The sequence below is a fragment of the Ricinus communis genome, chromosome 3 (genome assembly GCF_019578655.1).
Source record: "Ricinus communis isolate WT05 ecotype wild-type chromosome 3, ASM1957865v1, whole genome shotgun sequence".
In the NCBI taxonomy this organism is placed as follows: domain Eukaryota; kingdom Viridiplantae; phylum Streptophyta; class Magnoliopsida; order Malpighiales; family Euphorbiaceae; genus Ricinus; species Ricinus communis.
The window spans coordinates 3,752,017-3,824,105 of record NC_063258.1 but is presented as its reverse complement, the minus strand read 5'-3'; the positions used below and the strand labels follow the sequence as shown (position 1 = coordinate 3,824,105).

The 72,089-nt window shown below is 33.0% G+C and overlaps 4 protein-coding genes and 1 non-coding gene across 13 annotated transcripts; 2 read left to right on the top strand and 3 right to left on the bottom strand.

Moving 5' to 3' along the window:
• Positions 1-14,688: 14,688 nt before the first annotated feature.
• LOC112534867 lies at positions 14,689-14,794 on the top strand. Its single transcript, XR_003079104.2, has one exon. It is a non-coding gene; the product is annotated as a small nucleolar RNA R71 (small nucleolar RNA).
• Positions 14,795-22,989: 8,195 nt separating this feature from the next.
• On the top strand, positions 22,990-50,908 carry LOC8262641. 3 transcript variants are annotated; one of them, XM_048371677.1, is made up of 5 exons: positions 22,990-23,618; positions 23,740-24,415; positions 24,499-24,590; positions 24,685-24,832; positions 50,733-50,908. In XM_048371677.1, the coding sequence occupies exons 1-4, from the start codon at positions 23,152-23,154 to the stop codon at positions 24,827-24,829; spliced, it is 1,380 nt and encodes a 459-aa protein (XP_048227634.1). In that variant the 5' UTR covers positions 22,990-23,151; the 3' UTR covers positions 24,830-24,832; positions 50,733-50,908. The 3 variants fall into 3 exon arrangements, with proteins under 3 accessions (XP_048227634.1, XP_015574792.2, XP_002519384.2); XM_015719306.2 differs by lacking the exon at positions 50,733-50,908 and adding an exon at positions 31,253-31,506; XM_002519338.3 differs by lacking the exon at positions 50,733-50,908 and adding an exon at positions 32,942-33,078 and having other exon boundaries at positions 22,991-23,618.
• On the bottom strand, positions 33,293-48,394 carry LOC8262643 (general transcription factor 3C polypeptide 3). 5 transcript variants are annotated; one of them, XM_048371674.1, is made up of 19 exons: positions 48,227-48,394; positions 48,049-48,184; positions 47,868-47,970; positions 47,558-47,665; positions 46,218-46,399; positions 43,015-43,210; positions 41,389-41,646; positions 40,738-40,881; positions 39,818-39,896; positions 38,047-38,160; positions 37,751-37,917; positions 37,074-37,186; positions 36,066-36,177; positions 35,875-35,946; positions 35,586-35,712; positions 35,248-35,362; positions 34,098-34,288; positions 33,903-34,015; positions 33,293-33,723 (listed from the first exon to the last, which is right to left on the bottom strand). In XM_048371674.1, the coding sequence occupies exons 1-19, from the start codon at positions 48,282-48,284 to the stop codon at positions 33,445-33,447; spliced, it is 2,667 nt and encodes an 888-aa protein (XP_048227631.1). In that variant the 5' UTR covers positions 48,285-48,394; the 3' UTR covers positions 33,293-33,444. The 5 variants fall into 5 exon arrangements, with proteins under 5 accessions (XP_048227631.1, XP_048227633.1, XP_048227630.1 ...); XM_048371676.1 differs by having other exon boundaries at positions 47,868-47,965; positions 48,227-48,326; XM_048371673.1 differs by having other exon boundaries at positions 48,049-48,394.
• A 2,466-nt stretch (positions 50,909-53,374) lies between the features above and the next one.
• LOC8262644 (transcription initiation factor IIF subunit alpha) lies at positions 53,375-57,829 on the bottom strand. Its single transcript, XM_002519341.4, has 9 exons — positions 57,299-57,829; positions 57,067-57,225; positions 56,775-56,920; positions 56,146-56,516; positions 55,714-55,829; positions 55,008-55,139; positions 54,512-54,724; positions 54,206-54,406; positions 53,375-53,695 (listed from the first exon to the last, which is right to left on the bottom strand). Exons 1-9 carry the CDS (start codon positions 57,470-57,472, stop codon positions 53,606-53,608), a joined length of 1,602 nt encoding a protein of 533 aa, XP_002519387.1. The 5' UTR covers positions 57,473-57,829; the 3' UTR covers positions 53,375-53,605.
• Positions 57,830-59,343: 1,514 nt separating this feature from the next.
• LOC8262645 (glutathione S-transferase zeta class) lies at positions 59,344-70,010 on the bottom strand. Of its 3 annotated transcripts, none has more exons than XM_048372186.1 (11): positions 69,819-70,010; positions 69,584-69,668; positions 69,438-69,494; positions 69,248-69,333; positions 69,080-69,151; positions 68,942-68,995; positions 68,782-68,857; positions 67,990-68,051; positions 67,216-67,275; positions 66,920-67,056; positions 59,344-59,628 (listed from the first exon to the last, which is right to left on the bottom strand). In XM_048372186.1, the coding sequence occupies exons 1-10, from the start codon at positions 69,819-69,821 to the stop codon at positions 66,946-66,948; spliced, it is 666 nt and encodes a 221-aa protein (XP_048228143.1). In that variant the 5' UTR covers positions 69,822-70,010; the 3' UTR covers positions 59,344-59,628; positions 66,920-66,945. The 3 variants fall into 3 exon arrangements, with proteins under 3 accessions (XP_048228143.1, XP_048228144.1, XP_048228142.1); XM_048372187.1 differs by having other exon boundaries at positions 59,344-59,621; XM_048372185.1 differs by lacking the exon at positions 59,344-59,628 and having other exon boundaries at positions 66,716-67,056.
• Between the last annotated feature and the right edge of the window lie 2,079 nt (positions 70,011-72,089).

Genomic DNA, 72,089 nt, shown 5'->3' with positions numbered 1-72,089 from the left:
CATAGTGATTTTTTAATATTTTTTATGTATTTATTAAATAAAAATTATAAGATTTTAAATTAATTTATATAAAAAAATTAAAAAAATTCACATAATAGTATTTTAGTATATAATTTTATATAAAAATATGTATTAAAATATTTTATATAAATTTGATTCGAATTCTATAAAAAATTTCCTTAAATAAATATATAATAAAATTGAAAAGTTATCATAATAACAACATTCTCGAATTTACCTAAAATATAATCTATTTTCCTACTTAATAAATTGGAGAAATTCTTGAACAAAATAAAACTACACTTGGACATTAAGGATCATGCAGTAAAATAAGAGACCAACAAACCTTTACATGGTTAGTTATTTATTTGAGTTTGAGTTAAAAAGAGAAGAAAAGCAAAACCCATATTTAAGTTCTTGTGCTTTCTATAATTATTTCACCTAATATCCCTACTGGTTTATTGTATATTTAAATATATTTCTGAACTGTATTATCTTTGTAACGATCAAGGGAGGCTGATAGGTGTCACGGGCCGCTACTTGAGCAGTAATGTAGCGGGCCATTAAAAAAACAGGCTGTATAGGTAGGGTTTGATACGTATTGATGGCAATGATTATATGTTGGGCTACAAAGTTATTTAAATAGAAAAGAAGGTATTTTATACAGTAAGGATAAAAATGGGTAAAATCATTTTCTTCTTGCAGTTTGTCACTGTATGTTACTTTAATACAAACGGTTTAGTTATTTGATTTACAGAAACTTTCCTTCCATTCAAATGTTCTGCAACCTGTAATTGTTGGGGTTTCTACCTTTCAATAACAAATAAGAGCAATTGTGTAATCAATCAATGAGAAATGGGTTAAATTGAGCATCGTATTAATTGGTACCAAAGGTTCAATATTTAAGAAAATAAATAAACAATCAAGCACAATCACACAAGAAACACCACATTTACATGGAAAACCCTCTCAACTTGGAGGGTAAAAAACCACAGGATACACCGGCAAATTTTCACTATACCAGCAAAACGGGTACAATTGTTCTTCTCAAGTTTTAGTCCTAAACTTGAGGTATATACTTGCTAATAGAGAAATAATACAAGAGGTAACACATTGCAGGAAATACCCGCTTCAAACCCCAATCTCATCCAAACTCAAGCAAACCCTAGATTTGAGAAAACCAAGAAATACTCTTCTTACAAATTGGGAGAAACTCAATCAAGGCAATTGAATCAAAGAGATCGCCTTTCTCTTCGTTTTCTTCTTCTTCACCACCTTTTATTTCTCTCTCCTTCTCTCTTTGCATCTTCCTCTCTGTCGCATAAAAAAATGAGGAAAGAGAAGGGATTTATTTATTTATTTTTTTTGTGATTTCTAGGCTGGACCCAACTTGGCCCAACACCAAAAGTCTCCCCCTCCAACCCATGGAGAGAGGCACGCCGATCTTCAAGTCATCACTTGGTATCCATGCCGACAAGCCGGAAATAAAGCTCAATCTTATTTCTCGGAACTATCTTCATCAACATGTCTGACGGATTCTTATCAGTGTGAATTTTCTTCAGCTTCATCTGTTGGTACTCTATAGCATCTCTCAACCAATGAAATCTCACATCAATGTGCTTAGTTCTAGAATGATACCTAGCATTCTTGCTCAAGTCTATGATACTCTGGCTATCACAGAAAACAACTGCCTCTTCCTGTTGCATACCAAACTCCATGAGCAATCTAGTCAACCACAATAGCTCCTTGCCAGCTTCAGTTGCTGCAATGTATTCTGCTTCTATAGTCGACAAAGCCACACATTTCTGCAGTTTGAATTGCCACGACATGGCTCCCCCTGCAAAAGTAAACACATAACCCGAAATAGACTTTTTGTGATCCAGATCACTAGCCATATCAGCATCTGTGTAGCCTTCTAGCATAGATTCACATTTTCCAAAACTCAAACACAACTTGGAAGTGCCTCTTAGGTATCTAAGGATCCACTTCACTGCTTCCCAATGTTATTTTCTGGGATTAGAGAGAAATCTACTTGCCACATCAACTGCATGAGCTATATCTGACATGGTGCAAACTATCGCATACATCAAACTCCTTACTGCTGAGGAGTATGGCATACTTGACCTTTCATCCTTTTCTTTCTCTATAGATGGACACAGTTTCTTGCTCAATTTCAAATGGCTAGGAAGTGGACAGTTTACTTCCTTTGCTCATTTCATGTTGAATCTCTCAAGCACCCTTTCAATGTACTTCTCTTGTGACAACTAAAATCTCTTAGCTTTTCTGTCACGGGTAATCTGCATGCCCAATATCTAGCGCGGTTGGCCCATGTCCTTCATGTCAAATGACTTGGACATCTCCTTCTTCAACATGGCTATCATCTGAGCATCTTGTACTGCAATCAACATATCATCAACATAAAGTAAAAGGATTAGGAATTTTTCATTTGCAAGTCTTTTGAAGTAAACACATGGATCTGCCTTGGTTCTCTGGTACTCATGACTCATCATGAAAGAGTCAAACTTCTTGTACGACTCTTCTTCAATTTGCAGACCATGTTCTCTTTTCCTTTTACTTCAAATCCCTCCGGTTGCACCATATAGATCTCTTCCTCCAAGCCACCATGAAGGAATGCAATTTTCATGTTAAGTTGTTCAAGCTCAAGGTCCAAACCAGCTACTAGACCTAACACTGTACGGATGGAAGTCATCTTCACCACTGGTGAGAAAATCTCTTCAAAGTCGATACCTTGCTTTTGCCCAAAACCCTTCACTACCAATCGGGCTTTGTACTTCATAAGCTCTCCATTTCCATCTCTCTTTAGCTTGAACACCCATTTGCTCCTCAATGTCTTTCGGCCCTTAGGAAGCTCCACCAGCTCATGTTCCATTTTCTTGCAATGACTGCATCTCGTCCTTCATTGCATCATGCTACTTAGCCTTGTCTTTATGGTCATGCTCTTTAACGCTTCTTTTTTCTATTGTCGAATGCACCCAACACGGCCCGTTTTGGTGCCCGTGTTGGGAACACGGCTTGATCTTCAGAACGTGTTGGGAACACGACCAGTGTTAAAACCAACATGGTCGTGTTCAACTTCCTCATGCGCGAACTTGACTTGTTTCGGTAACTTTGACGTCCAATTCTGCTCCAATTCTTCCCTTTATCACTCTTTGACTTCTTTTGGACCTAATGCACATAAACAGACGCATAGAGTGAGTGTTGGGACCAATTCACATCTAAATGTACATAAAATCAGCCTTAAAAACCTCATTTAGATATGTGTATTCTACGCACACCAAATCACCCCACACTTAGCTCATTGCTTGTCCTCAAGCAATTAAAAGTAAAATAAGGAAAATAAACCACTAAGGAACAATACTTAAACTGATAAACAAGCTAGAGAGCTCATGCACATATCCTTAACAAGCATAAGTCAAGCAAAAAGAAACGAAGCAATCAATTCAAGTATCACAACCAAGATGTTAATGATTCATAAAATATTATCTCAACAAAATTATTCAGAACCAACTCATCACAAGATTCACTCTAAATCACTCAAAGTGTTTAAAGGGTAGTGTTTAATCGCTCAATGCATCAAATACTGCCTTACTTACTATGTGCTTGCTCTTAAATCCTACTCCTAATGCTTATGGAGAGTCAACAACCATGTCAAGAGGTCTTTATAAGGGTTGTAATGGGGATTAGGTAGGGGTAGGTAAATTTGGTAAAAGTTGAACCTATGGTATTCTGCAATGAGATAAATGACCTGCACACAAGCCACAATAATCACAAGGGATAAACAATAAATAGTAGTCCAAGGTGGGAAATAGGAATCAAGTCCAAATGTAAACTCCCAAAAGCAATTAAATAATTAGCTCACTTACTTTCTTTCTTTTCATCACCCTTCCCTTTTATTCTTCTTATTATTTTTTTATATATATAAGGGAAGAAACATTCACATAATAGAGTGAATTTCTTTTGGATTGATGGAAGCTACTACAAGTTTCCAACGCTATTTCCAAAATAAAAATTTCCAATAAAAACAACTCATATGCAAAATCATAACCCAAAGCAGAATAAAACTAAGTGATAATAAAATATGATAGAAATGATGAAAGAAGGGGTTAACTACTGAATCAATGAACGAATGAAGGCTATTTGGCTAGAATGAAAAACCTTAGTGCCTCTATCATACCAAAGTGTTAAACTCTCTTTGTGGCCCTCATAAGCATTATCAAGCAAGTTCTAAAAGTAAAGACAGTAATTGGCACTCTCAACAAGAAATAAATAAAAGCATATAAAATGTATGTTTACAATTGAGGCTCAATTTCTCACAAGTGTGCTTTTTGAGTAGGTTCCAAACAAAAATCATCAAAACAGAATTAAATAAACTAAAACAACTTAGTGCAAAACTCAAACTAAATAACTTATATTCTTTCGCAAGACTCAACACTATCGATTTTATCCAATCACATGGACATAAACAAGATTTCAAAAGCAAGTCAACAGTAAGAGCATCGAAACAAAGTGAAAAAATTTCAAAATTTTAAAAAATTGCACAAAGAATAAACAAATAACTGAGATGGAATAAATGAAATGCGATATATACACTAGAAAAGGATCCAAATTTTATATACAAGAACAATAAAAACAAAATAAAAAACACACAAGATAAATAAAGCTAAAAGATAAACAAAATACAAGAAAATAAGTGTATATAACTATCACCCACCCCACACTTGAAGAACACACTATCCCCAGTGTACAAAAAAATAATATAAGAAATGAAAAAGGAAGGAAAAAAAACTAATAATGCCCTGACTATGGCTCCGGAGAGAAAAGAGGTGCATCATCAAGGATATCAGGGCGCTGGCTAGTCTGTGGTGGAGGAGTGGATACTCGCTGAGGGTCGGAAGTAGTGTCACCTGTAGGAGCTGGTGGGTCAGCAGGAACAACGTCGGTAGGAGGCTCATCAGGCTGCTCTGGTGAAGGATGCTCAGTCGGAGAAGAAAGTTCAACTGGATCATCCACTAGAGGGATGTCAAAATGGCTTTGTACTGAAACCCGGCTCCGTGGACTGGCAGGGGCATAATCTGTAGCAAAAATATCATCAAAAATATCAGTGGCCATAGAGGCCTCTAACCTACCTTCATGCTTAATCAGGGCCTGAAGCATAGCCATCTGCCTCTCAAACTGAGCCATCATTTGGCTCTGAAACTCAGCCTCACGCTGTAAAAGGTCCTGCTGAAAAGCTTCTACTCGAATGAAGTGCTGTTGCTGCTCCTCTGCCAACCTCTGCACTCTAAGCTGCAGCTCTCTAAACTCAATAGGAGAGACTCTTAAAACAGCTGAAGTAGACGGTCTGGAGGAAGACTTTAGAATATCAGAAGAAGGAGGTGGAACATCTTGTGTACCAGGGGCTCGTAGGGCAGGTCGCTCCTCTCCGTGTGCTGCCAAGAGAGCACTCCTCAGTCTATACTCTGGTCCTAGCGAACCCTACCTACGAGTCACCATCCCCATACTAACCAACTGGGGAAGTCCTAAAGTCTCCATCACCCCCAGCTCTGTCAAATGTGGTACTGCCTCCTCCAAAACCCCTAAGCTCCTAGCGAGCCGAGTAATGTAAGTCCCAAAACAGAAAAATACCTTCTTTGAGTTGTTGCAGAAGGCACTGATCTGTCTGGCCAACAAGTATCTCATGTCGACTGATTGGCGCTGGTGCATGCTGTAAAGTATAAATAGGTCCGTCTGGGTCACTACACCACCTCTGTCTCCCCTGCCAGTGATGGTCCTAGTCAGCAATGCATACAAGTACCACAGTCCCTCAGGCAAGTTAGACGCCTTGGACTGGCTGGCACTGTACCCCTCAGCGTCATCAGAAATCTCAGCCCACATCTGCGGAAAAGCCATACCAGGCGTGTGTATACAGCCACTATATACCTCCCCAACTACATCCTCCTCAGTCCATAAACCCAAGTGTACTCCAAACTGATGTACACTCATCGTGAAAGTCCGCTCTGCTAGTCTGAAACTAATAGCATCCGGCTGCTGAAAGTCCCGCAATTGGCTCTGTAGAAAGAAAGTGCTAGCAAACTCCACAGTCAACTCCCTATATGTCGGCTCAACTATCTCAAAGAAACGTTGAAACGAGGGCGTCTCAAGGTATCAGCGGATTGCAGTTGCAAGTCCGACGGTCTCTAGTGCTGGCCAGTCTATGCTACGCCCCTTTTCTAAATCTTTGTGTCTCATCGACTGGTATCTCTGCTCAAAGGTGGGCTGCCCATGGAAAAGTAGGAATCTATGGCGCTGCGGTGGTCTAACTAGGCCGGAACTAGTCGGTGCAGCACATAAGGATCGAGAGGAAGAGGAACCATTGGTCTGCCTCCTCTTGTAAACTCCTGATCTTCGTCTAGTGGACATGGTACCTGAAAAAGAAATTTTTAGTGCTAAGGATCAACGAAATTCTGGCAGCATAACGGCATAAAATGGACAAACCGAATGATTTAACTCGATAAAGTTAAACCATTCAATGCCCTGCAAAGAAAATTCAATCCACAACACTGCCAACCATGGTGCTAACCAATTAAATTCTCAATTCATCCATATGTAGTCTGAATTCGTCATAATCCATCACAAGGCAAACCAACAAACATGAATGTAAACGAATGCACTAAATAAAAAACAAAATTCAAAACCAAAATCACACAAACACAAAAACATTCAGACACACAAAAATACAAATTTGAACTAAAACCAAAATCAAAAACAAAGAATGGAAGATGAAGATGGAGGGTATTTACTTGAAATATGCACTATCCAAAACATTCAAAATGAGTATAAAAGAGAAGAGAGAAAGTTTAGAGAATTGGCCAAAATTTGGCCCTTGAGAAATCAATTCGTTTATATAGACAATGACCGGAACACGTTGTGTTGTTGAACACGGTCTGGATATCGGGCCGTGTTGAATGGACTTAAATGTGCTAACTTACCAGTTTGATAAAAATGCCCGTGTTGAGGCAACACGGGGCCATGTGTAGCACCCCAACTTAAACATCCAATTGTATAGCAATATATATATAATTAACTTTATAAACATAATTTATTACTTAGTTACAATATACATTTATACAATTTAAGTGGCGTAACATACTTAATATACATAAGGAATATTTATACATTAGTTTAATTCACACAAGTACCTAAAATGCCCCAATGCTTGAGATAACTCCTCTGGCCCACCTGATAATATTGACTGATGCAAAGAGAGTAATGCAAAACTAAGGCTATCTACAACTGCACTAACCTGGAAAAAATTGCTAAGGAATGAGCTAGTGACTCAATAAGCATTTAATTTACTAAACTATAGTATATTAGGCTAGAAATATCAAGTCTTTATCAAATACAGAAAATTATACCAACACTTAACTGACAATCACAAAATCAACCATTTCAATTATTCTCAAAAACAAATAATTTCATCTCACATAATGCAAATAATCTCAAACTCAACCAAGTCAAATTATTCAATTCCATATTATTTCTATCAAATTAGGATTAGATGACTCATCCTCACACTTCCTCACATTTTCAAATTTTAGTGACCACTTGACAAGACTATCCGCCCGGTTCAGTCTTGCCATCTCACATACTCGAGTAGCTATCCGCCCAACTCAGCTTTTCCGATCATAAAATATCCATTCAAGAGTCATCAATCCTTAATCACAATCAATTCACTTCACAATACATCACAATCGATTCACTTTACAACAGGCCAAAAATATAATCAATATTAACTCACTCAACCAAGAGATTATCAAGTAATCAAACAACAGTTCCTACTCAATATACATAAAGTTTAGTCTATTAAATACTTACCAAAATTTATAGGGTAACAAAGTAATCCTATTCTTTTTCTCTTACCACTTCCTTGCCTTTGGATGAACCTATTCACATGTTCAATACAAATATAATTCAATCACAAGGCATAAATATACATATATTTAATATCCATAAAACATCATATTTCAATAAAATAACATATATTCTTGATGTTAATATGATGCATGAGATGAATGACAATAAATCAACATATTTGTTGATGAAGGCAGCTTGTAGGTACTGACTTAGAAATTACACTAAAACTTATGTACAATTAATAAAAATCTCATCTTCTTCAGAATTATACTTCCATTTTTATAGAAACCATAGCAGAAAGAATCACTTCAAAATCATTGGTATAAAAATAGTTATGGTATTTTCAATACAGCTGCTCTAATTTCCTTTTAAACAGAACATTAAATATTTTCCTATTAAATGACCAGCCAAATGAATAAATTTTCTGATGAAACTCTGCAGATATAAACTTAACATCCTAAAGTTTCTATAGACACTAATTTTACTCAATTTAGACTTCTCTAGCTCAAGTTGTGAAACACATAATTAGTAACAAATTTCTGAATCCTAAGTCCAATTTTTGCTTAAAACAGTTTCGAGCATGCCATATTAAGTTCAATATATCTCACGTTATACTCAACCAAAAATTATGAAATTTTACAGACAAATACTAGATACATAAATGAACAACTTTTATGCTTAACTCTTTGTTTGGTTCAGCCTCTAAATGCCTCAAAATGTTAGCACAAAAACCAGGTCACCTGCTGAACCACAAACAGAGCAGCAACAATTCGACACCTTATAAGTTCATACTCACTCAATGTTCTGCAAAACCATTTTACAGAAATATTCCTGAAACATATACCTATAACTTTTATTTTTAGAAATTTTCGAGATTAAGCCTCTAAGGTCACGAAATCAGAGGTGAAAAATTCTGCCCAGAAATTTCAGCTTCAAGATCACAAATAATAGCATGTTCACTCTTGACTAAAATAATTCCAAAACACATAATCATCAATAATTTCATATCATGAATCCTAATTTACAGCAAAACAAAGAAATTAAAAGTACTCACCTTTGTTTCCCTTGATTATGAAAGCACAAATCTTTCAAATTTACAAGAAGAAATAGATTCTCAATTACTAAAAGTTTGTAGAGTTTGATTAAGAAATCAAGGTTTAAAGAAGAAAAGGAGAAGAATGAGAGAGACAAAGAAGAAGAGGCAATAGAAAGTATATGTAGAAATGAAGAAATGAAGAGGTGGTAAATTGGTGTAAACATAGGAAATTTTACAATTTAATCCCCTTTCTTTCTAACTTTCCAATTTAGTCCAAAATCATTACTTTTCAATTAAATCAATATGTAACTAAATAATTTATTTATCTACCACATAATATAATAAAATAGGTCATATATAATTATGATGCAAATGACATGTTTAATGACATGCTAATAAATATTAATTATTAATTAAAAATAAATAAATAAATTCGGTTGTGACATCGTGTTGCCAACACGGTCTGGCATAAATGCTCGTGTTACCTTTTGTGGACGTGTCCATCTTTAATTTAATTTTCTGCAAATTGAACATGGTCCGTGTTGAAACAACACGGGAGTGTGTTGCCAACACGATCCAGCATAACTGGCCGTGTCACCTTCTGTGAACTTGTCCCTTTAAAATTTGTTTTTCTGCAAATAGAACACGGTCCGTATTGATTAACACGGTTAGCATAACTGGTCGTGTTACCAACACGGCCTTGGACACGCCCGTGTTGAGCTCTAGAAACTGCAAAACTTGAGATTTTTAGCACTTTCTCAATCTTTCTCACCTGCACAACCAATAAGTCCTCAACTCATACACTCAACATACATAAAACTTAACAAAAACAAACTGTAAAACCTAATCAAACTAAGTTCACACATAATTCAAACCAAAATCAATACCAAAAATGAAAAAACTAAAGAATTAAAACAAAATTAAAAGAAACAAGCTTCTTTAAAGTCATAAGATGGACTTCAATCCTTTTCGAATCAGAAATGGAGCGCCAAATTCACACACTCCTCCATATATAGTGACCCTCCAAGATAATGCTTCAACCTCTGCCCATTAACCTTGAAATTTTCCTTTTCCGGATGATGCAATTCAACCGCACCATAAGGGAAGACTTGCTTCACTGTAAATGGCCCCGACCAACAACTCTTGAGCTTTCTTGGAAATAAATGGAGACGAGAGTTAAATAACGACACACTATCTCCTACGCTAAACTCCTTCAGACCTTTCAATCGCTTGTCATGCCACTGTTTGGTCTTCGCCTTATAGATTATTGAATTTTTATAAGCTTGTTGACACCACTCCTCTAGTTCATTTAGTTGCCACTGCCTCTGTCTACCTGCGCTATCTAAATCAAAGTTACAAGATTTAAGTGCCCATAACGCTTTATGTTCTAGCTCAACAGGTAAATGGCAACCTTTCCCATACACAAGCCTAAAGGGAGTGAACCCTGTAGAAGTCCTATAAGCAGTTCTAAATGCCCATAAAGCATCATCTAGCTTTGTAGCCCAATCTTTCCTACTGGCTCCTACAGTCTTCTCTAAAATGCGCTTAAGCCCCCTATTAGTAACCTCTACTTGCCCACTCGTTTGTGGGTGATAACCCGTGGAGAATCGTTGAGATACTCCATATCTTTTAAGCACTTTCTTAAGTTGAGAATTACAGAAATAGGTTCCCCTATCACTAATTAATGCTCGAGGTGTTCCAAACCTAAAGAATAGTTTCTTAAGGAATCTCACAACTACCCTAACATCATTAGTAGGCAAGGCTTGTGCCTCAAGCCATTTAGAAAAATATTCAACAGTAACCAATATATACTTGCATCCATACGAAGAAGGAAAAGAACCCATAAAGTCAATGCCTCAAACATCAAAAATTTCCAACACTGGTATACTATGTTGAGGCATTTCATCTTAGGCAGAAATGTTACCTGACCGTTGGCATGCATCACAAACCTGGACATATGCTCGTGCATCCTGGAAGATAGTCGGCCAATAAAAACCAGCATCCAAAACCTTCATGGTCGTATGGTTTGTGGCTTGGTGTCCACCAACCGATCCCTCATGACAATGCTTGAGAATTTGAATGACCTCCTCCCCATATACACACCTTCTGATAATTTGATTTGCACAAATCCTAAACAAGAAGGGGTCGTCCCAAATGTAGTACATCAAGTCAACAAAGAATTTCTTCTTTTGTTGGTTCGTCATACCCTTTGGAAGTACCCTTGCAGCCAAATAATTAGCATAATCAGAAAACCAAGGAATAGCATTAGTTACCTGCATTGAGCATAAGTGCTCATCCGGAAAGAAGTCATCGATCGCTTGCTCATTAAGCTCCTCCAAGTGCGGGTTTTCCAATTGAGAAAGATGGTCTGTTGTAAGATTTTCAACTCCTCGTTTGTCCTTAATTTCCAAGTCAAATTCCTGCAATAAAAGAACTCAACGAATCAATCTAGGCTTAGAATCATGCTTTGAAAATAAATACCTTAAAGCAGAATGATCTGTGTAAACCATTGTCTTTGACAGCACAAGGTAAGAACAGAATTTATCAAAGGCGAACACGACAGCCAGGAGCTCCTTCTCTGTGGTGGTATAGTGTTCTTGGGCATCCGTAAGCGTCTTGCTAGCGTAGTAAATAGGTTGAAACTTCTTCTCCCTGCGCTGGCCTAAAATAGCTTCAACTGCAAAATCACTAGCATCGCACATAAGCTCAAAGGGCAACTCCCAATCAGGAGAAACCATGATGGGAGCCGTGGTTAGTTTTTCCTTTAATAACTCAAAAGCTGCTAAACAATCATCATCAAATACAAAAGGCACATCTTTTACTAGCAATTGAGTTAAAGGTCTAGCAATCTTAGAAAAGTCCTTAATGAACCCTCTATAAAACCCTGCATGCCCTAAGAAACTTCTAACATCCCTAACCGAATTAGGGGGAGGTAGCTTACTTATAACTTCCACTTTAGCTCTATCTACTTCCATCCCTGCATGTGACAATTTATGTCCTAACACTATACCCTCTTGGACCATAAAATGACATTTTTCCCAATTCAACACAAGGTTAACTTCAACACACCTAGCTAACATCCTTTTCAAATTATGCAAATAATGGGAAAAAGAGTTACCGAATATAGAAAAGTCATCCATGAAGACCTCCATCGACTCCTCTATTATGTCGTGGAAAATAGCCATCATACACCGCTGAAAGGTGGCAAGCGCATTACACAAGCCAAACGGTATCCTTCTATAGGCAAAAGTGCCATAAGGATAAGTGAATGTCGTCTTCTCTTAGTTTTCTAGTGCTATGGGAATCTGAAAGTAACCAGAAAGACCGTCAAGGAAACAATAATACATATGACCTGAAAGCCTCTCAAGAATTTGATCAATAAAAGGAAAGGGAAAGTGGTCCTTTCGGGTTGCGTCATTCAAGTGTCGATAGTCAATGCAAACCCGAAAGCCCGTTACTGTTCGTGTAGGAATCAGCTCCTCCTTTTCGTTTTTCACCACAGTCATGCCCCCTTTCTTAGGAACCACCTGCACAGGACTCATCCAAGAACTGTCAGAAATAGGATAAATTAAACATGCATCAAGAAGTTTAGTTACCTCCTTTTTAACCACCTCCTTAATATGAGGGTTCAACCGTCTTTGGGGCTGCACCACTGGTTTGAACTCATCCTCCATCAAAATCTTATGAAGGTAGTAACTCGGGTTTATCCTTAGTATGTCAGCTGTCTTATACACAAATGCCTTTGCATACCTTCTCAAAATACATAGCACCATATCCCTCTCTTTAGGTGTGAGATGAGCATAAATAATGACCGGTAAGCGCTTTGTTTCATCTAAGTAGGCATACATTAAGTGCACTGACAACTCTTTTAACTCAAGAACGAGCGGCTCCTCCAAAGAAGGCTTCAACTTCTTGACCTGTCAAGATCAACAAAACCATCAGTCTTTTCATCATTAAAATCAGCAACTAATAAGTGCTCTAGCTACTCCAACACTTGTTCATTGGATAAATTATCCTCATTTTCTTGCATTGCCACTTGCAAAGGATCATCAATCAACATTTCCTGTAATTGAGACTCCACAATATCATTAATAACATCAATCGAACACACAGTACCATTGTGCTCATATGGGTGTCTCAAGAATTTAGTCAAATTAAACGTAATGCTCTCATCATCTACCTTAAGTTCCAGCCTTCTGCTACTACCATCTATCAAAGCTCTAGATGTAGTTAAAAATGGTCTACCTAGGATCAATGGAACATCACTCTCACCATCCATATCCATGATAATAAAATCCACAGGAAATATAAATTTGTCAACTTTAACTAGCACATCCTCTATAATCCCTTCCGGGTACTTAACAGTTCTGTCTGCTAGTTGTATACTCATCCTAGTAGGAGTTAGCTTAGAAGTGGTTAGTCCTAACTTCTTAAACAATGAGCTAGGCATCAAATTGATGCTAGCTCCCAAATCAGCTAATGTCGGCAATTTCAATTTATCCCCAATCAAACAAGGTATAGTAAAACTCCCTGGGTCACGTTGTTTGACTGAAATCTTGCTCTAAAACACTGCTGAGCATTCTAAATTCAAGGTCACCAATCCCAAATCCTCTAACTTCCTCTTGTTGCTTAGAATTTCCTTTAAAAACTTCACATACTTTAGCATCTGCGAAATAGCTTCAACAAAAGACAAGTTAATCCGTAATTGTTTAAAAAGATCTAAAAACTTACCGAATTGCTGATCAACTTTATCCTGTTTGAGTTTTGCAGGATATGGAATGGGAGGTTGTTATGGCCTCAAGGGGATCTTCTTCGAATCCTCCTTCTCTTCAACTACTTTCTTTTCTTTCTCCTCAAGCTTGTCTTCCTTTTTCGACTCATCCACCTACACATCAGAATCATCATTAGTAGAAGGCATAGATAGACTAGGAAGTTCCTTACCTGATCTCAAAGTAATTGCTTTGGCATGCTCCCTTAGATTAGACTCTGTGTTACTTGGAAGCGTGCCCGGTTGCCTCTCAGCTATCATCCTAGACGACTGCCCAATTTGATTTTCCAAGTTCTGAATTGAAGCTTGTTGATTCCGAATGGCATTGTCCGTTTATTGAAATCTGTTCTCTAAAGTTGCAATGAACTTCGTCATCAACTCTTCCAAGCTAGGCTTCTTCTCTTGACTATCTCCTGGTTGATGGGGAACATAATGCATAGGTTGCTGCTGATGCAACCTCTGATATCCTGGTGGACCTTGGTTATTGGAATTTCTCCATCCAAAATTAGGATGATTCCTCCACCCTTGGTTGTATGTACTGCTGTAGGGATCATTCTGCTATCTACCTACATAATCAACATGCTCAACGTTAGAAACATTAGTAGGCATAGAAGATGTAAACATACCTCCCGCATCACAATTGGCGCTGTAATGCGGTCCACCACAGAATTCACATCCAGTCGAAATGCTTGGACCGCAAGATCCAAGTTGTTCTATCTTTTTAGAAAGTAGCTCTACTTGTGCCGCCAAGGCTGCTGTAGGATCTGCCTTAACCCGATATACAACGGGCTTTGGACCTCTAGCCCATGTAGTTTGCCACTGATAAGTGTTGGTGGCCATCTCTTCTATCAAATCATGGGCTTGCTCAGGTGTTTTGCTATTGATAGCTCCCCCTGCAGCTGCATCTACCATTTGTCTAGTGGCCGTATTCATGCCAATATAGAATGTCTGCACTTGCATCTAGAGAGGAAGACCATGGTGTAGGCAACACCTTAACAAGTCCTTGAAGCTCTCCCAGGCTTCATACATCGATTCTCCTTCACCCTGCATAAAAGAAGATATGTTATTTCGCATTTGAGTAGTCTTAGCAGGAGGAAAATACTTATTCAAAAAATTTTCAGCCAAAGAAGTCCAGGTAGTGATCATTTTTGGTGGCAAGGACTGCAACCATCTTTTCACTCTATCCTTTAAAGAAAAAGGAAACAACCTTAACCGTATGGCATCATCGGTTGTTCCACTAAACTTAAAGGTATCACATATCTCCAAGAAGTTGGCGATATGCCTGTTCGGATCCTCGCTCGCCAATCCTCCAAATTGCATCGTATTCTAGATTATTTGGATCACATTCGGCTTTATTTCAAAATTATTGGCTGCCACGGGAGGCCTCACTATCCCAGTTTGCGTCCCTGCTAGAGAGGGTCTAGCAAACTCATACATAGTCCTATCATCATCACCTCCATTTGCATTGTGGTTCTCCATCTCATTAGTTCCAAGAACAGGAATCTCTGCTCCAATCTTCTCCTCTACTGTCTGCAAACGCCTCCTTAGCAATCTAAGAGAGCGCTCGGGTTCAGGTAAAGGCTCTATAAGATTAGGATTAGAGCTCCTGGTCTTAAACTACCTGAGCATAACAAAGAACAACAATACTAACAAACAAAATAAGAACAAAAACTATACACAGAAAATAAACTATAAACAAAAAGAGAAATGACTATACTAACAAATATTAAAATTTTAATTTAGTTCACAGAAAACCGTTCCCCGGCAACGGCGCCAAAAACTTGGTAGCGGTAAATCCTAAAGAAAGACTACGACCTAAGGCAGTGTACCTATCGGTGGAGTATAGCTAACGGCGAGTACCAAGTGTCATATTCCCCAAAGAACGTGTGAACCTAAACCTACTTATTCTTCTATGTTATCTAATCTTAAAAATGGCATTGAATGCTAAATATGAAATGAACTAAAGCTACTCTAATTGTTATCTAACTACGGCTATTAGGGAAGGATTAATTCAAGTTAAGGAATACCCCTTTAGGAATTCTTTTCTCTAAGGAATGGAAACTAAAGATGGAACTGATTGATTGAATTCAATTTCCGTGGAAAAATCTCTATGCAATTAACGCCTTTCTCAAGGACACTAACATCTTAACTTAGATTAATTAGGTTGAAATCTCTTCCTAACTCTAATTATCTAAATTAGCATTATGTACCATTTAACACTATTGAGAGTTGTTAATTCTTAATTCCGTAGAACGAACACCCTATCTCTAGGCGAATTCAATTTTAGGTTGCAAAAGACAATCCAAACCTAAACGTCTTTCTCAAGAATATTCAAATTCCAATAATCATTCAACAAGATATGAAGAACAAATCAATAAGCACTTCCTTTGCAAACCAATATTGAAAATCAATACATTCAATTCAAAAGTTAAGTGCAAAAATCCCTAGATAAAGATCCCTAATGGGTTAACAAGTTTAGCTAATCATGTTCATTATCAAAACCCACAAGAATTCAATTACAACAATGAGTAAAGGTAGAGAAACCCAAATACACCCTTGGATGAGAGTAAACAACTCCAATTCCTCTTGCCCAATCTTGAATCGATTCTTGTTCCTCTTGCTCGAATTGAAACCAATCAATGAACCTCGCCCAATCTTCAATCTTCAAAGAGAATCCAATTGAAACCATGGTCCAAGTCTCATTTTTCCTTAGTTCCAGCTCAGAAAACTCTTAGAGAGAGAAAGAATAGAGTTTAGGACGTTCTCCCTTTCTTTTTCGTGCTTCCCTCTTTTCTTTCTTTTAATTAATTCATCCAACTACCGCGAACATAGCCGTGTTGATGCCCGTGTTGGGAACATGGCCTAGTATTGGTGGGCGTGTTGGGAACACGGCCCCATGCTGATGGTCGTGTTACTCTCTGTGGTCGTACTCCTTAACGCTTCTTTTTCCTGTTGTCGAATGCACCCAACACGGCCTGTTTTGGTGCCCGTGTTGGGAACATGACTTGCTCTTCAGAATGTGTTGGGAACACAGCCAGTGTTAAAACCAACACGGTCGTGTTCAGCTTCCTCATGCTCGAACTTGACTTGTTTCGACAACTTTGACATCCAATTCTGCTCCAATTCTTCCCTTTATCACTCTTTGACTTCTTTTGGACCTAATGTATACAAACAGACACATAGGGTGAGTGTTGGGACCAATTCACTTCCAATTGTACATAAAATCAGCCTTAAAAACCCCATTTAGATGTGTGTATTCTACGCAAATCAAAGCTCCACCAGCTTATATGTTCTATTTTCTTGCAATGACTACATCTCATTCTTCATTGCATCATGCCACTTAGTCTTGTCTTTATGAGCTTATGCCTCATGAAAACTATCTGGTTCTCCTTCTTCCATCAATAAGATATACTCTGAAAAAGGGTATCTTTTAGAAGATTGGTGCTCTATTTCAGACCTTCTTACTTGGAGCTCTTCTGGCTCCCCTTGATGATGTTGCTCCCCCTGCTCAAGAGCATCATAAACGGCCTCATCATCATCATCACTACCAATCATGTCAGAGGTTTTCTTAGTGTCATCTTCATTATGTTCATCTTTATCTGCTATTGTTGGTTGTCTAGGTGAAGGAACTGGTGTGAGTTCTAAGGACTCACCAACTCTCTCTGACTTCTTATCAATTTTCTGATCTATCCCTATTTGGCCTTTATAGAATACAACATCTCTGTACCTGATAATTTTCTTCTTTTCTAGGTCCCATAACCTGTATCCAAATTCCTCGTTTCTATACCCAAGGAAAATACATGGAGTTGCTTTGTCATCCAACTTGGATTTGTGCTCCTTTGGAATGTGCACATATGCTTTGCATCCAAACACCCTTAGATGAGAGTATGTCACATTCTTCTTGGACCATACTCTTTCTAGTATCTCAAACTTCAAAGGAACAAATGGTGATTTGTTTATGAGGTAGCAAGCGGTGCGAGTTGCTTTTCCCCAAAACTTTTTTGGCAACTTTACCATCTTCAGCATGCATTTGACCTTCTCTACAATGGTGCGATTCATTCTCTCAGCTACACCATTGTGTTGTGGGGTTCCAAGTACTGTATTCTCATGTCGGATTTCATATTATGCACAATATGTTTTGAACTCCTTGGAGGTATACTCTCCCCCGTTGTCAGAACAGAGGCATTTTAACTTTTTGTCTGTCTCCCTCTCTACCATAACATGAAACTCTTGAAAATATTTGAGCACCCGGTCCTTCGTTCTCAGAAAATAAACTCACACCTTTTTAGATGCATCATCAATAAAGGTCAGAAAATATTGATTGCCACCTAAAAGACTCCACCTCAAAGGGACCACACATATCAGAGTAAACCAAATCCAACACCTTATGTTTTCTTTCTGATGTTTAACTAAAAGAGACTCGATGTTGCTTACCAAATAGGCAATAGTCGCATGGATCCAGAACCTCATCTTTGGTCGAGGGGATGTATGACTTCCTCGCCAAGATTTGTATTCCTTTCTCACTTATGTGGCCAAGGCATTGATGCCATAGATTTAGAGAATTTTCAGCTTGTACTGCATTCAACCCATTCTTGAGCACCTTCGCATGGGTTTTGTATAGGGAGTGCCATGACTTCCCTCTTGCTACAAGCATTGATCCTTTGCTGAGCTTCCATTCTCCACCTCCTAGGTAATGCTTGAATCCATCTTTGTCCAATGCATCACCAGATATCAGATTTAGGTGTAAATCAGGAATATGTCGCACATCTTTCAATGTTAACCGACATCCCATATCTGTCTGCAGACAAATGTTACCAATACCCACGATGCTCGAGTGACTAGTATTACCCATCTTCATTGTACCAAAGTCTCCAGCTTTGTAAGTCATGAAGAACTCTTTATTTGGTGTAGCATGATAGGAAGTACCTATATCAACTATCCACTCGACTCCTTGGTGACCTTCCACATGTAGACATTGCTCCTCTTCACAAGAGAGAATCACTACATCATCTGCAGTTAATATGGCTGTGGTATTCTTATTGTCATCCTCTTTCTTATGATTTTTGCCCTTATTCTGTAGTCTTTTCCAGGCTCTACAATTTCTCTTCATGCGACCTTCTTTACCACAATGGTAGCATTGTCTTCCCTTAGACTTTGACTTGCCTTTGGACTTGCTACGACCTCTTAATTATTGTATGTATTCAGTTCTCCCCCTATTCTCTATGACAAGGGCCTGTGCACCATTTGTATCAGTTGACTTTCTTCTTGTCTCCTCGTTGAACAAGCTACTAGTAACTGTACTCATAGTGACCACATCATTCGGAGCTGCATTACTAATTGTCATAACCAAGGTTTCTCAACTATCGGGCAATGATCCCAAAAGCAACAAAGCTTGTAACTCATCTTCTAAGGTCATCTTGATCACTAACAATTGATTGAGCAGGCTCTGGAACTCATTTAGATGCTCAACAATACTTGTACCTTCTCTAAATTTCAGATTCACCAGTTTTTGGATCAGAAATGCCTTGTTAGCTATAGTTTTCTGCTCATATAGCGACTCCAGCTTCTTCCACAACTTATGTACGCTCGTCTCACTCGCTACATAGTGGTATATGCTGTCATCAAGCCATTGTCTGATTTTACCGATCGCCTTTCGATTCAATTTAGCCCAATCAGTAGCGGCCATATCTTTCAGCTTTGCACTATCTCCTTCTTACGGTTCATACAAATCCTTGCAGTAAAGGATATCCTCCATTTTGGATTTCCATATCTGCCAGTTGTTGTTTGTCAACTTGATCAAGGTGCTACTACCTTCCATCACAACCTACAAAAGTACTCTCAAAAGAAACCCGAGCCTCTAATACCATTTGTTGGGGTTTCTACCTTTCAATAATAAATAAGAGAAATGCAATTGTGTAATCAACCAAGAAAAAATGGGTTAAATTGAGCACCGTACGGATTAGTGCCAACGATTCAATATTCAAGTGCACAAGCCAAAGTAAATAAACAATCAAGTACAATCATACAAAAGACACCAAATTTACGAATCCTCTCAACTTGGAGAGTAAAAAACCATGGGGCACACCGGTATACCAACAAAACGGTACAATTGTTCTTCTCAAGTTTTAGCCCTAAACTTGAGGTATATACTTGCTAATAGAGAGATAATATAAGAGGTAACACATTACGGGAAATACCCGCTTCAAACTCCAATTTCATCTAAACCTAAACAAACCCTAGATTTGAGAAAACTAAGAAATACTCTTCTTACAAGCTGGGAAAAACTCAATCAAGGCAATGGAATCAAAGAGATCGCCTTTCTCTTTTTTTTTTCTTCTTCTTCACCACCTTCTATTTCTCTCTCCTTCTCTCTCTCCATCTTCCTCTTTGTCGCACAAAAAATAATGGGGAAAGGGAAAGGATTTATTTATTTATTTATTTTGTTACGATTTCTGGGCTGGACCCAACGTGGCCCAACACCAACAGTAATTGATTTACATTTGTTAGAATAAAATAATTTTAAGTGAAGGGTGAAAGAAGAAGAAGCAAACTCAATTCACCTTAAACCTCGTAACTGATTTATTTAGAAAAACAAAACTGAAAAAAGCAATTCATCGAAACCGATTATGATATTAGGTGATAATTATGTATTATAAGTCAGTCTGTCCCATTCTAGAAAGGCGGGATTGATCAGAGATTGATATTCACTATGAGTGGGAAAATAAAAGAATGTGTCTTAAGAGAACTTTAGTCATAGAATCTGACATATGACCTAGAACTTTGAAGATGAACAAGAGTACAAATTCTAATACAATTAGAATAACCTACAAATATGGAATTCTCTCCTAAATAGACTAGAAGACTATCAACGCCTATATAAGGAATAGGGGCACCACACTTACAAGTACATGAAATCTTACATACTTACTGACTTTATCATTAGAGTGAGTGGCCGGACAATCCCGTCTAGCGCTTTCTAATTTTTTTTTACAGGTACTCCGAAGATTAAGATCAGCCTTTGAAAATCCTTGTTGATAGCTTGTTTTACCCGACCAAGTTATCAATTAGCGCTGTATATGAAAATTTTCGTGCAAATCCTATCCAATCAAGCAATTGGAATTGACAGAGCGAAGATGTTCGTCCACCAGGAACTACGTATGGAATCAATAATTCCTCGACTAGACTCCAATTTTCTCTGCAGACCAGTCAATCATCTTAGTGTCGACCTAGACCTGTCATCCCGATCTTTCAGTCTTTGAGGAGAAATCTTCTCAACAATTTTATGCCGGAGCAAATTTTCGATGGAAATTACACTTGAAGGTCCAACTCTAGTCGAAAATCTTTCGGCTGCTTGGCAAAGGGAGATGGGACAAAGGCCGCCGGCACCTTTGTCTCAAGCTTCGATCTAAGCCAACTAATAACAAAAAATAAAAAGACATAGAGAAACGAGACAAAAATACACAAAGCAACAAAAATGGGCAGATCAGTTTCATGGTGCTGATTAGCTATACACACACAGTCGATCAGTTATGCAATGCTACGGGCAACTCTGTACTTCAAATTTTGATAGTTTGTCTGATCTCAACGTTTTTAAATTTCAAAAACACTCAAAATTGAAAATAAATATCAAAATACAAAACAAAAGAGTGTAATGACACAAAAAAGTAAATAAAATAAAGTAAAAAGTAAGATAGAAAAGAAAGAACTAGTTATCAGCATATAAGGACATGCAATAACTAAATCAAACACACAATAATAATAGTAAAAGAAATAAAATCCAATCAATTAACATGAAGAATAATTAATTATCACGTGAGGCAGACAAATCATATGATAATTAAATAAACCCTAATCAACCATTAACATGTAAAACAAACAGATTTTTAAACATGCAGATTACTAAGGTAGATCTAAAGGAACAAACAATTAATTAAAGTAGATATAATCATATAGCAAACTCAAAAGAGAAACTAATTAACTATATCATATGAGAGTAGACCGATCCCGAGGAAAGGATTAATTAAAAGACATATTCTACTTATCAATATATAGATATAACATAAAAAAATAAATTATTTATTAACATCCTAAAACATACAAATCTTATTAAAATGAAACTAAAACCTTATTATCATATGCAAATTAATCAGATCCAACCTAGCAGATTATAAATCCTAATAATTTATAAGCATGTGAAGGCAGATAATTTCAGGTCTAGCTATATAATAAATAAAATAAATAATAGGCATATGAAACATACAAATTAATAAAAAGGCAATAACAAAAGACAAACAAAAGCATAAAAATTAAGCAAATAAAATAAAAAGAGACAATGATATAAGAATTCTCAGGTTTTCACTGTGTTCAGGTACTTCACGAGTCTCAAAAGGTGAGGAAGGTTCAAAGGTCAACTAGGATATCTGTCTTTCAGAGTATTTTAGTGCAAAGTTAAAAACTCAAGACGTTCTATTTAATTTCCTAGAAAGTATCAGTTCTTTACCTAATGGATTTTCCTTTCTATTTATAGATAAAAGAGGAAACCTTATGAATCACATAAAAATAATTACAAATAATTTAAGAAAATAATCTATGATATTTAAAGATAATTCAAATCTTTAAAAATTTGATTTAAATAGATAAATTAAGGTTAAAATCTTGATAATATCAATAATTTTTTTAAAAAAAAATCGGATTTGATAATTATTTTCGTTAAAAGTGCCAATTATCTCTAATTTTTGAGAAATGACACTTTATAGCCCATCGGCACTGTGGACAACTGATCGAACTATGTTATAGTCGATCGACATTATGCTACAACCAATAGATACTATACTCAGCCGATCAGCTGTACAAGTTGTCATATAGGAAAAATGATTAATTTTCACTGTTTAGTCAAATTTGATCCAATTTTAATCGTTTTTCTTAAGTTTAGGCAAATTATTAGAAAATTTGACTTTTTTGACTAAGTTAACAAAAGATCTTTACTAAAATTTTGATTTTTCAATTTTCATAAGATTTAACAATGAAATTTAATATTAGATTTTTAAAAATTCCTCAATATCTAATTCCAAAATCGAGTGCTTACAGAAGTTTACAAAGTTTCTATTTCTAAAGCGAGAGAAGGGCACAAATTACATATTTTTGTTGATTTTGTATTTGAATGGGCCAAAAATTAGTTTAGGGACAATGTGCACCAAATACTAAATATTAAAGGCAAAAATGGATCTTCCCCTATATTTAAATTGGCCTATAGCATCAAGCTACTTCTCAGCTAGCTAGCTAGCTTAATAATAGTGATAAAAGTTATAATTAACGAGGAAACTTTTCAAGTTGAACACCAGGAATGAATAAAGACCATTCCCCTTCAATTCTACTATCCTCCTAAAAAAAATTTATTAGCCAAAAGGACAATTAGAACACACGTAATTCTGAAATGTGGAGAAGGGAAGAAGGAGTGGTGGAATTTGAAGTAGCAGTGGGAGGAGAGGCCGCAGATACATTTGATTTAGAGAAAACAGTATGCAGCCATGGCTTATTTATGCTATCCCCTAATCATTGGGACCCTCTCTCTCGCACCTTCTCTCGTCCATTGCGCCTAAATGACGATACTGATAATTCCCTTATGGTATCCATCTCTCAACATCTCTCTAAGTCTCTTCTCGTCCGCGTCTATGGCAATCGTTCCCTCTCCCCGAAACATCAAGAGTCGCTTTTGGTTCAGATTGTTAGGATGCTTAGGTTATCGGATATGGACGAGTTCAATGCCAGAGAGTTTAGAAAGATCGTTTCAGCTTTTGAGGGAGAAGAGTGTCCTTTGATTGGAGATTTTGGAGGGAGAGTGTTGAGGTCTCCCACTTTGTTTGAGGACATGGTTAAGTGCATTCTCCTTTGCAATTGCCAGTACTGTCTTGCCTCTCTTATTTTCTTGTAGTCTTTACTCCATGTGCATATATTCTGTTTGATATTATGTCGCTGAGAGAAGAATGCTTTTCGGGTCTTTCTATTGCTTGTGATGTGACAGGTGGTCAAGGACTCTAAGCATGGCGGATGCACTCTGTAAATTTCAGATCGAACTGCATTCTCAATCACCTCAACAAAAACACGCTTTTAACCATTTCATTCCAAATACACCTGTTAAAAAGGAGCCCAAGAGGAAAATTAGACTATCCAAAGTGCCTACAGAAAGCATGGATTTGGAAGCAGCTGATACCTGCTTGACAACGGACGATTCACAAATGAAGATATCGAATTCTCTTAATTGTGTAGATGATGGTTCTTTTGATAATCTTAAATCTTGTCAGGGATCAAATACATTTTATAGTACCGGCCCTTATGCAACTTCTGATATTCAATCTCACCTAGTGACACAGCATTGCGCAAAAAAAACAACTGGTAATTTTCCTAGCCCCAGGGAATTAGCAAACCTTGATGAAAGATTTCTGGCGAAGCGCTGTGGTCTTGGCTATAGAGCAGGTCGAATTATAAAACTGGCTCAGGGTATTGTTGAAGGAAGAATCCCACTAAGAGAATTTGAACAAGTTTCCAATGGAGGTAGTTTGTCCACTTATAGTAAATTGACCGATCAGCTCAGAGAAATTGAGGGTTTTGGTCCTTTCACACGAGCCAATGTGCTTATGTGCATGGGATTCTACCATGTTATTCCTACTGATTCTGAAACTGTGAGGCATTTTAAACAGGTATATCTTTTTCTTTTGTGTGTTTCTTGTACTATAATGACTATTTAAGTCATGTTTGCAGTGTCTGATAGCTGTCTGTGCAGGTTCATGCCAAAAATTCCACCATCAAAACAGTTCAAAGCGAGGCTGAAGAGATATATAGAAAATTTGCTCCCTTCCAATTCCTAGTCTACTGGTATTAAGTCCTGTAGCAGAGTGATGCTCTTTAAATTGCTCCACATGATTGTACGGATTATCCATGTAAATTGGCTTCTTTACTTTGTTTTCAGGGCAGAATTATGGCACTTCTATGAGCAAAGGTTTGGGAAGCTTAGTGAAATGCCTTGCTCTAATTATAAACTTATTACTGCTAGTAATCTGAGGAACAAAGGACATCATAAAGCCAAGAGGGCTAAAATATCTCGAGCTGACTAGAAGGTGAGTGGGTTTTATTCTTGTTATTTATACTTAAATGATTTAAGTGCAGTTAAGGAGTGCTGATTCTTAGATTCTGCCATTGCTGAAATCCCATCAAACTAGTAGTAGTAACTTTTAATGCATGATAATGAATTTTCACTTTTCAGGATTATAACCTTTCTTTATGATGTGTATATGCTTTTTGTGCCAAACTTACTCTTCAACTTTCCTTTTCTGGATCCATTATTTATATCTGTAGTTTGCACATCATGTCTGAATAAAAGATTGCAACAAATCCGTATAAAGAGTGTGGTTGGTCTTATCAACAAACACCAAGCAGGAACTTTTTTATGGATAAGAATTTGCTGTCTAATTTAGGCCTTAATGTTTGATAATCGCATTGCTAAACAAGTTAACAAGATTTATCAAGATTTATGGAATGTTGTGAAAGCGGCCTTGGTAACTTAGCATCAAGATTTATCTTGTTAGTAGAACAGGAATTGAAATCACAGAAATTTTGAATGCTAATAATGATAAACCACTTTAATAGAAAAAAAAAAAGAAAGAAATTTCACCTTTAATCTCAATTATATATATATTTTGCGGCTTCTCAATTCAGAAAAGAGAAAAGAAAAAGATTACAGCCTTCTTGGCAGAGCTTTGGCAATAGAAATTATAATTCTTTTAAAATCTTTGTTATCATTTTTTAAAATTTTGTTAAGAAACCGAATCAAATTTGAGAAAAAGCCTTTTTAAAAAATTAAGAAATAGAATTTAGAAAAGTTAGGTCAACTGGGCTCGGGACAAGACGTGACTACTAAGTCGACTTTGTAATATTAAGAGATGCATTGCCCTTTTAAAATTTCACGGGCACTCTTCTTCCGAAAAAGTTTATTTTTATGGTAAAACTTTTTATAGTTTTTCTCAAATTTTTTTATTTATACAGTATCCTTTTAGTATTTTCTTAGAAAAAGGATATAACAATATTTAAAAGAGACTAAAAATATATTATTTTAATATATATTATTGTGAAAGTAATTTTTATTTTTTAAAATTTACAATAAAAAAAATATTAAAAGTATGTTTATTTATTTTAATTTATATTATTATGAATTTTTTATTTTGAATTTCGTCTAAAAGATTATACTAAAAATATTAATAAAAGATACTGAAAAAATATTCTAATTTATATTATTGTAAATTCAATTTTTATTTTATTTTTTTATTTTTTTTGAAAATTTCGTCGGAAAAATGATATTAAAAGATACTGAAAATTTATTATTTTAACTTGTATTATTATGAAATCTTTTTTAGAACTTTGTCTGGAAAAAGATAGTAAAAGTATTTCTATAAAATACTTAAAGAGTATTATTTTAACTTGTATTATTATAAAATCAGTGAAATGAGGTAAATTATCATTTTTATTCTATATCTTTTATGTTTGATATTTATGATGATTTTATATATTTTTATAGCAATTAATATATTTTCATGATATAAGATGTGTGTTTTAAAAATATATTATGATATATTAAAAACATATCAAATATAGTCTAGAATATATGAAAATATAATAAAAATAAAAATAAAATAAAAAACTCATTTAATAATAATAAAAATATAATAAATAAATATCAATAAAATATCAAAAGAATACTATAATGCAGGTTAAGAAAAAAATGGTCTAAATATAATTCTTTGGAAAAGAATTGTAAAAAGATATTTTGAACAAAAAAAGCATAAAAGAATTTGGCCATGAAGAAAATTTTTTGCTGTGGCTTTCTCGTATATATATAAGTCTCTTTCTTTAAAGATAACTGATTAAGGGGAATATTAGTAGCATGAAAACGGAAAGGTTAATAAGGATTGTCTATAATTATAATAATCTAAGATTTCTTACTAACATTTAAATATCGTTGAGTTATTTTTTTAAATATCATTTAATTTATTAGGTTTAGAGTTTTGTGGAGCTAGTAATTCTTTTTCACTCAACAACTGGATGAAATTTGTTAGATAAAATTTAAGAATTAATAGCTCATAAATAATTTAGAGGATAATTACTATTTACCTTCTATATTTTTTTATATTATACTAGTTACTTCATAACATTTAAAAAATATATTTTCTTATTTTTCTATTTTGTAATTTTATATTACAAAATATATTTTCTTATTTTTCTATTTTGTAATATACATTAGAATGCGTGTATGCATGTATGCTCTCTTCTTGAGCGAACAGACTGTTGAGGTCTTATGAGAAAAAGAATACATGAAGATTGCCAATAAACTTTTTTATGCATAAAACATAAACCATTAGTTCATTCCAAAAGAAGCATCCCCATTCATTAGGTACAAACAAGACTACAAGAGTACTTTAATAAACTACCAAGTACTGGCCTATGTTGGTGCTTAGTTACAAGATCTAAAATTATAGCTCTAATCTCCCATAATACTTTGGAGACTCCCTCTCAAAGAGCTGGTCCTAAGTGATAATCTTCTTGTCAAGTAGGTATTGGATATCTTTTTTAAAGCATATACAATTGCCGGTATTATGACCTAGGATGTAGTGGTACATGCAATACTTTTTAATTTCTTCGTTCCAAGAGGTGGGAATCCTTCTAATCATGATCGACTCATTAGGTAGCAATCCTCAAGCACGGAGGTCCACTAGGATGTTCAACTAGGACATGAGGAGCCTGAAACCCTAAAAACTTGAAATAGGAGTCTAAAACCATAAAAGCCCTAAATTAAGGCCATCTAGAACCTGAAGTCGCAAGAAGTTCACCCTCAATCCATGTGGCCTAGCTAATCCATGTGGACTACGCTCTAAGCTAAGCCTATGTGGACTAGGCGATCACCCCACATGGATTAAGTCTCTAAGAGGCAGTCTACATAGAAATTTAAACTCTTTGAGGCATATTCCCTTTCTAAGGACACGTGCCTTGATCCTCTTCACCTTCCTAAAACCCAAAAATAATCCTTTAACATTAAGAATCCTCAAGCAATAAAAACACACAAAAAAACCCTCCAAAACCCTAAAATTCTCCATATATATCCATACTTTTCCTAAACTAAAACCTTAGCTACAACTAACCACACTCTCTCAACAACTTAAAACCCTTAAGCAGCAACACCTCCAACAACTTCTTCCCCTCTTAATACACACACACCTAAAAAGTTCCCTATTTTATCCCTTTACACATACTCCTACCTTTAAACATCTATCACCTATACACATTACACCTTTAAATACACCTTACCTCCTTTACAATCTCATCTTGAAGCCTCTTCTGATAACTAAAATACCTCACTATCCATAAGTCTTAACCTTCACTCATTCAAATACTCTAAAACCTTATTTTCCTATACCTTCACTCTTTTACCTATTAATGATTTCTTATTTTAAAAGCTTTTATCCATTTCAAAAGCCCTTGAAACCCCTTTTGGTGTCTTAGAAGCTTGGAAAGGCCTTTTAATCTCAAAGTCTCCTCTTTTACCTATATTCTTCAAAGGTATCACCCTGAAGGCACAAACTCTAAAGCTAAATGTGCTTTGGTATACATTTTTATTCTTTTATTGTATTTTAAGTTTTCTTAAGGTTTTGAAAGGTTTTACATTACACAAAAGCTCTCAAGGTTCTATTTTATGGCATTTTTGGGTGTTTTAGGTTTCTAAATGTGTTTATTTGGCATAAATAATGCTTTTTGTGTTTGAATAGCTTATGTCCAATAGGTTTTAGGGTTAATTTAAATTATCTAGCTTATACTTTAAAAATTTATTAAAAAACACATTTACAGGGCTTTGTAATATGATCCTTTTTTGTTGATGAGTGACTAGAGGTTATTGAATGAACCAATAAGATTCATAACACAATACCACTCAAATTCGAATGCATATAAACAATCAAACAAAGATTATTCAAGAGAACTTCCTTCAAACATACCAAGCTATCTTTTGATATAATTTAATATTTCCTCATTGAGAGGTTTTGTAAAGATATCAGTTAATTGGTTAGTTATATCAATAAATTCTAACACAACATTACCATTTAACATGATCTCTCAAAAAATTATGTGCTTACTTATAGAATGTTGAATAGGGTTCTTAAAAATATTTATTGCACTTGTATTATCATATTTAATAGAAATATGATTCAATACTTAACCATAATCCTTGAATTATTTTTTTATCCATAGTATTTGAGTACAACAAGAATCCGCCGTCACATATTCCACTTTAGTGGTGGATAAGACAACCAAGACTTACTTTTTACTAAATCATGATACTAAAGTGCTCTTTCTATCTAAGAGATTGCTTGCATAATCGGCATCGGAAAGACCAATTATATCAAAATATATATCCTTAAGATACTAAAGTCCTGCATGCAAAGTGTCATGTAAATATTTTAAAATTCTTTTAATAGCAAGCAAATCTGACTCTTTAGGACTAGATTAAAAGCGAGCACCCAAGCAAATATTATACATGATATCAGGTTTAGAAGTCATAAGATAGAGTAGAGATCTTATCATACCTCTATATTTCTTCTCATCTGTAAGCTTACCCTTTTTCCATCTTTGTCCAACTTAGTTGATGTGCTCATTGGAGCATCAACAATCTTACGTCTCTCTATGCCAAACTTCTTAAGAAGCTCTTGGATACATAAGATTAATGTACTATTAAAATTATTAATGTATTAAGTTCACAAAGGATAAGAAAATATAAAATTATAAGATTAATATATTCAAAGTAAATTACATACATAAAAATTATTATAAAAGAAAAATTTATAATAAAATCCTAGCTAAATACTTAATTTTCAATGCAACAAGTGATTTGCATAATAAAATCATACTCTAATTTAGTTTCATAATAACGCACTTTTTTTATGAAAAAATAATTTTCAATTCACTTGCTTTTTATGGCATGTGTAAAAGAAACTTTATTTGTATTTAATAATTTTAAAAAAATCTATATTTGGTAACTTTTAAAATCTCAAATTTATTACTAATAACAAGCATTAAAATAACAAACACCACAATTATCTTTGGTTAAAATTCATTGAAAAACTCATTTTATTTACAAATAATTTTTTTTCTTTTTTGCATTAAATAATAAGTATAGAACTCACTTCAAAATGAATATTATTTTTGAATAATTTACAATAAGAAAAATATTCATAGAGATATAATGAAATTAATCTCATGAAATATATACTTCATTGATATAGCATTTTATTTTAAATATCCTATCTAATAATTAATAATTAACTTTTTTAAATTTTATTAGTTATTCAATAGTAGAATTATTAATTATATGAAGAGGAATAAAGTTAGTTTATTAAAAATTTATTAAATATTAATATAAATTATATATAATTTTTTATCGGTCATTAAAAAAATATTATCATATTTTACTCATTTTTTATTTTTTAACTCTCTAATATTTTTTACTTATTCTAGTTTTTACATATTCTAGTTTTTACATATTCTCTCCTTATTTTATATTTAAAATAAATGCATGGTAGTGTTATTGGTGAATTACAATTTAAAAATATTAATTTAAAATTATGTGATGGATAATTTAGAAAATAATTATCCAACTCAAGCAGGTGAAAGAAAGATAATAAAGAAAAAAAGTAAAAGAAAAAATTATAACAAAAGGAGAACCAGAAAAAGTGCAATTTCAGTCCAAAATATTATAATCTACTGATTTTAAATAATTTTATGTTATATCAGTCAATACTTTTTTTATTGAATACCATAATAAATACTATTGTAGTTTGTAGTGATAAATATAAATTAATATGCAACTTTATTTCTCAAATATTATGAGATATTATAATAGATATTGCTTTATAAAAATATAATAAAAATAATAAAATATACTAAAATTCTTTTACAGTAATATTTTATATAAAAATAACTTTTATAAAGTTATAAAAATTTTAATTGCAATTCAGACTAATAGTAATTAAAATAAATAGTTTTAAATTTTTAAATTTCATCTTAAGAATATATATTTCTATATAATAATATTTGGGCGTGATGCACTAACTTTATAATTATACTTGCTACACAAAGACACTTTTAGTAGATTTAGAGATAGAAAGCATTATAATAATTGTATTTATATTTAGTATTATTATTTTATTTTTTAATATTATTTATATAATATGATAATATGTTAAAGTATTTTATTTTTAATTGTTATCATTTTATTAATAAAGTTAAGTTTGAAATAAAAATAATAATTAATACTTAAATTTTATTAAATTATAAATTTTATTAAATTATAAATTTTTTTATAATTATAAGTTTTATTTAATTTTAAATATAGATTATTATATATAAATAAATTTTACTCTTAGTTGCAATAGATTAGTAAATTTATGTGAGTGGAAGATTGAACAAATGGTCCATTCTTCCATGCCAATGATTGACAGGCAACTAAGGGAAGAAGCATGAAAGAAGAAGTTGGCCGTTTAAACAGACAATAATTTGACGTATGCTGGAACGGTCCCAAACCAGATCTCCATCGAAAAGAGAGATATGGATAACACATTAAATAAAATTGCCTTTTTTCTTTTTTGGTTTATTTCAAAGTTTGCCTTCTCTTATTATATTATAAAATAGAGCCATCACCCTTGGGACTCATCCTCACCCACTTTGCATGAACTAGCAAGATAAGAGGGAGAGATCATGTCTTCAGGTGCATTTGCTAGAGGAGCACACACCATGTTTTCCAAGTAAGCCTAAATTTTGTTTCTTTAACTTTTTTTTTGTTTAATCAAAGGCTACATTGATGCATTGAGGCTAGGGTACGAACATAGGGTTGTCACCCTTTACATTTACTAGGCAAGAGGTATATATAAAAAGCCCCTCAAAATTCTAGCTAAAGTACAATTAAGTCCCTAAATTTCAAAGTAGATCAATTATATTTTTAAAGTTTGAAAATAAAACATTACATCCTTAAATTTAACTCTATCTATTTTACAGTATAATGGTATGAGACTCATTTAGTTTTAGGTGCTAAAAGAAACTTTTTAACTCTTTCCAACTCACACTTTGTGCATGCGAGAGATTATTAACCTTGCTTTTAATAGATAAAAATAAAATAAAAAATGATAATTTCTCCTACATTTGATAAAAAGAAAATCAACATCATTATTATTTAAAATAGGAGTTAGCTCCAAGGATATAATTGTTCTATTTTTGGAATTGTAAGGATGTAACTAAGCCATTCTAAAGTTTAAGAATTTAATTATACTTCGGCCAAAAGTACAAGGATTTATTTAGACCTTGATCCACTTACTATAATAATCATAATTCATTTAGAACATAAAAGAAGACTCGAACCCAATACTTTAGATACTCTTACCAATCGAGCTAAATGTCAAGAAATTGATATTTGTTTATAATAGAGATGAGGAAATTAACACTTGAATGATGTATAAATCTCACTGCTTAATGCTCAAGTTTTTTAGACTAACAAGAATTTCTCTACTATAATCAAGATTTTTAATGAATTTTGGTGTTTAAAAAATCGTAATATTACCAAGTTCTTTGCTTTATATTCATCAGTTCATTTTCGATTTTACTGAAAGCCATCTAAAAGAAAATGTCTCTAACATGAATAAAGTTTATATAATTTACCCTATGTTGTTGGAAGGAGGTGAAGGGAAAGGAAAAGAAAAGAAAAGAAAATTATTTGATTGTTGTTAAAACAAGGATGAGAAAAGAGAAAAAAGGAAAAAAAGGATAAAAATGGAGTGAAACATGTGAATTACAATTTCTTTCCAATTTAGAGAGTAAGAGAACCTGACCTAATTTTACTAATTCGCCCTTTTAGACAAGAAAAAATTATAGCCAAGCATTAGGTGTACAGATAAGAGAAATTTTAGGTAGCAAACCAAACATAGGTAGAGAAATACAATGTCATTCAAATTGATTTCCCTTGTTTAATTTTCTCCTTTTCCTTCCTTGCACAATTAGTGCACCAAACAAAGCGTTACTTGTGCACCAAACAAAGCATTAAAGTAATAGGTCTGCAATTGTATATCTTTACAAAGTGAATATAAAATAGACGCCATTTTATTTGATAAAAAATATGGAGTGCCTCATGATTGGTACAGGCCGATGATCCGAAAAGCCTACCACAAGAAAAGCAGTTGCTCATCTCATGATACATCAATGAGAGAAACAATGAAGATGGATGCTGAGGAAGTGAAGAAGAAGAGGAATACAGGTGAAGGGAATTGCTGGATTCCAGATGAGAGGACTGGGATTTACTATCCAAAGGGTCAAGAAAAAGTTATGGAAAGCATTCCCCCAAAAGCTGCAAAAGATTTAGGAGCTATTAATTGGTTCTCACATGATCAGGATGCTTGTTTCTAAGAGGACATAATACTACAAGAAATATATATATATATATATGTGTATATATATATGCTTTGCTTCCTCAATACACACATCTAATAAGAAACTTGATAAAGAAAGTTTCTAATACATAAATATAATGATCTTTCTTAAAGCAATAAAGTATACTAATTGTTATCCATGTCAATTTACAAAGATGATATATACACAAAAGATAAACTCGCGTGTTATACAGGCTACTTGAGTAATTAAAGCATATTTAATCAAAATCTGCATGATCTTTCAAGACCTGCCTAGCAAGATCAAATGCTCCACTTTTCCTGTAAATTAAGTGCAAATTATGAGCTGCCTCCCTACGCAGGTCGCAGTAACCAGGCTTCAGATTTCCCATATCTGAGTTCTCATTCAGAAGTTTTGGAATGGTGTAATCCTTCTCACGTATTCCAAGCACCTTTTCATAATATGAAGCTGCTAGAGATACTAGTCCAACATGATGATATGCACGAGCAATGTTATATAATGCCTCCTGCAAACTTACCTACATGACACAGATTTGCAAGTTACAATTAAATGCCAATGGATGATGTAATCTAAATGGTTTCAATTGTTCAGGGTCTAGGGTTTCAATCTAGTTACAGTAGGTATATGGTTGATACACAGGAAGCATGCATTCCATACAGTAATAAGGATTCCATAGGTCTATAAATAAAAGCATACCTGGTTATTTTCAGCAAGCTTTAGATTTTTATAGAGGAATGATAAGCCTTGTGCAAGACAATGATGCTTATTTTGAAGTCTAAATCCGAGGGCCAAATTGATCAAGGAAGTTCCTGGATAAGAAAACAGCATTAAAATGTAAACAATGATGTAATTACAGATATCAAAAAATTACAAGACAATAGACTTTCTTACCAACACAAAGATTAATCAGAGGACTCTCAGGCAATAGTTTATAAGCTGCAAGGTATTCTCTTGCAGCATCTTGGTGATGGCTGGCCACAGTAAACTGATGTCCATAAATGATTATGGGTGGTACACAATCATTGTGTTTGCTTCGCATATAGCGTAGAAACTTCGCATGCCGTGAGTAGTTCTTTCCTAACCTATTATATCACAAGCAAAGACAACATATTAATAAACAGAGATGTAACTCTTGAGTTTATGCAGATTATGCTCCTATAGTTGTGAAAGAAGAGAAACCAAAACTAGATAAATAATGTTGAAAATCATAGGTCCAATTTTAACTATGTTGAATAAGATAAAGACATTTCAGGGAGGGGAAAACTAGTTCTAGATTCCCACTTAGAATACAGAGACATACCATTCAGCAAGAGCAAAATTTTAAAAGGTCTATGTGAGAATGTTAATCTAAGTAGGTTTATGATGGCTTTTGAAATTACATTTTGATAAAAACAAATACAATTTCAATGCAAAAGAAAAATTAAAAAACTCTTTTATCTATTAGCTTATGACCACTTCGTATTATCTTGTCTTTAGACAGTTCTATTATTCTATTTCAGTATTGTCAAACCTGCGAAGGACATGGACACGCCTAAACTATAAAGCACAGAGAGGTGGATATGTCAGTAAATGACCCATAATTGCCATAGAATTATATCATATGCCCATAATGTTCTAAAGAGTAAAGACATAAAGACACATACAAATACATATATGCCTTTTCCTTTTTCTCCATTAAACATTAAAAATTTGAATTTAGATATGGACAAAGTATGTTTAGGCCATATACAGCATTCCACTCAAAATCAACTAAGCCACAAGTCAATCTCCAGCCAGTTAGGGAATGGGGATTGTTACATTTATCCTTCACCATCCTTCAAATATGCTTACGGTTAAACTTTTATAAGAGTGTGCTACCTATTTAGTTTTTTTTTTTTTATAGATTTTTCTTTTGCCCCCTTGTCATGTCAATGCATTTAAATCAAGACATACTTGCAGCTCTAAATATGAGCATATCACCATGAATGACATACTTAAAAGGACTAGATGATGTATAGACATGTAATTAATCAAGTCAAAAACCTTCGCATGGATAACATACCTTAGAGTTATTTTGTAATAGCAGTTCCAGGCAGCAAGGCTGTATGGATGCTGCACAACAATGGACCTTACACAGTCAAACCCATGCTTAGGGTCAGTGGTCTTATATGATATTTCTGCAGAAATATAAACAAAACACTGTCTCAATAAGGATTCAAGATTATTTGTATAGTTATTCCCTAATGAAGAAATAATCATATGAGCCAAAACGATTAAAGAAAAAGATTTATTTATATTGTAAGTATATTTCTTTTTCTATCTAGTATTCTTGGAGCACAGGCTCAATACTTTGGAACTGATGTAAAAGATGATTTTTGAATTATAAGTTTTAGGAGTTACGAGCTGCAAGAGACTGAAGTTCCTCCTTCTTCTCATTAGGCAGATTCTTATATGCCAATCTTCGAGTAAGATTAATAATCTCTAGTGCCTCCCAGTACCTCTGTAGTGATTGAAGTGCCTTGCACAACTATAAATTGCACAAAGAAAGTTCATCTCAGATAAAAGAAAATGTAACAGCGATTTTATTCAACATTAATTGAGATCCTCAATAACTAAAGAAAATATCATTTGAACATTCAAAACAGAACAGCCTGGGAAAAATTAGCAGAAAGCAAAGGAAAGTACAAACATCTATAATCAGATTATGATGCTCTTCGTCCTTTAAGAAGTTAGGAAGGGGAGGGATTCTGACTTCTTCTTCCTGCACAACCAAAAAGAAATAAATACCAGGATATCAGGCCCAAATTACCAGATTTTATAGTTTATAGATTAACCACATTAATGCTCTTACAGGTTGCAATACAATCAAAAGCAATTTACCAATGACTCATCATCTGAATCATCACTATGACAATCAATGCCAGCAGCCCTCGCCTCTACTTTCTCTTCTTCCTTCTTCTGAAGCATCTTCCTTGCTCTAGTAGCTTTCAATCTAATTGACAACATCAATAACCAGTTAATCTGCAATGCGCAAGTTTACAATCTATAATTCCACCATTAATTGTACACAACAAACACTATTTAATGTTAAAAAATAAATAAATTGCTAAGACATAAAGTAAGTTTGCTTTTGCACATTATGGTTATTCAGGAAAATAAGATTGTTTTTTTCACAGAAGTAATATCATCATTGTTAATATATATAACTTTGAAATTCAGTAGACGTAGAAATAATTTTCACTTACTGTCGCTTGTATGCAAACTACCATGCATCCAAATGTACAATCTTGCCAAGTATAACAGAATAAAATATGAAAATAAAATCTTGAAGCAACCAGATGAAAAAGAAGACATGAAAATTGAATTTTATTATAGACCATGTAGTGGGTTAAAGAATAAAATAATAATAAGAAAAAGAAGCTTCCACAGAAAACTTCAGCATAGGCATTGCTGCATTTTGCCCCCTTGAATTCACATTCTTGGTTCATAGAAATGCACGATCAATTAGTCACCTTATAAATACAAGATAAAGATGCCTAGCTTCCTATCAAGTATGCTCATCTGCCTGGAATCAAGAAATTTAGTGTTTGTGATAAACAGTCAATTGAAATTTAAAAAGCAGCTGTTATTCTTTTTAACCTACACAACTATATATCAATAAGAAAATACTAAATAGGAGGCACTTATGAAGGAAAGACTTAAAAGTCAATTGGCTCCACAACTGAAAAGGATTCATGTGGTCATTTCAGGAATATATTGACTGAAGGCCATCATGATCGCCTAATTAACTATCAAACAGTTACTAGGTTATCCTTGTTATCAAGGGCAACCTTAACCAGAAGTTTGTGAAAAAGTTCAATAGTGAACACAGCATAATCAACTACTCACAGATCCGAGCGGGAAGCCAACGGTCTAACTCCCCCAAATACATCATTAATTTCCCCAACATCTAGAATTTTGGTTCTTTTACGGAGAACACTTGTTGTCAGCCTCCTCTTTACCTAAAAAGATCAAGAACCAATCAGCAGAGCAAGGAAATGATAATGATGTCTCTGCTTAATGCATGAAAACCAATAGATTCCAAAGATTGCATATGTGGCAAGACATTTTTTTCAGTGCAAATCACGCAACCAATCTAGAATAGCAGATAACAATAACTTAAGAACCAATACATCCTATACAACTTAAATGACATGGAAAAAAAGTAAAATATAAGGCAAAGCTGAAGGTGAAAAAACAAAGACGGGAGCAAAGAGAAACATACAGATGCACAAATAAAATCATGTACTAATGATCCAAAATATCAAACTGCACACCACAGACATACAAAAGACAAGGAAAAAAAAACCACAAAGCAAACAAACAAAAAAAATTAAAATAGAACAAAACGTGAAACAGCCCCGATGTAGGTAAGATTTAGATTACTTGTCCGCTAGTCAAAGTTTAGCAAGAATTTAAGATGGATTACACATATCAATTGTCCTTCTGAATTTATGATAATATTGGAGGGAATCGGGAACAGAAAAAGAGCTAGATGTAAGTTCCTAGTATTATGGTGTAATTACCTTCTGGCGAAGGGATTTGACATAAAGTGATTCACGGACCAAAGGGAGTATAGTGTTGATAAAATCTTCAAGCATTCCTCTGGACCTATATATGTGGCAAAGCCTCAGTTTTATTTTGCCATCAAGCCACCATGGTTTATGCTTATCAGAACTTAAATTGATGGAATCTGCAAGGAAGCCACAAGAAATGGATTATAGAGAAAGCCCTCTGCCAGAATATGTTAAAATCAACACAAGGAATAGATTTTTCTTTTTGAAATGAGCATAAGAAAAAGAATGTACCAAACTAGTATTACCTAAACCTTCTGGAGGTGCTAGCAAAGAAATAGCTTCGTCTTCTTTACCATCCTCAAGGATCAGGGATGCCAAAGCTAATCGACAATCAACACTATCTTCAAGTGCATGCAAAGCTGAAAGGAAACTACACTTAGCAATTTTAAATGTCTAAGGGCAGCCTAATAAAACAGCCTAGAATGAAAGTTAGAAGAAAAGAAAGCCATCATAGACAATTTTCAACAAGCCAGAAATCAGAATCTGCCATGCACTAACCAGTACTCTAAGATCTCAGAACACACTCAACCAAAAAAACACTCGCCCTTTGCTTTGGAAAAAAGTGAAGTGGGAGAGGAGAGAGAAAATAGGAGAGAACAAAAGATAGGAGAGAGTTAACTTTTATATATTCTTTCCAAGAAAGGGTGAAAGATGAGGGAAGGAAAATAGATAAAATGCAGTTTTTTCAAAAAACAGTTTTGACAAAAAGGAACTTCTGAAAGCTAAAATTACAACTACATTCATCAATTTAAAAGCCAAAGTTGAAAAAAATAAAAAGATTATTGTTCATGAAGATAACTGTGTATTTTTCATGATGGATGCCCAATAACAAATGCAATTTCTACTCTTTCCATGCAAATTAAGATGACTGGGTTAAGGAACTCTTCATTTCTGTTTCCAAACAGAAGGTTAGATTATTGTTAATCCCAAATATTTGATGTATCCGAAAATGAGCCGATAGGGCTTATCAGTCCATAATCTTAGCATACCACATGGAAGTGACAGGTTTAAGTGTGGACTGTCTTGGATTTGTTTTGGGTTGATATAAAGATAGGAAGTGTAGGAACTCATAAATGCAACCAGTGTGCATAATCAAGCATGAATAGGAAGAAAAATATCACAGCAAAAGAATGTTTTTAGGGGCTGTCTGTAGTGAAGGTCTAGCACAGTGAATAGTTCTCATAAACAGTAATTTGAGGAATTTTGATGCAGTTTATGTTGTCAATCTATGGAAGAATTCCAGTCCACAATTATATTGAAGTCTAGGATAAATAGCACTAATTGTCACTGAACTTGGCACTAAATTATTTCAATGCAGGTCAGGAAACTTCAATTTGTTAAAATTTTGTCAATAATCCCTAATATTAATTTAGTCCATTCACTTTATCTAATTTTATTTATAGATTCAATAACCTGCTCTAGTGGTGCAGACTGAGAAACCTTTTAATAAATCCAATAAGCTGCTTTGGTAGCGCAGACTGAGAAACCTTTTACTTTTTAAGATTTACTGAGACCCAAAACGGTGAAGGGTTAAAGGTAGAGAGCAGAAAAATTTTATGTGAATCACATTATTAACTATTTTCAATTAAGAAATAATATCTCAAGAAGTGCCTCGTCAAAATTCTAGTTAGATTTATGACCGAAATTAGTCAGACTGACTGAAGCAAAGTGAAGTTATAGATTATTGATATAATGCTAAAATTGAAGCTTTGTGACCTTACCATATTTTAGTGACAAGTTCAGTGACCACTAGTGATGTTTACCTAGAAATCCATTTGCAGACTTCAAGAGAGGTAACAAGATTCTAAGCTTCTCAGCTAATGGTATCTGTATGAGCAGAGAGTATGCCATTTAGGTTAGCATATGGTACGAAGAGGTACAAATTATTGGTATGTGAGCTGGTTGTGGTATGTCAGTCGAATTCCTCTTGTGAAACTTGATGGACAATTCTCTTCTTCGCAAAATGTAGATATGATATCTGATTTCATTGGCAGCTTGTGTCCAGATCTCAATTACCTTTGTAAAAGAACATAGTTGCTTTTTCTCGATCTTTCAAAGATAAGTAACATTGAGCAATTTTCAAATGTATATAGCCCTAGAGAAAAAGAAAATCATATAAATTAGCATCACACGTGAAATTGTATTTAAAATGTACTACATTGTATCATCAGCATTATGCACAGTTGGATGCAGCCAAATATTTACATGATGTTGACCATGTGTGTTTATTTTAGAGCAAAAAAATACAAAATAATCCACCCTAATCACATTAATAGCTTCACCCACCTCAAAATCCTTCAAAAACTAGTAGCAATCAGCACTTGCACCACTAAGCTCTATCATTCAGGTTAAAACTGGCCAGTCTAGTCGATGTTTCACCATAACAGTTTGCCCTTACATTCAGGGTGATTTGAAAATGAGATTGACAAAAAAAAAAAAGGAGAAAAACGTTTCTAATTAGTAGACTGAACAGAAGTTTAGCACACAACTTATATATAAACAAGAGCGTGCTATCAACACAATGCATCACAAAAACAGTGCATTGTGCTTAAAACACTGATCATTATCAACCAATTTTGAAACACTGAATTTGCAAATTGGAATTTTCTTTCCATCAGATTTTCTAGATCAATATAGTAGGTACAAAATAACAAATTCTTTTCTTTTTCTGACTTGTCAACTAAAACTCTATGTGCACGGTGTATCCTAAGCTACAGGGCAAAATTCAAACAAGTTTACTCATTTCTGAGCTCCAGCATCACCATATTCACCACCATATTCACCGGAGGAAAAGCACAATTTGAACTCCACTATTTCAGTCCATGAAAACTATCCACATACAAAGAATGCAATGACTTTTTGTACTTCTACATAATGCACCATCACCACGATGTGGTACCAATAAAAATATAGAATGACTAAAATGTTTTCCTTACATTTTCACCTCCAGCATTTGACTCCAAGATAAGATAGTACTTCAGTGCAAGCTGAAGATGCTCCAGATTCATATACGCATTAGCTACATCCATAATCAATTCAGCATGACTAACACTCTCCAGCTCCAGATTACTGAAGAGCATCTGAAAATCATTCAAGATAGTTCAGCAACACGAAAAATTCATACAGAACGATAGAAACAACTCATAGTATACCTTGAAAGGTTCTAGAAAATGGTCAATAATATCAGGCATTTCATTAGAGAATTTTAAAGACTATCCGTTATTTGGAGTTTCATTATGCTGTCTTCTACATCACAGGTCAAAGGGCACAGCTTGACCATTTTGTAGTATCATCACCTAATTTTTTAATTTAAAGCATTCATTTCATTTTAAAATTATTTTAATAGTTTAACTACTCACTGCTACTTCAACTATTAACTGTAACTAACCAAAACTAATATCAAACAATCTGCCCACAAATGCTTTTATGCTTTAAGAGGGAAAAGTAATAAAAAAACAAAATAAGAAAAGAAAAACATAAGACTTGTTCCTCAATTTTAATTTCTTTCTTTTCCATTGCCAAGTCAGGGCAGCTAGAATGAAATTAAACAATTCAAATATTCAGCAAACTTAGAAAATCATACAAACCTCCGCTTTCTCAACATTTTTAAGGTGAATGTGGCAGATTCCTGCTTTTATTTTCAATTGCAAAGGCATTTCCTTTCCTGAATAGTAAACCAGGTGAGCATGCTCAATATGCTGAAGTGCCTTATTATATGCATTGGTATCCATGAGTACAGCAGCAAGCAAATCAATCACGCTAAAATCAGCTCCAGATGGATGACCATCGAAATATTTCTCCAAAATGCTGACACTTCGTTCTGATTGACCACATTCAGAGTATAGCTGACATTGAAAGAAAAAAAAAATCAAATCCTAGGGATGGACAAAAAATAATGGGGAGAAGATACCACAGTAAAACATGAGAAAATCAAAACCACCATAAGTAAATAAAGCTCTTCAAATAAAGTTATCGTTGAACAGGGGTAACAGGAAAATACAAATCCAATATTTAGAAATATGGAACCAAGGAATTTGAGATTTAGCATAATGAACCATGTTTTATACAATGTGCAACTGAAAAACAGAAAGAAGGCCTGATATTAGATGTAGCATCATAACAGGGAACTAGCATGGTTTTAAATGACAGGCAATACGCGCTGCGTGCCCATTTTTTAACAAGGTTTTGGTCTCCCAATAGGTCATTTAACTACACATTATAGTGGATAAGGGAACAACTCAGTTTCCTTTTGTTTTTCAAAGTCTACCAACTTTTTCTAGTTCTATCACTTCAATTAAGCTTCCCAAATTTATACGGACTCTTTAGCAATGCATGTCTAAATTTACCCATCTGAAAAGATATTGTTCTTAACAATTCACGGTAGCAGTCAGCGAGTGTTTTGATCTGAGACAGTCTACTTCAGTCCAACACCATTACAATGAACTGATACCAATACTGGTTCATGATACCATTACTTAAAACTCTGGAAACTAGGAATCAACTAGAGAGTTTGCTAGTTATGTTACTTCACCGAGATTACCAGCAGGAACTTGTTTCCTGTCAAGAGCTAAAAAACCTTGCAAGTCCAATGTTAAGCCTTAGAAGCAAGTAGCTCATTGTTAATAGGGACTTTATAATCGTCTCTCTGATAATAAATATATTTGGTGGACTAAAATATTAAAATTATGAAGAATAAAAACTATAAAGCAGAATGAGACTAAGAAATTAAAAACAAATGACAAATATAGACTTAAAATCAGTAAATTACTACATAAAATAAGTATTTAAAAGGGCAAGCTAAATACTTAGTTTTCAATACAAAAAGTGGTTGCTCAGAAAATAGTCATGCTTTAAAACAATTTCACATAAATGCACGTTCTTTTTTTATAGGAACTACAACCTTTGCTTCATTTCTTTTTCTTTTTCTGGTAGCACAAATGTAACGAAAAATCATCTTCTTTATATTTGATAACTTCTAAAATTCCAAATTTACCACCAATCATAAGCACTAAAATAATATGCCATTTTCCCTTCAATGCTAAGATTTAAACAGTGGCACAGATCACCTACCAGCTAAGGCAAAGGATTATCAGCTTGCTATTAGCTTCACAAATCAAAAGGAATCAGACCATTACAAATTTATGGTGTAATTTGATAATATAGCAAGCACAGTTACATTAATAAGCTTTAAAAAGAAATGATCAAATCAAAACCTCAGCAGCTATCTTCAGCACTTCAATATCTTCAGAACAAATTTGCAATATTTGATCATATGACTCGGCAGCTTTTTGGAAATTCCCAAGCTTAACATAAAGCAATGCCTGACGTTTTCTGAGTGAAATATCATTAGGATCTGCCCTTATAGCTTTAGCGAGGTACATACTGGCTCGAGCCACATCTCCTCTTTCGCTGCACTCCATTCAATAAAATATATCAGTATGAACATGTGGAAACGGAAACAACTTATTTCCCAACCTCATCACACAATCCTCTCATATTACCAACAAAAGTCCCTAAAAGGAAGGATATAATTTCATGAGATCCTTGTAAAGTAAATACTTAATTTCACATTTGGCGTGTTAAGTATCCTTTTTGAGGTTTAGTTTTTATGTCTTAGTAGTATTACTATCAACAAGACATTGCAGCTTTCGAGATTAGTAGTGCATTATATCCTACTAAGTCTTATCTGCTCTTTATTATAAGAGAATATCTGCTTCTTTATTGTGAGAGTCATATTGTTCTAGAACCAAGCAAATAGAAAATGAAAAAAAATCGTAACATTCATCTAACAAGCAGTATCATGTGATCAATAATAACCCGAAACTAGAGTCAAAACAAAAGAAAGTTTTAATTGGAGAACTTTTTAGTAATATTTGGGGTTCAGTTGTTTCCTTGATTTCTTTTTTCGAGCTTCTGAGACATTATTTTGATTTTAATGTTACTCAAGGTGATTGGACAGCGATATTTTTCTAGTTAAATTTTATGTTAAGGCCAAGCAAAACCTATTGCTCCAATATGAAATTATAATTTTTTCCTTGTCTCTACGCTGTTCTTTTGTGTTTGTCTTTTCGCATTGCAAAAACTAAAGCTTGCATTCTTGTGATTATATTCACAAGATCAATATCGGGTATTGGTATTGCGTAACTCATTGATTCTATTTGTCTGGTAAACATCTTTCAAAACTCTGTTCACGAGACACTATGGATAACTATACCAAGACTCATTATAGCCGGCGTCGACCTAGCTAGTGGAACAAGAAAGACATGGATCTATATTCAATACGCAATAAAAGGATTTCCCCCGAGTGGTAACTCATTGATCCATCTGAAAGTGGCCATCGACGAAGACAATAATTTTCTTCGTCTTTTTCATAATGTTTGATTATTTGCTTATTTCATCATCTCTTGAGCACCTGTGTAGGTCTACTCTACACGGTACTTACTTTGCTTACTCAAAAAAAAAAAAAAAAAAAAAAAATGCAAAGAGCAAAAATTGAATTGCATGGGATTCGTTGCAACTTAGTTTCCATTCCGAAGTATAGCTTCTGGTCTTTGATATCAAAAAAGAAGGTTGTAATAACGAAACGGACATGTGAGAATTTGGTTATCTCCTCATCTTCCAATTTATAAGCCACAACTTACTTCGACGTTTCCCACGTACTCCTCTATTCAACTATTTGAATTCTGTCTCTAAGCTTCCCCTTTAGTGCCTGCTGAGACTTATTTCCTCTCGACTATAGTTGAATGGAAGTTTCATTTCCTAAGTCTCAAATAATGTCATTTTTTTAGTCAATCAACTATCTTACTAAAGAAAGACATACCTCTTCGTATTATATACACAATTATCAGTCAATAGTATTTCCTTTTTTCTTTTATGACCAGAAAGATAAAAGAAAAAAACAACAACCACCATCTTGCAAAACAAAGCCCTGCTAATTTTTCAGCTAGCAAATATTGAATTTGAGCAAGACAAATTACTATCCCAATGGGAGAAAGTTGAGAAGCTCATGTAACATCAATTGCCCATCTGAGCCTAGGCATCAGCAAAACCATTTCCTGATATGAGAGTTTCAAATTCTAATTTCTCAATTTTCTGCCCGACAATTTGCTGCAATCTCCAATCAAATCCTTATAGATCTAATGATTTTAGATTCAAATGGTAGGAAGAATGCCGAAGAAACTCTTCAAAATTGGACTTTTTGCAGTTGTATGGAGTCTTTGGAGGGAAAAAAGTGCTATAAAATTAAGATGCTAGTGAGATCGGGTAAGTTTAAGATGTAGAATACAGAATATCAACACCTTCCTATAGGTCTCCAAATAATATATCTAAGTAGGGGTGCATCAATGACTCTATAATCATATTATACAAATGAAGAAATAGAATAGGACATTATACATATAAATCTCCCAGGAATATGTTTGTGTTTTCTTAGCACTACAGATCTCTCTTTCCTAGGTTCTACACCATTCAAGTGGGCAACATTGACTGCAACTTAATATTTGTAACACCACAAGCTCATTAATTGAAGTGGTAGCCAGAGTTGCCTTTGGTGCGATTATGCCTCAGATATAGGCCACAATGTAAGGCTTCGTTACTACCCTATGAATGTGAGATAAGGAACACAACTAAGCACTGCAAACCCTTGGTTAAGGGAATACAGAACATAAACTTCAGTCTTTTGCAAGTCTAGAACAGATAAAAGTGTCGGTAAGCAGGGATGAGTTCAATACCTTTATCATACCACAAGTGTTCTAGTCAAGACTAGCCATAAGACTTTCCAGGTAGTTGGACTTGAAAAATCCTCATAGCAATATTGATGTGGGATGTGGAGCATGAAAACATCCAAATAATTCCGATGAAACCACCTAATAATCTTATGCTAATGGAAGTGTTAATTCAAGGGGATTTACTTGCAACCATTATCCACCTAGAGCAATGAATTTCACCATCAAGTAACCAAGACTTTCATCCCCTTCAAGTTAGGCTTACAACTAACCTTCCAACTAAAAAAGTGGACATTATATTTAAATTTGTATAGATTTTATAAGGTATAATTACAAAGTTAATAACTTAAGAAATAAAATTTTTAAATTTTAAGGTTCTTTTGAAGTTCATAAGAAATCTAGTTATATTAGGAAATGAATATCAACCATATTTATTGTTAAATGTTGTGCGCTAGTATCATGCAGAATGAATTGTCATATTATTTATATTAATTATTATATTTTATTATTTATATTAATTATTATATTTTATTATTTATTATATTTAATTATTTTTACTCATTATTTTATTTCTATTATTTTAGATTTTTATATTTATTTACATTTATATAATATTTAACAAAGATAAAATTGCCAGTATTTACCTCATGAGATTTAGTGCGTCAAATTATGATGTCCAAGAAATAACTTACTTGTGCCAGGTAAAAAGCGTCTTCCACAAGACTGAATTTTTCGGCATAAGACGTGCTGCAATTGCATAAAATGCCATCGCTTTTTCAGTATTACCAAGTGACTCATGGGCAAGTCCTAGTGTATGGTATGCATCAGGTACATGCGGTGCTACCCTAACAACTTCATTCAAAACAGATATGGCCTATCAAAAAGTTAGAAAAGTCAGCAAAGAGGAACTACTACATTATGACTAAAATAAAGATTGTTTAAAAATTGAATCAAGAAACTTATCGAGCAAGAAGAAACCAAAGCAAACAATATGATAAAAGATATTAGAGCTTAGATTTCTAGCAACTGGAGGCATATTTTATTATGCAAAAGCTCTAGTTCCAATATAATATAATTTTATATTGTCTAGTAATCTGAGCAAATAAAATAATGCTAGCTCAAAAACATAGTTCTACTCAAAAGGATTAAGCCATTTTCAGATCTATTACTAAGTAGAAACTCACAGAAAAGGATACGTATATTCACTAATTCACTAGCCCATTACCCACTATGTCACTACAGAATACTGCCAACCAACATTGATAGACAGCAGCAGTTAAAAAAAATTTCTATGTTATTTCATCTTGTATTCAAGTATAATGTGCAACTATACAAATACAGAATCCCCATTTATCTAAATAACCACATGGTCCTTTTTACTAATACTTTCATAATGACCTTAAACCCAATACAATTTACTTTTTTTAGTTGCTGACCCATTCTCTCCAATCAGGTGTCTCAGTTAAAGGTTTCCATATTAAAGATAAGACTATGTTAGTGCCTAATATGGTAAATTAGTCTAGTACTTAGTGGTCCACGTCAGTATTTTTCCACCTCATCAATCCTCTAGCTAGATCGGCTGAAGTGCACTCTCATTCCCATGTTAAGTTGGAAGTATTGTACTCAATAGATTCTAAAGTGCACCCAAGGGCTTAGTTGGTGACAGAGAGAAAATGCTAGGGAGCTCAAGTTAAACTGGTCGAGCTCAGGGAAAAAATTATACATATTCAGCCAGTGGCAGATTCAGATGGATTCATAAAATTTAAGCAGAGCGGCCAAAAAAGAATTAAGTTATGTTCCCTAAAGGGGAGAAGCGAACGCAGTGGGAGAAAGAGACAGCCACTGCTCCCATTGTGGGTCTGCAAATGCATTCAGCCATGTTTCATTTCTCAACCAGCTTGATGTTACCATATGGAATGATGTGTAAACTTAATAGCAACATAAAACGTGAAATCATGGTAAAACTGCACAAAACAATAAATAAATAGAACGAAAAATAAAAAAATAATACTAAAAATGCGATGCATCTTACCTCTTGGTGTTGACCATGTGCACAGAGAACAGTAGCATCACCAAGCATCTTTGTAATTTCAGGGGTGAGTTTATTTTTGGAGCCTCTCCTCCTACCTCTTTTCTTAGACTGTATAAGATACAGAAGAGGAATAATATGACTAAAATAGAACGAGACAATACTGAAAACTGTCTGATATATAATCCAATCCTAGGAGCACATCAACTTAAAACAAGAATCATGGAAACTAGTTTTATGTCAAGTAAAAAGAAAAGGTTATGGAGAACCATATGAAGATAGAGAGATGGAAAAGAATAGAAAATGGAATAACCTTGCGTGACTTTCTGCGGGTACCCAAATTAAACCCTCGCATAACTTCATCAATGAGAGCACTATTTATATCCTCTGTCCTAACCTTCTCCCCTGACCCTGAACTGTTAATCAATAATAAATACAGTACACCAATTTAATTTAGAAAAATAAAAAGAAAACAGAGAGAGAGAGAGACAAACCCTGTTGCATCAGCAAGTAGTTTACGTTTTTTAGAAGCAAGAGCTTCATATTCAAATTGCTCTTCTTCTTCTGCTTCCTCTTCTTCTTGTTCGATTGCTTCTTCTTCTTCTTGTTCGATTGCTTCTTCTTCCTCATCTTCTTCTTCTTCTTCTTGTTCGATTGCTTCTTCTTCATCATCTTCTTCTTCTTCTCCTTCGCTGCTCAACATTCGCGTTAATTCTTCAATTTCGTCCATTCCCTATTACGTCTAACCAAATTAATTAACGCCTCGGGCGACTGAAAAGAAAAAGCTAACGGCGGCCACTGACTCTTTTTTTTCTTTTAAATATTATGTTTTTTTTACTACTTTTCAAGGCAAAATATCAGAATTTAAATTTAATCTTCTGTAACTGTAAATTACGAAAGTGACACCCATACCCAAAATAGTTCGGTCAATTAGGAACCGAGGTCGGAAGTTTATCAAACAAATTCGAATTAAAATGAATTTAATAAAAATAAATAATAGATTAAAATTTATTTATTTAAAAATAATAGCTAAATATATATTTGGAAACATAATATAATAATATAATATATAATGATAATATTTTAATATATTATTATAAATTTTAATAAAATAATATTATACTAATAATATAAAAGGAAAAATTATACTAATGGTATATAAACTTTCCAATTTTAGTCATTTTGAGGACCCATTTTCCAGATTTAGATATCGAGGGAATTACGGAAATTCTATGATGAAAGTTATTGTCTTTCTCGAATCTCGAGAGGTCGAGGACGGGAGAATTCCAGTTAGAGTTAAGAATAATTGAAATAAAATTTCTTTTCTAGAATCAATTTGGATCTAATTTGTAAAAAAAAATTAAGTTTGAGGGGTGAAACGACAGTTTTTATAAATTCAAGAATTAAATCATAAAAATTTTCAGTACCTTTTACTCCTTAAGCCAATCGGCTGTACACAGAACCGGTCAGCTCTGTCCAGTGCCAGTTGGCTCTATACACTGCCAATTGGTAATGACATGTATTTACAAAAAAGTTTTATAATGAAAATGTATCAATACTGCTTGACAAATGTCATCACAAATGAGTTTTGTAATGACATGTATATGTACGACTGAGTTAAGAATTATGAATCCTTAACACTATATAAAAGAGAGTTTCTTACTTCTATAATTATAAGAGTGATAATTCGACATACTTACTTTAATAACAAGGTTATCATAGTAGGAAATAGAGTTCTTCATCTTTCAGGATTCAATAGCTTTACTTGAGATTGGTTATGTGAAACAATTTAGAGGATTTACAATTGCGAATCTCTATTTGATTCTCTAACAGAAACATCATCAACAATCAAGAGTTGAATCCTTTATTTATAATTATCGTGTAATTGAACTTTTTCATTGAACAATATCTCGATCAAGTGAGGATCATAGAATAGTCAAATCCACTAACTTTATTCTATGACCAAATCCAGGATACATCTCGACTAAATATGATTAATGTAAAACTCCTTTTCCATTAATCGTAATTACCTTGGCTAAGAATTTCTTAGTCAAGATGTTATCGAATCGCATAGGATATTCTCCTTGTTTACTCAAGGTAATAGATTCCTTATTGATGAATACTTGCCTTCATGAATATGCAACTGGAGCCACTATTTGTAAGTACCCATTCTAGGTATGAACGGATGCCTAAAGCATAAGCAAATTCCAATTACATATTCATGAGACAATTCTGTCATTTCAGGTCTGAGGATTAGTTACACCATCATAACTTAGTAATGAATCGGCGACTTAAGTAAATCTCCATGTGATTCATTATTTCTTCAAGTCATATTCAGTCCACTCGTCTCACAAGTGACCCATCATAATTAACTTAGTACTCATACTAAATGGCATGAGACTCACCATCCTATATATATTAATATCTCATACTAATCATAGGTTAAACGCATTATATTGGTCTTCCGGATTAAAGATGTCAAATATTTAAACCTACAACCAAGAACTATTTTATAATATTTATTCTAAAGATCATCTGTCACTCATATTCTCAACTCTTGAGAATAGATTCTTTATTAAATATTATTGGACTCATCCAATAATTATATTATTACAAAAATGAATGATAGGCAACTGTCATTAAATAAAAAGATATTTATTACATAATAATATCACAATGTATGAACCAAAAAGTAAAAGTCCAATTGGCTTTTATGACATACATCTAACCGTTCTCTTTATTAGAAATAGGTTGGAATTTTATAGTTTCTTTCTATGCTTGTTATTTCTTTTAATGTTATATGTGTTAAAATCAAATTTCTTGCATGATTTATATATTTTTATGATATGCATGTTTTATGGGTTTTAAAATGTTATATTTGGATTTTGAATCTGATAATTTTTCAACTTCGGGTTTTGAATCTGATTAGACACATGTAATAGTATTAATGATTAGATTTATATTTTCATCATGATTCAGTAATTAAATATGTTTAATAGGATTACATGATTAATTTGCCATTGTTGTTTACTGTACTTTTAGTTTCTAAGGTTTTTCATCAATTTTTAGGATTTTGATCAATTAATTGATTTATATTGTTTCTATTTTATTTTATTTTATTTTATTTTATTTCTTTTATATCTAATTGATTTTTACTTTCTATTCATATGAAATTCAGCTCTAGCGAGGAATACATTGAAAGTCGAAAAAATCTGCCTAAATACTCTAGAGCCGATCAGCTCAAATTAGCTCTATGTCCAGCATCGATCGGCTCTACACATTTTTGTCCTAAGTTTTGGCTCTTTACGAATTTTGTTGTATTTTTGTCAATTTTGTATAATGTATTATATTTTAGGGCTTTTTTTTTTTGCAATTTTAGTTGTAGGTCAGGTTGTAATAGTTAGGTTTACATTTCTGCTTTTTATTTTTATTTATTTCATGATTTAATACCTAATTAAAAGTGGACATATAGACTTAGGGCTAAAATCGAACCTAACATGAAAGATGTAGTCCAATAGGTTAATCAACACTAACTGAGCTTAAACTCTAAAACTGAAGTAGACTTAAAGGCTTTGTCATGTTTTAGTTAGAATTAAGCTTTAGTAGAATTAGGTTCACACAAAATGAACCTTGTCATAATAAGTAGTCAATTAGGCCTAAAGGTTGAAAATCAAAAGCATAATTTATATAAATGGGCTAAGACTAAATGGCGTATATATATAATTAATTAGTAAATTAGACTAATAACTCTAATATGAGCTGAGCTTGAATAAAATGGGCAGACCTAGGTAAATTATGTATGTTATTTGGTATGCTTATATATGAATTGCTTGTATTTATGGGGAATAATTTATTAAATAATAAAATTAAAAACTAATATACGCAAATAAGAAAGCTGACCTCCAGATCTATCTCTAGATTTTGTAGCATAAGCTTTTTTATAGAATCTGAGAAACGCCACTCAATAATAAAAGTGTCTCGATGATTACACGGGTAGCAACTCTCATCTGCACGCTAGTCTCAGTGACTAGTTAGTGTATTCGTGATTAGGTTGAAAAGCCTTACAATATCGCAGTCACTAAAGACACTTGAATGCGTGCTTAAAATTGCCGCCCATAGTGGCTAAACATTTTTTGTTCAAATAGTTATTAGACTTTAAAAAAACATCTAAATCAGTTCTTATGTCTAATTACCTTCAACGAACTGTTGAGTTGGTTTGAGTGGGTTTACTTTCACTTACATGTCTTGCCACATTAGTTTTCTATATGTTTCAATAAATGAGATTGACAAAATTACACCTTGACTTTTTTACTTAACAATTCGGTGTTTAAAATTTCTTCTTTTTCTTGATTTGCTCCATTCTTTAGATTAAATTTCTTTTTTTCTTCTTTTCATGATTTTTTTTTTTTTTTTTTTTTTTTTATCTTCCTCTTCTTTTGAGTTGTTTGCTTCTATTAAAATTTCTGAATTTTTAATCATCCAATTATTAAGTAAAAAAGCTAAGGAGTAATTTTATCAATCTCATTATTGAAATACATAGAAAGTTAACGTTGTGAGACATATAGGTAAAAATAAGGTCCACTCAAGTAAACTCAGCAGTTCGGTGAAGACAAATTGGACATAAAAATTGATTTTAGATGTATTTTTTTAAAATTTAATAATTATTTTGAAAAAAAAGGTTCAGCCACAAAAATGACTAAAACTAGAAAATACAGACACCATTGATATAATTTTTCCAATATAATATTATAATATTTAATAATAATGAAATTTTAATAAAATTTTAAAATAATATTATAATAATTAGTGTCATAATATTATTATTATAATTACACCTGAAATTTGACCATGGATCACTTTAACATTTTAATTGTTAATATAATCTAATAAACACTTCAACTTATATGTTCTGTGATATTTAAATTCTTTTTTGTTTTATTAAGTAAGTCCACACATATTATGTATGGATATTTTAATGTTATCAAAATACATAGTTTATTAGATTAAGTTTAAAATTAAAAATGTTTAAAATATTAAATTTGTTAACTTAAATTGAAAATTAAAATATTAGAATAACTAAATGATTAAAATTTAGATGTCTAAATATACGTTATGACAAAATAATATATTATCATATTATATATTTAATTAATAAATTTATTTTATCAAAATAATTTAAACAAATATTGTTATTTCTAGAATAAGTAAAAATATAAAAACATAAATTATTTATACTAAACCTTGCAAACTAATTTATAAGCAAATTGACGAGCTAATAAGACAAGTTTTGTAATTAATTTGTTTATTTATATTAGCTTTGATAGGATTTTATTGTACCGGATTATAATCACATTAGACAAAGAATTTTGAATTAGACATTTTTTATGGTACTATTTTCCCTTTTTTTATTTAGTGAGTTTAAAATATTTAGATTTTTAATTTTAGAAAACCTAATATATATGTCTTTTTTACTAAAAATCTACTATATATGTCTCTTTTTACTAAATTTACTTTTCAAAACTATTTATAAAAATATAACTTTTTAATTTAAAAAAAACAATTAAGAATCAAAAAACAGGAAAAAGAAAAAAGCAGAACAAAGGGACCATTCAATTATCTGTCTTTTCTTCTTCAATTTTTCTTAAATTGCTTTTGGGGTAACATTAACATTTCACAGAGGCACATTTTTTATTATAATCCTTTTCTTCATTTGAAAGAAATAATAATAGATTTAGCAATTCTTTCCAGAAGTCTGTTTCCTTTGGGATCTTAAAACTTCTTACTTAAGTTTTGGAATAACAAAGAAAGAAAAACATACAATGACCATGAAAAGAAATAAATACCAACAAAGGCAAAACATCTCTGAATTTGTAGCTAAGAAAATTTACAGCACCGGATTTCCTTGTCAAATTGGCACAGCAAAAAGCCACAACACGCACCCCAGCTCACACACAGATCAGTATTGTGTGTTCTGGGAGTGAGAAGCATATACACTTTCCAGTTTCATAAGATAAGATAGATGCAAAAGAAATAAAAAAAAAAAAGGTATCATCATTTATCTCTTAAGACAACATAGCTAGATCCACTGGTTTTCTGAATCTTGGAAATTCTCCTCAGGATATCTGCAAAAGCCTTCTTATCCTGCACCAATCAGAAGAGGGATACAACTAAATCCTTTCAGCATTTTTGACACCTTCACAGCATTGGTTCAAGAAAAGCATATGTCTACTATTCAGGGTAAGGGTTCAATCCAGAGCATTTATCATTATTTTACATCATTCTGAAACTCAACATTCAAGACCAGAGACATTCTACTGCAATAATATGTATGCGCCCTACCCTGCACTGGCTACCGAATTCTTTGGGCGCCAGGTGAGCCCTTTGTCTCTCTAATATGCACAAGTTTGTAATTTAAGAATATACAGCCTTACAGAGAATTCTAAAAATGATCAGATGTAGCAACATCAAGGGAAAAAAAATAACAGAAATTTATCATTTAAATCTGAGGCCAATCAGTAAATGAAAACCGGCACATCAACGAAAACAGAGTTTTGAATATACTTCTGCAACAATACCACAAACAAATTCAATGAATGATGATCAAGTGACTGAAGCACCTGTGCACAAACTGATATGCAAGAAATAGCATACCTCAGAGCTTTTTAGTCTTGATTTAAACCTAGCAACAAGATCCTGTGTAGTTACTGGCCCATTTTGCAGCAAAACTGCCCTAATCTCTTCTTCAGTGACAGGTGACGTGGACCCTGTTTTTGCTGATGGTGGCGCCGCTTTAGGAGTTGCACTACTTTTACTAGTAGGTGCACTTTCTTCTTTTACAGTAGGTTTTAATTCCTGATAAGGACAATAATTTCAAAGAGATTGGTTATTTAAGAAGTTTTGATGCTTGATTAGTACTTGAATATACATAAAGCAGGTTCATCAAAAGTAACACCGTACATTTTCTGTCTTCACCTTCTTCTGAGGTGCAACATTAGTTTGTTTTGCTTCATCACTGTTTAATTTTCTTTTTCCCTTTGCTGACTTGGAAGTAGAAGGGGTTCCCTTAGAAGATGCAGAAGTCATTGGTTTTGCAGGACTGTTGTCAGCAGGTTCCTCCTTAGGTGTCTGCTTTGGAGCCAGTACAGGAGAAATACTGACATCTTCATCCATCTGGACAATCAGAGAGAGAAGCCACAGGAATGGAAGAAAACAAGTTTAAAGTGAAATAAAAAATGGGATACCAGCCTTAAAATATTTAATAAATTCAAGCAAAAAATATTATTCTACATGTCTCGAAACACAAAAAAGTTGCTGGAGTCTCACAGAAAGTTCACTTTACAATCCCAGATTGAAGTAGAAGAAAAGCATTAAAGCAGAAAATGAAACATCAATCACAGTCATTCCAAACATTCTCAGCAGGATAAAAAAAAAAATTAGCATCATAGAAACTTACATCATCATCGTCATCGTCATCTTCTGCATCTGAATCATTCAATCCACCAGCTCTACCAAGGAGCTTCTTCAACTCTTTCCCAGATTTGCTCAATCCACCTTCCTCATTTTCTTCATCTTCATCATCTTCGTCCTGCAAAACGTAAACCATGCTGATTCATCAAACAATACGATTTACAGTCGAAGGACCAGGATTTTGATATTCCGTGCAAAATACTCCTTTAGTTCACAATAAACAGGCCCTTGAAACTTACAGTTTCTTTCTATTAGTGGATTAATGATCAATTAGATCGTGCTCCTTTTAATTGTTGAATCCTAATTTGGAAATAGTTGCAATCTTATCCTATAAGTAAAGATTTTGAAAAAGAATATTATTAATCTAACCGAAGAAAAATATTAATATTAATTTTTTTTGTTATTTCTTTCCACCCCACCCTTTCTCAGCCCAACTCTGATTAGTTACAAAATATCATTTTTAAAATCAACTTTAATAAAATCCTAATTTGGGATATAATTGATACATAGGCCTTTACTTTTCATCAAAGAAAGCAAAATGCACTATAAATACTTCTGAATATTGAAACCAATTGACACCCAAATGTTAAGTTTCAATTTAACTCCTAAGTTTTGGAACCAGTTGATAAATGTCTTCAGATACAAAAGTGAAAAATGGCAGACATTAATAACTTGCAAAAACAAATACAAACCTGCTTGATTTCTGGAGGAGCAGGAACCTCTGGGGCCAAATCTTCCCGCTCTTCACGATCATTACCAACAGCTTCATCATCATCGGTGAAAATTTCTTCATGCTCCCAATCATCACCTAAAATCAACAAATATACATTTCTAAAGTGAAAATCACTTGAAAAACTAAATTAAAGATTACACTTTATACAATTTTTTTTTTTAAAAAAAAAAAGAAAAAGAAGTTTCATCAGTGTCAGCATCTGTCAAGCTTATTGAACCAGGAAAGATGATTGCAAAACCTTTTCCATGTACACCAAAAAGAAGAGAATGCCACCCCTTGAGCACATAAGCAGGATCAATATAAGAATGCATAAGAAATCAGTAGTTATTTGTAGATTCAAACTCCTAAAATAAAAAAGCATTAGGACATCATACTGAAGAGAAATGCTCACCCTTCTCAATATCATCATCATCAATATCGTGATCTCCTCCCCTTGGACCTTCCTCATCATCATCACCACCACGCTTGTTGAGTCCAAGTCTATTCTTCCTTGCTGCCTCCTCTTCCTCATCTTCGTCTCCTCTGTCAGATACATTACCTTCTTCATCGTCACCAGCTGCCTTTTTACGTCCCCTTCCACTAGCTGCTCCACTGTCCTTATCATCAAGCTTCTCCACTTCACCAAATGCAGCGGGTCCATTATTGGCAGCTTTCATCATCCATCTCTCATATCCATCTGCAGTCTTTCTCCTGTTCCTCATCTTCTCTTCCGCTTCCTCCAAAGTGAGTTGCTTATACTGAGCAACTTTATTAAAATTATACCTATGAAACATGTCAAGCAATTTACAACTTCAATTCTAAAAAGACAGTTAACATTACATCATCAAATTATCTTGCAAATGGGTGAGTAGACAATTTTAAATGAAAAAAAAAAAAATCTATGTCCTTGTAGGACAATCATTTCCAGAATAAAACAAACAAGTAGGTAGGTAAAATGGGACGCCAAGTCGAAAAGTATTCTGCGCAGTATTTACAAGAGGGAAGAGCATATAGCCCGAATAAAAGAAGCATGGAGAGTACCAAGAAGAAGCAGGAATAGCAACAAACTCTTTCCCCTGCAAGATCAATAGGTAGTAAGTTGCTGATTGTGAACCTTCGAGATGACCTTGGTACTGAAACTGGCCTGTTTCATCCTCCAGGAGCCAAGGTCTGTTCTTGTATTTCTCCTATAAAATGCAATTACAAATAGCAGTAAGTAGAATGCAGTGACATTCAGATTTTGATTAGTTGAGTGATTCTGTAGTCCAAGCCAAATAATCTTTACCAAAGGGAAAGAAATAGAACAGCACTGAGTACAGTAAGTAAAAGGTACCCGCAAGGCATCAGTAAGTTGACGTCCTTGAAGACCTTCTTTTTGAAGAGACCATTTGTTCTCAGCATTTTTTTTCTTAGAAAAACTCGGTAGACCCGTAACAAACCTACCAATAAAGTAGTTCTTGTCGCTGCTAGAACTTGCTCTAACATTATATTCCTAACAAAACCAAAAAAAATTAAAAGAAATAGACATGCAAATTGAGAGCAGAAAAAGGGAGAGGGAGGCTGACCCGAATCAAGCGAGAGACAGTAGCACCACAATCAAAGCATTTAGCATGATTTTCAGCCATGGTTTTGCCACAAGACAAGCACAATGTCATGTGCTTGCAGTTGCTTCCGTATAAGTCGGTGGTTGATCCACATCCACTACATGACCCTTTCAGCATCAGATCCATAGTCGCCATTTCTCTTTTATTTATTTATTTATTTATTTTTTTACTTTAATTGTCTCAAAAACCCTAAACCTAATTGATTATGGGTAACAATTTAGACAAATTTATTTTTTTTAAAAAAAGAGAGGCTGGTGCTTGACGAAGGACAAAGACTAGCGCTAAAACTAGCATGAAGAAGCAGGAAAAACAAAAAAGAAAGAAAAAAAGAAAAGAAATAGACGACGACGATCGCTGCTATATACATATGCAACCGGGGAAAGATTTTAATGATCTGTCTATGCGTGTGCCGCCGTTGGCGTCTTTTGATTCGCGGCACATAAACCACACATGCCTTTTTAAAAGAAAATTAATTTAAATTTAGCGGCGGATTGCTCTTGTCAAAGGCTTAATTGAAAGGTTAATTTAAAAAGACTAGATTACTGGTTGGTTCGTACGGAGGGATTTTACATGAAGAATTTAGTAGCCTAAAGTAGTTATTATTTTAAAAATATATAATATATAATATAAAATTTATAATTTTTTTGATTTTTAAATGTGCTAAAATACTAAAAATGCAACTTTTTTTTTATTTTTTAAAAATTATAGTTTAGATATTTTTTTATTTTTCTTTGTGTGTGTATGGATAAAATAACTGAAAATAATTAAAAAAACCTGCAAAGTAATTAAAAATAATTATAATGTAATTTTAAAAAAATTAAAAAATTATATATTTTTAAAAATTTACACAATAAAAAATAATATTTTTTTTATTAATTTAAGGTATTTTTATAAAAAGTTCTCTATTATTTTAAAGATGATGTCTGTTGGCCGACTACTTCAATAATTATGCAGCGGATCAATTAGAAAGTACTTTTTATGATATTAGGATTTGTGTGTGTATTGTATAAGAGGAAGTAAAGATATTTATTGTAATACAATATACATTTAAAGGAGGAAGGGCAAAAGAGTAAAGTTGCATGGTCGTCATCTTCTTCTTATTTCAAATTAAAAGAACCGTCTAGAATGTGGTTTTTTCTTCATTTTTTTTGAAACAACTAATAACATTCATTATTATTATTGAGAAATTAAAAGGATAAAAAATTAGAAAAATAACCTAAATTAAGGAATGACATCAATTTGACAGTTTGAAGAAGATAATGAGAAAGCATAAATAGTGGGTTTTCATTATAATTGAAGGCTGGAAAGGTAAGGAAAGAAAATTGTGGATATCTTATATTAAAAGAACTATTTTTCTTCCACAAGTTCACGCATCGACAAATTTCTTTTCAGGTACCATATTATGATCTAAGATCTCTTATTTGTCATGGTAGCATGCTTTGTTTTTTTTTTTTAGGCCATATTTATGGTATTTTTTTTAAGGTGGGATTTTATAGCTCATTTTTCTAAAATAATCAATAAATCTTAATTGGTGTAAGATTGAAAGAGAAAAAGTAGACAAACAAAAATATATTTTTTGTTGTTTAATTAATGCTTACTTCATAATCTACATGATAAAAATGCAAAAGAAAGATGAGAGAAAGGGAAGAGAACATATGTTCAACTCTAACTAATATAAAAATTTGTATATAGTATTTGAGCTGAAATAGTTAAAGAAATTCTGTAGATAAATCTAGTTTAATTTCTTCAACTTACATTTTATTCATACTATTCTTTTTCTCATTAGGATGAGTTGTGTAATCCTAAAACTAGATTGGATCGAAAGGCACAAGGATTTGTTATCATTTACATCCATTTCTGTATGCATCTGCTTAGAATTCCAACTCATCTCTGTCTTCCTCAACCCAATTATTAAAGTAATGCCCTACACTAAATCTTATCAAATTGGGCATGCTATATGCGGTAATCCATCTTGGTCAAAATATAGAGTTGATACTTTCCAAACATTCAAAATAATCACGCCTTATATTTTTCCTGCTCTTCTTGAAGAACCTTTGCTTAAGACTTGGCATCCAAATACAATAATACACTAACTTCCTTAAAATCCTCTTGTACAACGCTATAGAATATAAAAAAGTTTATATAACTGCGACAACAAGCATATTTTAGTGGTGTAATCACTCAATAAAAGAGAGCTACTCATTTTATTAATACAAAAGTTACTTACAAATGTTGTCCCGGCCATTCATTTTTGCCACAATGCTGGCTAGTGATAACAGCTGAGCTGCATGCTTGTTGTAGAAAAGTGGGAATAAAATTCATAAGATTTTTAAGATAGTAAATGAAACTCATATGCAGCACAACATAACATAAATATTTTATCTAAACCTTAAGGATGAGCATTGGCCTATCTCTCCAAGAAATGCCAAACCTTTTTCATCTACAATCAGTTTATGTATCTGGGCACAAATTACTAAAACCTGACTAAACAACAAGAACACATCATTTGGTGGCATTTGATCAAATTGTCAGCATTCATTTTTTCGGATCTAGATATCGAGGGAATTATTATGTCTTCTATAATGTTTTATTGATAATTATTTAAATTTTTAATATTTTTCATGATTTATTTGATATTTATCAATATTTATTGTTTAATACTTTTGATAAGCCTGAAAATATTATTTTTAATTATTAATAATTATCAAACAACTAAAGAACGTATATCCATGCTTATAGGGTTTCCTCCATCCTTCTTTATAAATAGAAAAAGGAAATCCTACGCTTGGGGGTTGGCAATTATTAGCAAAACGACAGTAAGTTTATAGAGGCAATACACATAAATTCCCAAAAATCAAATACATAGACAAAAAAATACTATGGATTCCTACACAATCTTTGATTCAATCTCATCCTCAATATTTGAGACTTGAGGATCTGCATAATGTAGTGACAATCTAAGGATTTCAAAATACTCATATCATAATCTTTCTTCTTTTTTCTGATTTCTTTATTATTAGAAACATGCTAGAGTTTTATGTAATTGTCTTTTAATGTTTTTTTTTTCTATTTCATGTGTTTAAGATTAAGGTTTTGCATGAATTTTTATGTTTACACCATGTTTATGTTTCCTGAATTTTGAAACGGATAACTAATTTTTTTCTTGAATTTTGAATATAATAATCATAAAAATTGATTAACATGTTAGATTTGCCTTATCATTGATAGTAATCTCATATTTGATTGAAATTATTTAAAATTGCATGTTTTAGAATTTGCCATAATAAAAATATTTATTTATTATAAGCCTCGCCTCTCATCAACTTGATCTTTTTTATCATAAAAAGGCCTATTTACATGTATTATGCATGTTCTAACTATTTTTCACGTGTTTTCATGTATGTACCTCGGGTGTTTTTGGAGGTAGAGTATTAAAATTTTCAATTTTGGCATATGGGAGAGCCTTAGAGCCAATCGGCTCTATGCACAACTGAACAGTTGTACATAGAGCTGATCGGCTTTGTGATATGACCAAATCAGCTATTCATCCAATTTGTTTCCTTTTTGCTGATTTCGAAAACTCTTGTTATTTTTTTCTAATTTTAATCATTTTTTGTTATTTTTAAAGTTAATTAGTTGTAGGAAAGATTGTAATAATTTAGCTTTATCGCTTTTCTTTATTTTATATTTATTTTGCTTTATGTTTCTGTAAATGGATGGACAAATGTCGACAATGTGATTGATAATAAAATTAGACATCTAGACCTAAAGGCTTATAATTGGCTTTGGCATGTAACTTGTAGCTTATTAGATAGAATGGTAAATTGGGCCTAAAGCATAAAATTCATTTAGACTTAATGAGTTTGTTTGTGTCTAATTAATTAGTTGACTTATTTAGAATAGGAAAACTGAATTGGGCCTTAGCATGTAAATTGCAGCTTACTTAGGATAAATACTTGGTAATCAAAGTACAATTAGTAATTGGGCTAGACTAGGTTGGCCTATTTGTACATAATTGAATAGTTAATTTAGGCTGATCATATAAAATGAGGAATTAGGCTTAACCTAAAATGAACTAGACTTAGGTGAATCTTATATGGTATAATACTTGATGTGTAGAATTATTATGCTATATTTATAGGCAATAGGTTATTAATTAATAAAATAAAAAGTAGGGATACACAAATAAAGAAGTTGGCTTCTGGATCCATCTATAGACGTGACGAAGCTTCTTTATGGAATATGGTACGCCACTTAGTTAGTAAAAGTGTCCCATAGAATTATCTGGGTGGCGAATCCCTTTCTTTGCTCTAGTTTAAATAAGTAGCTAGTGTGTTTTCAATAGGTTGAAAAGCCTTGCAATACTGTAGTTGCTAGAGACACTTAGTTGCGAGCCCGAAACTGTCGCCCATAGTGGCGACTCCGTTGGGGATAAGAGAAGTTAATTCCAGTATATTCTTACTTTTAATTTTATCATTTAATAGTCTATTCTTGCATTACTACACCATTTTCACACATTATGCACTTTGGTCCCTATAGCCCTGATGATGTCAATTAGTAGTACTTTGGCTCCACTCGAACCTTGGAATTACAACACTAAATTTCCTTCAACGCATGGATCCTTGAGTGGGGAGACAAGCAAAGGAAGGATATTTTACTTATGGAAGCTTTTATCCTTATCCAAGACTCAACCCATGGTAATGACAGTAGAAATCTCCCCTAGGTACCCAATTGCTTGCAATTTTGAGATATTTTCCCTTATAAGAATGAAAGCCCACATTTTGGAAGGCCTTCGCCCAAAACATGTGATGTAAGGCTTTAGACCTAAAACATGTAGGCTATTCTTACATTTGAAAATATCACCTTGTCTGTTTTAAATTGCTTTGAGAGAAATTGGCATGCGTGTCGGTACTTATTATTCCCTATTGATAATAAGCCCAACCCAAAATCTTAGGAAAGAGAGACTTATCTTGAACCGTATAAGAGTAATAAGGTCAAAAGGATAATCATATACTCTTTAATTGTGACTGCTAACCCTTAATCTTATGCGTTACACATGCATCATGCATACCATGCACTCATACATCACTCTAACTCTCTGTTTTGAAGCCATATAGATTCTTTTTTAGATTGGAAGAGACAAGAGAGTGGTAGGCTGGAGAGGGTACTGATTTCACGGAAGATCTGGTCCATATTGGAATATCTCAAAAGACTAATAGGTCAACCTTTTGTGACTGAGACTGAAGATACGACTGAAATGGCTGACGAATGAGCTAACGAGCGAGATGTCGACATCTTCAAGAACGTTATTATCGATGATCTGAGGGATGTGATTCAGAAAGAGCTCCAACAACTTTTGGCAGGAATGGTTGTAATCCAAGCCCCATCAGCTGTTCTAGTCGCCTTTGTAGTGGCTAATCCCCTTGCTATAGTTGATCCAACTACTATCGCCATTGAAATTGCCATTGCCATTACATTTGCTATAGTTATTGTTGTTACTAATGATGATGACCCTGCTAGAAGGGGAGTGCCCTAAAACATTTAAAAATTTTATGAGTTTCTACTAGACCAGGCTAAGAAAGAGACTGGTCTTACTACTAATGAGGCTGTGAGTAGCTTTAGTGGCTTGATAAGATGCAAGGGACGCTTGAAATCAAGGGTTTGGAGCCAACCTATGACTTTGACGAGTTGGTCCTGATTGATGAAGATAAGCGGCATTATCAAGTTCAAAATGCCCGAGATGAACAAGTTCAATAGGACTAATGATTCGAAGATCCACCTGAAACAATATGTTGTTGTCATGGGAATTACTCAACTGAGTAAGACCTAAATTGTTAAGTTATTTGTACTGTCCTTAGAAGGACCCATCGTGAACTGGTATCATGGCTTAGAAAGATCTGCTAAAGCTGAGTGACGAGATTTGTGCAAGTTTTTTTTAAGCAATATCACTATAATACTCATCTCGAAGTTTCAATTATAGATCTTGAGTCCACTAAGAAAAATCCAAATGAGTCATTCTCTAATTTCATAACCAAGTGGAGGATACAGCTTGGTTGATGAAGAATAAGTCTTTTGAAAAGGACCAAGTTTGTATGGTGGTTCGAAATGTTCTTCTAGCTTAAGTTGAGAGGCTTCAGATGATGAAACCAAAGACATTGATGGACTTGTATAATGACGGGCTTTAGGTCGAAAAGATTGAGAATGATAAGAGGAAGAATGCCCGAACTAGTGGAAAGACGAATTACTCAGCTAGAGAGAGCATAACTTTTGATGTGAATGTTGTCCAGCAACCGATGAGGTTCTCCAATTTTAAGCAGCCTGTCTCGAAGATCTTCGAAAGGTTGGTGCAAAATGGCATTCTCCAACCCACTACCTTCAAAAACAAACTGTAATGCAGCTGGATGCAAGTCGAACACCTACTACAAATTCCACCAAGCACCTAGACACCACACTAATAATTGTATTTGCTTGAAACCCGAAATCCAAGACCTAATCGATAACGAAAAGCTAACCGACCTTGACCAGCCCAATACTAAAAGAAACCTACTACCAAACTATAATAACTTGCCACCCCCCAAACTAGGTTTCCATGATCAAACGTGACTTCAGTAAAGAAGAGGTCATGAATTCCTTCCAAGACATATCTAAGCTTGAATCCGAAAAGAAAAAAACAAAACTTGAGCCTAAAAGCCCACAAAAAACCTTCACCGAGCTTAGGGCACAATTATCCATAGTGTTTCATTGAGCTTGGGGCATAATTATCCATAGTGTTTCATCACTTAGTATAGAGTAGGAAGCTTAGACCCCTAGCATCGAGAAGTGATATGAACCCTTACAATGGCCAATATTATAAGTGTCACCAAACCTTTAGGCTTATAACGGAGCAGTACAATCGTTTGAGGCATGAGGTCTAGAGACTTAATAGATTGCGAGGAATGGCAAATAGGGCAACTTTCCCAAAATTTAGTAGTGGATGAGTGTGAAGACCTGTTGGGGCAACCTTTCGACAAGTTCGATTTCAACTATGCTATTCAAGGCCTTTTTCAACTAACATTCGAATTAAAAGCATTGTGCTGTGTGGTTAGGGATAAGATAGCAAAGAGCAAGTGGTTGGCGAAACTTGTATCCTAGAAGTGTGGAAATAAAGAGAAAAAAAGTTGGTCATGGCCATCAACATATTGGTATAGTTCTAGGGATGAATGTAAAGTCCAAGACAACAGTGCCAAAGACATTTGGGGAGACAGTGACTCTAATAAGCAGATTGGGTCAAAAGCCAAGAGTAGTGACAAGAGGGCACAAGAATTGAAACAGGCCGAGAAAGGATCAGAGGAAGAGGATAAAAGGCTATTAGGAGGTTAAAGAAGAATAAGAAGATGACTAATATTAGGGAGTTGTTGATGCACTCATAAGATCATAGGAAGGCTATGATTCAAGCCTTGTCTAGTATCATTATAAGCACGACAATAACCCTTGAGGAAATGATCAAAACGGTAATTGACAAAACCACTAGGATGATCACTTTTCGGATGAAAGATTTGCCACTAGAAGGAATCGACCACTATAGGCGGCGGTTTTGGGCACGCACACGTGTCTTTAGCGACTACGGCACTGTAAGACTTTTCAACCTACTCGAGAACACGCTAACTAGTCACTGAGGCTAGCGCGGAGATGAAAATCACCACCTAGATAATCACCAAAACGCTTTTACTAATGAGTGGCGTTTCTCAGATTCCATAAGGAAACTTACGCCATAAAATCTAGAGATGGATCCGGAAGCCAACTTCCCTATTTGTATATATTAGTCTTTAATTTTATTATTTAACATATTATTCCCTATAAATGCAAGAAATTTATACACAAGCAAATCAAATAACACATATAATTCATCTAAGTCTAGCCCATTTTATTCAAGTCCAGCCCGTATTAGAGTTGTTAGTCTAGTTACTACTATTTTATTCAAGCCCAGCCTATATTGGAGTTATTAGCGTAGTTTACTAGTTAATTATGTAGCCCACTTAGTTTAGCCAATTATATATTATGCTTTTAATTTCGAGCCCTTAAACTTAATGGATACTTATTATGGTAAGACCTGTGCATTATGATCATAATTCTAATGAAGCCCAGTCATAACTAAAGCATTTCAAGGCCCGCTAAGTCTACTTAGATTTTAGGAATTTTATGCCTAGTTAATGTAGATTAGCCTGTCAGACTATAATATTCATGTTTGATCCAATTTTAACCCTAAGTCTATGTGGCCCTTTTAATTAATCAAGCACATAAATACATATTTGATAATCATACAATAAACAAAATCGATAGAATAAAAGTAAAAAATAAATTTAATTATTACAACATGACCTACAACTAAATTGCGAAAGAAAAAAGACCTAAAAACTATTACAAAATATTAAAATTGTAATACCCGAAATTTTCTTTTAATAATAATAATAATATTAGTAATAACTAGTAACGAGTTTTTATTTAATTTAATTTAGTTTTATTTTGAGTAATTGAATTGGAATGGTTTAAAATAGAATCTCAATACTAGATAAAAATAAAGGGATTTATTTTCTATATCTAATTAGTTTGATTTTCAAAAAAATTAATTAAGTGAATTTCTTAGGGATAAATTATATTTTCATATATATAGGTCACACTCAAATTTTTCTCAATATGAGCATATGAATTAAATAATATATTTGAAAGTTTTAAAGTCATATATCTGCTATACATATGTCATGCTAAATTTTACATAGCAATTCTGATTAAATAATTTAAGATTTAAATTATTTATTTAATTACTATTCATATATATATATATCATTTTCTACATCATTGTTATTGTGATTGCATGTTAACTCGGGATGAAACGGTAGTAGAAGCAACATAGGTTACATCGTTAGCTTGAGTGATCTAGGAAAAAGGCACGTTACCATCTCATTTATTAGATTTGGACTTAAAAAAAAATAAAAGGGATTACTAAATATAAGCTACACCAAATACTTTTTTATTATAATTATTCTAGTTGCATATTTATTTTCTAGTTATTTAATTTCTTTTATAAACCTTAAGATCATTCTCAAAACACTGGCTTAAAGTGTTTAAATTTATTTTTAGTATTTTATGTGATAGTTGGTTTTTATAATATATGCCCTACAATTTCTTGTGAGATCGACCTCATGGTGGACTTGCCCGTATTATCATTCGGTTCGTACACTTGTAAATACTAATTTAGACACATTATCGTATAATCTCATTTTCCAATTTTTCAACAATATAGCCTTTTTATTGTGTGGATAGACTATTATAATAAATAAACATTTATATTGCCTTCTAGAGAAAAGGAAAAACAGAGAACTTTTTCTTTTTAAACACTTATTGCATCGAAAATAATAGAATTGATTGAAGTGCCATTATATCATTAACAATCTCAAGAACTATCAAAACATATGGCATACGAATACAGACATGATCATTTCCTTCCTCTAACCTGATTAATCATTATTGTGGCAGTCACATTGTCATATTGTCATAACAGGAAACGGAAAATAAACTATGTATACTCGGCTTTGTTTCTTGTACCTTTACTTCCAGCACCTATTATTGGTTTAACTGGAGCTGGATGAAGGGGCATCTGGCTGCTTATCTGGCATACCATTCTGAAAAGCTGGTAGCTCATTGTATGCCTCGTGCAACCTCAGCAGAAGAGGGAACTTGTTCTGCACAAACAATCAAGGATGGAAGAAACTTGTTACCATAATTCTCAGAATGAGAATTAAGTAAGAGAACCGAATAGTAGTACACAAACTAAGAGAACCAAATAGAGTTAAAAGGTCACTGTAAGGTGATTTAATAAGAAGTCAGGCAAAGAATACTACCATGTCAACATCAAACCTATTAATTGCTGCATGAATCTGCGGTTCTAGAAACACATCTGCCTGCAAGGCAACACAGCAATCACAAGTCATATGATCAAACAATTTGATATAAATTATTCTTTATTTCTGGAAGTAAAGTTTCTATTTATTGTGCCATAATGCAACTTAAATATTCATTGTTTCTATACACCTAGATTCTATTGCTCCAACAACCATAATTTCATCTTAGATATTCAATCTATTTTTCTGGGACCAAAAATCATGTTGGGATTATGGTCCTAAACAATAAGGTCCAGTTTGTACAACTTGTTGCATTTGGTGCCAGAAGCCTCATAATTTTGCCAACATCACTTCTACAACATAACAGGTAATAAAGAAACAGATTCTTGTTCTTGCTGTTTAGCTAAGTATGGCCATTAGTGGACTCGCATGTTTAATGGATTACAGGAACATCTCATAAAGAAATGAGGAGCACATGCGGTAATCAAACAAATGATTTAGAAGGAAAATTTAACTTTTGCATTCATAATCTTGCATATAAAGACATGCATTTTCTTGTCTATTGAAAGAGACAACATGATGACCTTAACAAGTAAATATTTAATTCGCTCACAAAAGCAAATGGGTGTTGGATTTCTAAAACTGTTCCACAAAATTATTGTACATCGGTTAAACCTTTCAAATCCACTTTCGTGAAAGTGCCTGCAGATAGACTTGCATACCTTATATTGGAAAAATACGGAGAACAAATAAAATAAAGAAGAAAAGACAAACCAGAGAAACTTCATCTCCCGTAGCATATTTTCCAGCATGGTCTTTCAGCAGCTTCTCAAGAGCTGAGACAGATGCATGTAGCGGTCAAGCCCAACTCCCAAAAAGAAAGCATAAACAATCATAAATAAATAAAACTGGAGCCTGCTCATTGACTTGTATCTAAAGTGAAGTATTCATTCCTTTTTCTATTGCACTCAAATGTTAAATAGGATCGAAAATGGATTAACCTACAAAGTGTGCACCTGCCCTGAGCTTCTAGTTAACGTCTTTATAACTGAAGCAGTTAAAAGATACTAGGTAAAATATTTTCATGTTCATTTCGCTGTCAAATCAGATTATTTTTTATCATTCAACCTTTCCTAGAATTGTTTCCAGGTTCACCTTATAACACAGTGTTCTGAACAGGGTCCATCAATGATGAATCTGTAACTGTTGGCTAATGTGACAATACAATCAAGGCTTCTTACAAAGAACTATTTTGGGACTTTCATCTTCTGTTTTGTATGTACTATATAGTTGTTATTGATCATATGACCACTAAATGAAAGTAAACCAATTAACAGTCGGATATGGCTATAATAGTTAGATTCTGATATTTATAGTTAAGTTCATAAGCTAACTAGTAGTAAGCTAGGGCTTTTCTCTAAGATAACTGGAAGCAAAACAGCCTAAGGCAACCTTTAAATTATAAAGAAATTTCTGCTAATGAGTAAGATTTCACCATAAACAACTCAACTAAATAAAAGTTGGTTGGAGTAAATGAGAAGTAAGTGGTAGGTTAGAGGAGATTACCTGTAAAGCCTTTTTCAATATGAAATTGAACCCAAGGAACTTTCTGATCAGGACCAACTTTTTCCTCTATAAATTTCTAGAAGAAGAAAGATATGGATGAGATAAAAGAAAAATAAAATGCAAAGCAACGTAATAATAACAATCAGAAATAGATACTTACTAGGACAGCTAGATTCTGAAGAGGTTGTATGCTTGAGGAAACAATATTTGCAGCCTAATATAGAGATATGATAAGTAACTCTCTCAAACACAAAAGATAAATAACAGGTGAGAGAGGAATTGGAAAGTGGGAAGGAACCTGAATACTGATGGCTTTTTTCTGAAGATCAGAAGGCAACAACGGATGCTGAGGATACTTATCTTCAAGATACTATAAATAAGACATCACCAAATTGAATCCCATAAGAAAAAAAAAAACCCATAAATTTGAATAAAGCAAAAGAAAAAGAGAAGGGCAGAAACTGACCATCAAGATAGCAAAAGAATCGGAAATAACAATATCTCCATCAACAAGCACAGGAACATAGCCAATAGGATTAAGCTTCAAGAACTCTACCCAAAGAAGAAATTAATAAAAATTTCAAGCTAAAATCGATGCAAGAAATTGATTAATTGGAAAATTAAAACTAAAGAATTAGAAATGAAAAAGAGAGTACCAGGAGTGAATTGTTCCCCCTTGACCAAGTTAACGGGTATATATTGGTAACTGATACCTGCAAAAATTAATGGAACTGAATACTCAAAAAAAGAAAAACAGATGATTTCAAATTAAGAACAAAGAAAGAAGAAAAAGGATAATTACCTTTGAGATTGAGTGCAATACGGACACGACAGGAGCAGGAGCTTCTCCAATAGGAATAGAGCTTCAGCTTTCCTTCAACACTCGACTAATTATTATTTTTTTCACCAATTTAAATTCTTTTGAATCAGTTCCAATCCAAAATTCGAACATATTTATATTTAAACAAATTAAAGAAAAAAAGATAGACAGAAAGAAAGAAAATGGAGAAAGAGATATAAGAATTGAAAAAATTTACCATTGATGAACTCAGGGAAAGAAAAAAAAAAACCAAATTTCTGAATGCTGGAACGAAGTGTTATTATTTTGTATGTAAAATGTAAATACTAATATAACAGAAAAGACAAAATGAGCATCTCGAAGTTGTCTAATAAGTTCTTTGGCACCGCCACCGGCGGCCGCCTCTCATTTCTCTTATCCTCCGTTAAGGTTTTACTGTGAAATTTTTAATTTTCTTTACCAACGATTTTTTTCTTTATTTTATATTTAATTAATTTTAATAAATAAATTAATATATTTTTTCTAGAGAGATGTATAATTCTTTTTATAATAAAATGTTGGATTCTCCCTATAAAATGCGAATTTAATTTTTATGATAGATATTAAAACAGTTTTATAAATTTATTATTTATAAATATAATATTTGTTAATTTGTTAATGGATATTTATTAATTTATTTAAATAGATAAATATATATAATATAAATTGTTTTTACAATTGATAAAAAAATTAAATTAAAGTTATTCTGAAAATATTTATATTGTGGTATAAATATCTTTTAATAAATAATATGATCTTTTAATGTTTAAATAATGATTGCTTAGTACATGTTTAATGAACATTTGGTACTGATTTAATGACACTAGTCATCTATCCATACATTGTATGACTGTTGTTATTATTTTAACTATAAAATTAAATTAATAGATTTAATAAGTTTTTTAATATTTAATACTAATTTATAAAATTCTAAAAAATAATAGCAAACTAACTATTTGTAAATGTCTATAATTTTTTAAAAATTTAAAAATATTATTGATACAATAATATAAAATTATTTTAAAAATTATTTATTAATTAATTTTAATATTATATAAACTAACATATCAATATATTGAAATTACTATTTTTTTAAATTAGAAATCTATTATATAAATAAAGAATTGATGTATTATTAAATATAATATTAAAAATATTATTTAAAATATTATTTTCTAAAATTAGAATTATTATCTACTTATAAAACTAATTTATTAGTTAATATAATATTAAAATATAATTAATAAGTTATTTCTTAGGATAAAATTAGTATTATTATCTTAGAAAATTATTTATTAGTTGATATAGTATTAAAATATAATTAATATATTATTTTTTAGAATTAGAATTAGTGTCTAATTAGAAATGTAACTTATAAATCAATAAATTAATAGAAAAACTATAAAATTACATATAAATTTAAATCTCATGTATCAAAAGTAAGTACACATGTCAAAATAAATATTTTATGTATAAAAAATTAATTATACATGTCAAAAAAATTTAAATATCAAAAATTAATATATATATATATAAATACGCGTTAAAATTATAATGCATGTGTACCTGGCTGAACCACATTAGAATATCATCCATAGTACAGGATATAAGACTTCTTTATTGATACAAGTTGAAATACATTAACAGTTCTTTTAATTTTCTGCATTAAATATATTTATTAATAATTTTTCCTCTTGTGAAATATAAATATTTCATATTGTTTTAGAAAAATTATGCTGCACCACCACATTTTCTTTTAAATCAATAAATTAGATAGAAAAGAAAAAAAAATTATTTAATGTTAAATATCTCGAAGGATGGATTAATGAAATTTATTTTATGAATGATTAGTTTTTGTACTTACGTGTGTTGCACATGAATATTAATTATTTGACTCGTTATAATTTAAAAAATAAAATTATATATATTTTAAATTTAGTACCATAAATATTTCTAGTTTTAAGATAAATTTATTTTGAAATAGATTTATGACTTATAGAGTTTATATCGATTATTTTTATAGTTAGTAATAAATAATTGAATATATTAGGAGATTAAGATTTGTGAATGTTGTAAAAGCATATTAATTCAATTTAAAGTATTATATAATAATTATATTTTATTTCAATAAAGTAAAATATAATAAACACTTTTATTATGAACTATTTTTATTTTAAAAAATTATAAAATTAAATCTTTTATTTTTAATATTTTAATTAAATTTAAATATCTAAAATATATTAAGTCATTATCATTATTTGAGATATTTAAAGTTTATAATGAAACTATAAATATATTTTAAAAATTAGAAAATTTAATACACACACACACATATATATATATATATATATATATATATATTTTTACAAAAAATGAAACCCAATAAATTTTAAGAAAATCAAAATGACAATATTTTTCTCTTTAAAAGAATTAAAATTAGATATGAAAGATGAAAAGAAAATTGAGATCT

Coding starts and splice junctions, on each gene's coding strand:
- LOC8262641 (XM_048371677.1), top strand. CDS start 23,152: ATGTGGAGAAGGGAAGAAGGAGTGGTGGAATTTGAAGTAGCAGTGGGA. Junction 24,416..24,498: donor CTGTGAGGCATTTTAAACAG/GTATATCTTTTT, acceptor CTGTCTGTGCAG/GTTCATGCCAAAAATTCCAC. Junction 24,591..24,684: donor TTCCAATTCCTAGTCTACTG/GTATTAAGTCCT, acceptor CTTTGTTTTCAG/GGCAGAATTATGGCACTTCT.
- LOC8262643 (XM_048371673.1), bottom strand. CDS start 48,284: ATGGACGAAATTGAAGAATTAACGCGAATGTTGAGCAGCGAAGGAGAA. Junction 46,400..47,557: donor CACATGGTCAACACCAAGAG/GTAAGATGCATC, acceptor ACTTTTTGATAG/GCCATATCTGTTTTGAATGA. Junction 35,947..36,065: donor ATTCAGATGATGAGTCATTG/GTAAATTGCTTT, acceptor TTGGTTGTGCAG/GAAGAAGAAGTCAGAATCCC.
- LOC8262644 (XM_002519341.4), bottom strand. CDS start 57,472: ATGGCGACTATGGATCTGATGCTGAAAGGGTCATGTAGTGGATGTGGA. Junction 57,226..57,298: donor CTGTCTCTCGCTTGATTCGG/GTCAGCCTCCCT, acceptor TGGTTTTGTTAG/GAATATAATGTTAGAGCAAG. Junction 54,725..55,007: donor ATGACGATGACGATGATGAT/GTAAGTTTCTAT, acceptor CTGATTGTCCAG/ATGGATGAAGATGTCAGTAT.
- LOC8262645 (XM_048372186.1), bottom strand. Junction 69,334..69,437: donor GGGGGAACAATTCACTCCTG/GTACTCTCTTTT, acceptor TTCTTTGGGTAG/AGTTCTTGAAGCTTAATCCT. Junction 68,052..68,781: donor TATTGAAAAAGGCTTTACAG/GTAATCTCCTCT, acceptor CATCTGTCTCAG/CTCTTGAGAAGCTGCTGAAA.